This window comes from Rousettus aegyptiacus, unplaced genomic scaffold (assembly GCF_014176215.1).
Source record: "Rousettus aegyptiacus isolate mRouAeg1 unplaced genomic scaffold, mRouAeg1.p scaffold_m13_p_5, whole genome shotgun sequence".
NCBI classification, from domain to species: Eukaryota; Metazoa; Chordata; class Mammalia; order Chiroptera; family Pteropodidae; genus Rousettus; species Rousettus aegyptiacus.
Genome location: NW_023416308.1, coordinates 1,937,255 through 2,008,472, shown reverse-complemented (window position 1 = coordinate 2,008,472; position 71,218 = coordinate 1,937,255).

The window sequence follows — 71,218 nt, the reverse complement described above, 5'->3', positions numbered from 1 at the left end:
TCTTTTAAAAATAATCGTGTTGACCAGAAAGCTGGGACGGTGTTCGCACTCACAGCTTGGAGGTGACCCCGCGGGCCAGCTGGTTGCCTCACGTGGGCAGGCCCCTGATGCGGGGCTGGTCGCGGGAACCCCGCCGGGCCCCATCCGGTACCAATCTGTGTCCACGCGGCGCGCACGTCTGCGCGGGGCGCATGCGCGGCGCCCGGCCGGGCTGCGTGGCTCTGCTTTCTGGTGCATAGTTGTTAAGTGACCGAATTTACAATGTTGGCTGTTTTTTTTTTTTTTTTTCCCATTTGAAACGAATGCCTGCAACTTTTAAAATGACTTTTAGATATGACTTGTCATTAAATAATCAGATCTAATAAGGCACAGAAAACTTAAAAGAGGAGACGACAACGTAACCGTTTTAAACATGGGCTAAAAGGTTAAATGAGGTGATTTTCTCCTCGGCCACTTTGAAGGATTTTAGATTTCCTAGGTGACCGTGAAAGAATCCTATCTACGCATTTCAGAATCAAAATTTACCTATTTCTATTATTCAACTAAAGACCACCTCCCTGTTCTGAAAAAATGTGCCTTCAGGACGGTCAGGTCTGACAGGAACGGAGGCTCAGGCCTTCTCGCTGAATGACTCGAGGAGGATCTACCCTTTGGAAAAACAGCGCACAGTTTTGCAGTCAGTCCTTCTTAACCAAGGTGCTTTCTCTTTGAGAGCAATTTTTAATTCAATTTATGTTTATTAAAAAAAGAATAAAAAAATTTTTTAATTAAAAATACGATCCTTTCCTATTTCTTCCTCTCTTCTGCTTTAACTGCCCTTCTCAAGTCTACTGGCTTCCTGGGGCTGTCGCTGCTATGGCCCCTTCAACAGCCCTCCCTCCCCTCCTTCTGCTGTGGGAACCCCGACACCCAGACAGCCAGCCTGCCGGGGTCCAGCCCCGGGAGGTGACGCACGTCCGCCTGAGCCGACCGTGACGACCTGGCGCTCCTCTGTCTGTGAATGGTCTACACCTGAGCATGTGACCCATCATTTATGGCTCACGGACAGGAGGGGCGCTCGGAAATACTTTTCTCCTTAATAAACAGAAAACGATCACGCAAAGATCTTTTTGCTGCCCTCAGAGCCCCTCCGGCCTTGCGTGCCGTCTTGGAGGACGCAGATAGGAAGAGGTGGGTGCTTTCTGAGAGCCGGACATGAATTCCTCAAGGCCAACATCGCTGTGTTCCCGTGAGTAAGACCTAAATAAAGTGCCTTGCCCGGACGGTTCCGGCGATACCGGTGTCAGCTCGATGACATCCCACTGGGCTGACCCCGGGAGTCGGTGGAATGCAGACGTGACGAGAGCTGAGCTGCTCATCGACGTGACCCCCACGTTTGACTGCATTCGATTTCACCACGACATAAACAGGGCTGCGGGCAGGTCGGAGAACTGTTACTGGAACGGGAAGCCGGAAGAATGTCCTATTCTTCCATGGGGCAGAAAGAAACACATTATTGCTATTTTTTTATTAAAAACAAGCAATATCTGTTTAATTAGTCCTATTGCATTTACATTTTTCTTTTAAATGGTCGTATATAAGTTGATATAAATATGCCTGCATTTAAAAATTCTACCTTATTTCACGGCTTTAAAAATGTCCTTTCTATCTTGCTTTATGAATTCAATAGATTCAGCATATCCTTATGCTATTAAACACACTATTAGAAAATTAAAACCTTTGTATTGAAATATGTATTGCCATTCTCATTTGCCTAACTGGCAAATGTAATGGTGAACCTGGAATCATTCTGCTCAGGATTCAATTCAAGTCTAACGGGACCGCAGAAATATTGTCAAAACAGGCTGCGAAGTTACAGCTTCAGGCATCCTTTCAGTACCTGCCCCGCGAGAGATCGCTTGTGCGCGGATCGCAGAGGGCTCGATGACGGCCATGATAATACCAGCCTCTGTTCGCCCTTGTCCTTGACGGACACCAGGCATCCTTCGAAGTGCTTACAGGAGTCGGCTCATCTAACTATCACCTTCGATACAACGCAAATGTTACCGCCTCCACTGTACGTGTCGGGCATCCAAGAAACAGATGAAGCCATTTAAGGTCACGCAGGAAGTTACAACACAGAGCGACGGAAAAAGGACGCAAACCCAGGCAAGTGGGCTCCGGACAAAACCCTCAGAATGCCCCTGCTGACGCCGCTGCCCTCGGCAGGTCGCGCGGCTTCTGCACCTCAGAGAATCCTGGTTCGGGTCACGACTCCTACAAGCCGCCTGGGGCAGACATACGAGGGGGACCCCACATCTGGGGGGGCAGCTGGGATCGTGGCACCGACTTCCTCATTAAAATCCCTTACTGAACATTTTGAATAATTGTCTAGGACGGTATGAAAACAATACCAAAATAAGAGAGGTGTCTTTGTCTATGGCGGTGTCGCTGACGCGTGGACTCGTTGATTCATGCTACACGTGGGTCGCTTTGGTGGGGCGCTGAGGACAGAGAACACGGTTCCTGCCCGCAGAGGGTGTGTTCCTATGTGCCCGGGCCTGTGTGTGTGTGTCTAATTGGGTTCGGTTTGTGAACGAGAGAAAATGGATTCAACGGAACACAAAAAGGGGGTTCCGAAGTAGATGATATGGCATATGGACTTGAGAGGGGGTTTCTATCCTTCAACCATAGCGCGGTTCACCCCTACATTGATGGGGCATGGGCCGCTGCGGTATCTGACAGCAAGGACATCGCCGAGCCTGCCATCTGGACCTTTGGGTCTGTGTAACCTCGCCTTTAGCCTGGAGTATCGGGGCAGAAACAGGGCTTCCTGGGCCGGCAGGGATTGGGGTGCTGGGAACGTCAGCCACAGAGCTCCCCTGGAGTTGTCGATGCCCAAAGACGGCGTCGCGGCCTCCGGCGTTTAACTATGGGGCTGTCTGAAGGCAGAATTTATCTTCTTTGACACACAGTGACCCAAACAGCTGGAGAAACAAATTGCGGTGAGGCCTTTCCAAGTGTGCGTCGGGACACAAGTTGTCACAGGCAGACAGAAGACAAGACCCCGCAGAAAGGCCTGGGGCTTAATTGATTTGTCTTCTAGAAAGGGGAGGCACTGGGCAGAGCAACCCACCCCCAGATACCCCGGGGAACAGTCATTAAAAGCTTATTAGCATAATAGATACCAGCAGCAGACCCTGAACACACTGACAGAGGATAAGGCTGGTCTGAATCTATTTTCTCAGACAAGCCTCCTTCTTGGTTTATTCTGCTGAAAGTAATTAACTTAATACAACCGCTTGGAGTCCAAGAATTTCTGTGTTTGAAGCCAGAGGATGCTGTATAGGGAATCTGGGAGCCTTAAGTTCCCAGATTCTAGTTTCTAGAACCTAGAAGACTGAAAAGGGAATTTTACAGATATGAGGTTTATTACCGACGAGCTGTTAGAGTGTACTGGAGGACAAGTCGAATATCGGGGAGCATGGGGCAGTGACAGGGCGTGCCCTACGCATGTCAGTGTGCCTCTCTGTTTCTAGCTGTGCCCGCGGACTTGATCTTGGAGGGCAAGGGACACTTCTGGGCAAAGGCGCTTCAGGGCCGGCATTGCTTCTCCACCTGCTGCTCTGCTCCCGGCCACGAGGGCCTTGGAGATACTTGCTTCGGCAGTGCAGCTATAAGACAGCAGCCTAATGCCAAAGCCAAGTCACATGGAGGGCCTTCCGGTCAAGAAGGCAGAGCAGGTAGACACTGTGCCCGCCGCCTCTCTTGACCTCATCAAAATGACAACTGAACTACAGAACAGCCATCATTGGCAGATGCCTGAAGTCTAGCTGAACAGAGGTCCTACAACTAGGGACACACAGAAGAGGCCACCTCCAGACAGGTAGAAGAGGTGGAGACGCAATGGGCCAGTCCCACACCCAGATGTGGTGGTGAAAAATTGGGAGGGATGTCTCAGCTGTGGACAGCGCCGCCCCCCGAGGAGCGAGTGGCCCCAGCCCCACCCCGGGCTCCCGTGCTTGGAAGAGAAGTCCCCTCGCCTTCTGGCCGTGGATGCCAGTGGGGATGTTGGCTGAGTGAGACGGAAGGTGGCTGGAGCGCCGGGCCTTCCGCTTTAGGGGCCCGCGTGCGGACTCACCCCTGACGAGCTGGCTCCGGGCTCCCGAGCAGCTTGACAGGCTCTGCGGACTGCGATGTCCGGCTTCAGAGCGAGGGCTGGAGGGGCGGCTTTCTCCCAGGCAGAAGTCCTGGCAGAGGCCACTGTCCTTTGGTTGAGCCCTCCCTGCTACGGGCACACGGATGCAGGCGGCTGCCGTGCCGAGTCTGCATGAGCCTGGCTGACACCGCTCGCCCCGGCCAGGTGATGCCGAGACCCCGCCCCTCCCCCACGCGCCGCCCCGCCCCCGCGGCTTCTGGAGGCTTCTCCATACAAACGACCTATCTCGTCTCACGCTGTAGATTTTCCTGAAATCTCTCAAAGATTTGTAAAACCCAAACAAGCAGCATCTGGCCCTGTGTCGCTCGCCGAGATGCCCCAAGCCTGGCACAAGCAGCAGCTGGCCTTGGTTCACGACGCGGCCCCCTGAGGAAGCTCCAAACCCAGCACAGGCGGTGGCCATCTTCAGATTGCTTGCTGGCTCATGCCAGGTGGCTCCGGGCAGGGCGCAAGCTCTGGCTGAACTCGGCCTGTGGTGGGGCCCCTCCCGGGAGGCTCTCGCCTGCACACCCAGTAGCTGGCTTCAGCCTGAGCTAGAGCACCTCTCAGGGCGCCATCCAAAGATGACGCACCCAAAGGGCAGACAAGGCAGGCCCCGGGGCCCTGGCGAAGTGAACCCTGCTCCACAGGGTCAGCTCCTCACTGGTCCATCTTCACAATCAATCAGCCCGAGAGTCAGTCCTTCCCAATGCTGTTCAAACGGCAACCAAGGCTCAGCTCCAACAGGAAGGCACCCACAACCCACACGAGGGACACACCTGGATCACCTGGCTCAGGCGATCAGGGAACGCTGCACCACTGGGCCCATAGGACACCGACTACTCTACTGAGCCCTACCTCATCCATGAAAACAAGCACAGAGAGGCGGCCACAATGGGGAGACAAGGGAACATGTCCCGCACGGAAGAAGAGAACGAAGCTCCCAAAGTGAGCTGGACAAAGTGGAGGCGAGCAAGCGACCCGGTGCGGAGTTCCAAGCACCGGTGGTGAGGATGCTCGGGAAACTGAGGAGAAGGCCAGACGCTCAGCAAACTGAGGAGAAGGGCAGATGCGCTCGGCGAGTACTTCAGCAGAGAGACAGAAAACATGACAATGGAGATAGAAAGCGTAAAAAGAACCCGTTAGAGATGAAGACCGCCGTAACCGAAGCGGAGACCGCGTTAGCGGGAATTGGCGGCAGAGCGTAGATGACGCGGAGCATTGAATCGGCGGCTGAGAAGGCGAGATAGTGGAAAACACCCATCGGAACAGCGACGAGAAAAATAATCCAAATATACGAGGATGGCTTGAGGGGCCTCCGAGATGACATCGAGCATGCCGACGTCAGAACCACAAGGCTACCAAAGAGAGAGGAGAGAGAGCCAGGGATTGAGAACCTGTTTGAAGAAATGATAGCGAAACTTCCCTAACCTGGTGACGGAAATAGACACATAAGCCCAGGAAGCTCAGAAAGTCTCAAACGGGATGAACCCAAAGAGGCCCACGCCAAGACACATCGTAATTAAAATGTCAAAGGTTAAGGACAAAGAGAGAATCTTAAAAGCAGTTAATTACCTACGAGGGAGGTCCTGTAAGGCTGTTGGATGATTTTTCAACAGAAACTTCACAGGCTGGAAGGGATTGGCAGGAAATGTCCAAAGCGATGAAAAGCAAGAACCTACAGCCAAGATTACTTTACCCAGCAAAGCTACCATTTAGAATCGAAGGCCAGATAGACAAAGGCCTTTCCAGACAAGAAAAAGCTAAAGGAATTCATCATCGCTAAGCCAGTATTACAGGAAATGTCGGTGGGGGTGAGGAGTGGGGGGGGAGGGGAGGAAACTTCTTTAAGAAGAAGAAAAAGAAGAAGAAAAAGATAAAAAATATGAATAACAAAATGGCAATAGCTACACAATCTATCAACAATTACTTTAAATGCAAATGGATGAAATGCTCCAATCAAAAGGCAGGGTGGTTGGATGGATAAGAAAACAAAATCCTTACATGTGCTGCCTACCAGAGACTCACTTCAGATCAAAAGACACACACAGAGACTAAAAGTAAAAGGACGGGAAAATATATTTCGTGAAAATGGGAAATAAAAAACTAGGGTAGCAATACGTATACCAGACATCATAGACTTTAAAGCGAAGGCTACAACAAGAGATGCAGAAGGGACCAGTCGTCCCACTGCCGGAGCTTTATCCAGACAAACCCAGAACACTGCTCCGAAGGGACACCTGAATCCTGTGTTCATGGCAGCATCAGTCACAGTAGCCAAGATACGGGGGCAACCTGGGTGTCTATCAAAGGCGGAATGGATAAAATAGAGGTGGTACCCATATATGAGAGAACAGTACTCAGCCTCGAAAAAGAGTGAAACTCGCCATCTGCGACAGCATGGGAAGCCCTAGAGGGCATTGTTATGACTGGATTAAGACAGACAGAGAAAGACAAATGCCACATGATTGCCCTTATATGTGGAATCTAAAGAACAAAATGATTGACAAACAAACAAAACAGAAACCCATAAATACGGAGACCATTTTGAAGGTTGTCAGGTGGGAGGGGGGGAAGTTGGGAGGCTGGGAAAAAACTGTGAAGAGATCCGGAGGTACGAATTGGTAGTTACAAAATATCCGTGGCAATGCAAAGCACAGGATACAGTCAATAATATTGCAGTAACTATGTATGGTATCAGGTGGGTACTAGATTTGTCAGGGTGATCACGTCATAAGTTAGATAAATGTCTAATCACCATGTTGTATACCTGAAATGAATATAATATTATATGCCAACTGTAATTGAGAAATAAAAAAATATTTAAAAAAATAAAAATAAAACAAAAAACAAAACCAAGTCACATGTGCGTGAAATGTCAACCTTTAAAATTCAAGCGACGGAGCTTTCAGGGTGTGTGTGCTAGCTGCTGACTATTCTCGAAGACCTATGCCCGGTGCCTCCACCCCAGGCCACTCTAACTAATATGGGGATGTCTCTTTTTAGTCTACATGACCCATGAAGGGAATTTCTGTGCCTCAGCCAGAGGCTCCTGTAGGAGTGACAGAAATGTTAGTTTCCAGACTCCGGAATAGTCTGTGTGGGTTTGCGGCGGCACGGTGACCAAATCTGATGGAACGCTGGAGCTTTCTAGGCTCGTAATGATGAATTATGTTCACACGGGTTAAGCAGGCCCCATAAATCATAAGAAATTTTTACTGACTCTACTGTGAATGGAGCTTGAGCCAAAAGCCTGACATTTCACACATCTTAAATTAAGAATAATGGGTCCTTCTTTGATCATTTACCCACTAGGTAGAATAAAAGTTCGGAGCTGAAAGGGCTTTTTTAAAAATGGTCTTAATGAAACCCTCGGTTTAATCCAAATATTCATTACGGTCCATGCCTCTGATGAGCACCGGGAATTCAGGAATGAATGAGACCCATTCCCTTTCCTCAAGGAGCTTATGTTTTAAGTGAAAAGCGAATACAGAAACGCAATAATTAGCGGCGTATGCCGGACTCGCATTAAGCGCAGGGTGGGGCTGGGTGGAGGGGGCTCGGGGAAGCCTCGAGAGAAAGCTTCCTGAAGGCGGCGACGGCCCAGCTGGGTCAGGAGGGACGCCGGGCCGAAGGCGGCAGAACGATGCTCCGGGGAGGGGACGTGGGCGCGCGGACGCCGGGCGGTGTGGGATGAGAGCCAACGGCGGCCTCGCCACCGCGTCCGGGGGTCGCCGCGTCCGAGGCGGGCCTGCGTCCTTTGCGCCCACAGGTGTCATCACATGCAAACGGATATTCCTAGAGGAGGAGGCGGAGGGACGGCAGCGCGTGAAGCCGTGATCATCTGGCGCTTTCCCAGCGCGTTGTTTTCACGCGCCGAGTCTTGCGTTCGCGCATCGTGGAGATGCGCGACATCCACCCGCTGGAGCGGCGAGATTGTATGTAAATAAGACCGTCTCCGATCGGACGCAGATGGCCCGGTTCTCAAATACCGCACTTGAGTTTTAGAATGGAATGTTGTATTTTCAATCTTAGAATGAGATGAAAGTCATTGTAAAAAATATTATGTCCATATGGTTCAACATTAAATTTGTGTTAAGACTGAATTTTATGTGTTTTCAAATAGGGAAACCTTTGGGGCACCAGGGGCCGGTGGTCCTCTGAGAATCTAACGCCTGGGGATCTGAGGCGGAGCTGAGGCGGTGCCGCTGGCGCTGGGGCCGGCTGCAGGTCCTGAGGATGCTTCGCTCGCTCACCCGCCACTCACCTTCTGCTGTGACCGGTTCCTAACAGGCCAAGGACCAGTACCGGTCCACGGCCGGGGGTTGGGGACGCCTGGTATAGAATATAAACCCTTGGTTGATGTCTTCAATATGTAAAGGCTCTTAACAAATGAAAAAGAGACAAAACAAAGATCACTGATAGAAATTTTACCAAAGAAGAAATAGAACTGAAAAATAAACTTCAACCTTTTCAATAACAAAACATTAAATATACCATTATATTGATCATATTTTTAATTGTATATAACAATATATGCACAAAAAGCTAATGAACCAAAGTTGGAATAAAACCTTGCATCTAACACATAACAGCACAGACTGTTGGGGAGACTGTGTCCTGGTACAAACATTTTGTAGAATACTTTTCCAAAAGGCATCAAAACCCCTTAAAACGTGTCACCTTTAATCCAGCTATCTTATTTGTTTTTGATCTTAACCTTTCAGCTTTCAAAATAAATGCTGGGATGTTGACTTGCCTGGAAAGGACAGAAGATTTGTCAACACCGCATTCTAACAAGAGAAAGAAAAAATATATACATATATTTACACACACACACACACACACACACACACACACACACACACACCTGCTAGAAAAGAAGCGACCGGCACGTTTCCCTGCGGCCCCGGGGCGCGGACGCGCTGTTCTGAGGTGCCTTTCTCTGCCTTTGCGTGGGCGGCAGAGGCCGCCTGCGGTTGGCGGCTGGTGTCCGCGGGCGGCGGGCCATATGCTAACGCCCGCTTCCTTGCAAATAGGACCGCTTGTTTTCCTCCTCACCAGCTGTCGACAAAGACATCCGAGGAGTCTTTCCAGGCCTTCAAAGAGAGCGGATACTCGTGTTCTGTTGGGTATTCTCAGAGCTCCAGCCCGTAGAAGAGGCGGGAGCCAGGCCCAGCCCTGAGGTCTGCCTTCCTCGGCTCCAGGAAGGCGCTTTACCTTTGCAATTAGAGAAAAATGAAGAGGTCAGGGTTCAGGAAATGTGAGCTCTTCCGGTGGCTTCTATCCCTTGAGTCTCACTTATTGAAGAAGCGTTAACGAAAACACACAGAGACGTGGCTTTTTTTGAAAATTCAAAATACGAGAATACGGAGTCCACTTTTCCACGTGGGAACACCTGCTGGGGTTGAGCGGTGCTAAAAAGAGACGGTGAGGCGGAGCCGACCCGGGGCCGCCTTCCCGGGGTAGGGGGACCCTCAGTGGGGGTCAGAGACGGGCCCATGCTGCACACAGCGGAGTGCTCACTCTGCCCGGCAATCGCTCTGCCTTGAAGGTCCTGACCTTTGTAAACTGATTCTTCTCAGAGCAGGGGGTGGCGTCCACCGCGCAGCTGAGGGAAGGGAGCGGGGAGCCACCTGCTCCCCGAGGAGCAGGTCTAGGAGGACACGGCCGGGCGGGGGAGGGGGCGATGCTTACGGCTCGGCCAGGAAGTCCTCCCGGACAGCACTTTGCCGGCTGCCGGCGGGCCGGCTTCCTTCTGCCCTGTAGTTCCTCCTCTTATTTGGGGGAAGGGGTGGGAATTTTCTCTGCTGACCCCGAGGCTGGGGGGAGGAGGGCATTCTGTGCCCCAGGGTCAAGCACCGCCGCCGCCAGCGTGGTGGATCGCTGATGGCCCAGGAACACGACATTCGAGAGTCAGACCCCACGGCTGCCGAGAGGCGCCCCTAAGGTTCAGAAGCCTCACTGGACAACCAGGGAAAGAATGTTCACCCCACAGCTCTCTCTCCTGACGGTCGGTCTCCCGCGGCGTTTTCCCGGGGTCACCCTGTGAGCCAGAGGTTTCTGCAGTGGAAGGGCCGCGCCCTTCGTTTGGGCCGCGACCCCCCCCCCCCCAGAGCGCTCCGAGCCCACGCCTCGAGCGAGGGCCCCGCCCCTCAGCGGAGACCCCGCGGGACCGGCTGCTCGCGCGTTGCCGGCGTTCCCCGCACCTGCACGCGGCCTTCTGCGTGCGGTCGGCCACCTGCTTCGATGGCTTAAGGGGAGCGAGCGGGAAACGCGGGCACGCCCGGGCTGACCGTGGGTCACCGGGGATCAGCCTCGCGGGGACCCCCTGCGGGTCACTGGGGGGCGGGGCGGGGGGGGGGAAGGTTGTGAACTGTGGAAGCTAGGCGACGCCATCCCGACGGGGGGGGGGAGGGCCGGGTGAGGGCCCGGGGAACCCGGAGGCAGGACGCGCCAACAGGAGGGGCGAGGAGGGGGTGCACGGGCCGTTATCTCTGGCGTGAACGCCTTGCTCGGGGTCCAGCGGCAGCTGAGGCTGAACAATCGTTGGGAGACCGTCGACGCTGTTCGTATATGTTTGAGACAAAATTGCTGATGATTTCTATTTTTTTACTATTAATCAGATTGGATGAGGGAGATCATTGGGGATGTTTTTACAGCCGTTCTGCCAATGTAGGCGCTGAGGCTTGGCGCGCTGAGACTCTGCTCAAGGCCACACGAAAAGAAAGTGGCAGGAAAAAAAATCCCACTCACCGGGTCTGCTCCCACCCCCCGGGGCTCAGCCTCTGGCCGGTGCCCCCCCTCTCCCCCGGGGCTTGGACATGCAGCAGCTTTGACAAGGGGCCCTGGGCCTTCCAGAGCAGCAAAGAGGTGGCGTCCACTCCTGCAGTGGGTCTGGGGCAGCGCAGAGCACAGCACTACCCGATGCCGGAGTCGGAGTCCGCTCGGGGCCTCCGTGGGCACGGTACACGGTGCCCTCACCGTCGGGGGCCGGGAAACAAATCGTGCGCAGAAAGAAATGAGTCTGAAATAAACAGGATTGTTTCCAACCCAGAAATACTTCAAAAGGCTTCGCTATTTCTGTCAACAGAAATTAATTCATCTCTTTTTGAGGACTTGGGAGCTGGCGAACATTGATTTCGTAATAATAAATCAGAGCTGTTGTAAATTACTATCTGTCATTTATCAACACGAGTTCCTGGCTACTGAGATTTGCATTTCAAATCGTGACTGCATGTGAAAGGGGCAGAACGCATTTTATTCTATTTCTAGAATGTGGCTTTTCCGCTTTCCTTAAGATAGTCTCGCGCTTTTGGTTAGTGCGGTAAATGACGGATCATCAGATCTAATACATTATTTCATGTTTCCGGTGTCTAGCGGATGACACCGTGCCTGTCACGCGTTGGTCTTTGGTGAGAGGTATCTGAAACTAATTACTTCGGCGCCAGAGTGAGATTAATGAATCCGACAGCTGTATCCACGCTCGTCAGCCTCGCGCCTCAGAAGCCCCGCCGCGTCTGCCGCAGCCGGCTGGGCCCTGCTGAATTCCGGCTCCGGCATTAATCGGAGGCTTGGAGCGCCGGCCGCCCAGCCGGTGGAGAAATCAGGCATCACCTGCCGCCTCGTGGTCCCTGAGTTCTCTTGCAAGAGTGACAGTTCACAGTGTACGGCGAGGGGAGGAAGAGGGGGGTTCAGCGATTCCGTGGAGAACCTGCACCCCAAGCCCCAGGCCCAGCTGGGTTAAAACTCACCCAACTGTGCTTAAAATGGGTGTATTGTGTCGTACGTCAATTACACTCCCCGATGTCGATTGAAAGCGGGTAATGGAAACGACATAACGATTCTTTTCTTGGCAAGTACGTTGAACAAGCTCCAGGTTACCCGAAACGTCTTTTCTGCGCTGGGTGGGGAGTGTTCTTTCCAATTTTCTGTAAACGCACAAGACGTTCGCTCTGAACGTCATCCTGCCGGTCGAAGACGCCCGTTTCTCCAGACGCCGAGCGCGTGATCGCTGCCCGAATGCAGGGACTGCCTCGGGGACTGAACGGCTGAGTCTCTCTCTCCTCGGCGGCGTGGGGACCTCCGTCCTCTGGAGCACAGCGGGCGGGCGAACAGCGAGACCATGTCCGCCCAGCGGCCCGAGCGCATCGGCGCGTGTGACCGTCACCCCTCTTCGCCCAGAGTAAACGGGCTGCGGGGGCTCGGTTTTCCTCTGCGCTGGTGACAACTGGATCGTGGGCACTGGCGAAGCAGAAAGCGAAGCCTGAGAGAATCTCTCAACACATCTGAAGAGGAGGGACCCTTTCCCAGCCTCGTGACGACAGGGCCGCAAACGCCTCGCCAGACAGGAAACCCGCAGGCCAGCGCCTCCCCGCAGGACGAACGCCAAAGCCCCCACCGGACGCTCAGCTGATGAAGCCACGCGTCGGAAGACGCCCCGCCGGGGACCAGCGGCCGCGTCTCGGGGGTAGAAAGCTGCCCTGCCTCCCGGAAACCCGTCCGCATGGTGCTCGGTCGGCGGCCGCCTGACCGTCTCAGTAGCCCAGAAAGTAGTTTGTGAGATCCAGTGTCCCACCTGGTAAGGACCTTAACGAGGTAAGGAGCGGAGACCACGTGCTCGGCCGGACCGCCGCAGCCTCGCGCCCCGCCCGCCACCCCGCTCCGCGGCCGGAGTCTGACTGTCGCTCTCTAACGACACAGATGTTGCCTCTGACAACTCCCTTTCAGCATCGTACCGGAGGTTTTCGCCGAGGCAATTAGGCGAGAAAATGAAGTGTGAGGAAAACCATTCAAAGGAGTGGAACCGCGATGCTTGCAGATGGCGCGATCTTATATTTAGAAAATGAATGCTAAGAAATTCATTTTAAAAAACCTCTCGGAACTAATAAAAGAGTTCTAATGCGGCAAGCTTGCAGGAGATGAAGTGAATACACGAAAAATCAGTTGTGTTTCTATACGCTGGGAATGAATAATACGCAAATTAAATTAAGCAAACAGTTCAATTTGCAATGGCACTAAAAAGAATAAATACTTAAGGCGAATGTAACAAAAGAAGCATAAAACTTGTACTCTGGAAACTATAAAACAGGATTGAAAGAAAGTAATTTTCTAGTGAGGACGGTAAGTGAAGAAAATGAAACAAAAAATATCAGCGTTGGAAAGGTTAAAGTAAAACTATGTCTATGTGCAGATGTCATAATCCTGTATATACAAACTCCTCAAGAATCCACATAAAAACTATTATAGATAGTACATGAGTTCAGCAATGCTTCAAAGTAAAAGATTAAGAAACAAAAATCGTTTGTGTTTCTAGACTGTGTGGCAATTAGCAAACTGTGAATGAAATTAAGAAGACATATTTACAATAGCAGTAAAGAATAAAATGCAAATACATTTCAAAAAGAGGTGCAAACTTATACTCTGAAAACCAAAAAAAAAAAAAAAAAGACTGTAGAAAGAAATTAAGGAAGATCTAAACGGTAGAAAGACATGCTACGATCCTGGGTAGGAAGACTTAATAACGCTAAGATGACAATACTCGCGAATCGATCTGAAGACCGAACACAGTCGCCGTTGGAATCCCAGCTGAGCGCCTGTGCAAGTTGAACGCTGATTGCTTGAGTCACATGGAAATGCAAAAGATTCAAAATAGCTAAACGGTCCCGAAAAAGGAGGACAAACTGGAGGATTCGCATTGCTCCATTTCCGGGCTTAACGCAAAGCAGCAACAGGAGGAAGGCGACTCTGCCTCTGGCGCAGAGGCGAGCACACAGGTGGACGGACGGGAAAGCCAACAGCGCGGGCTGCGAGGGGGAGGTGGCCAAGTGCGGCTGTCACTCATCCCCCGGGGGCGGGGCGTAGCAGGGAGCAGGGGAGGCCTGGGGCAGAGGCGAGGCGGCCGGCTGGCCGCCTTGGGGAACAGCTCGGCGAGCCTTCGAAATGCTAAGTGGAGAGTTCCAGCTCCACCTGGCGATTCCGCGTTGGGGCACACGCCCACGAGAAACGAAAACGCGCCCCGCGCACGTGCGCTAGTGCTCGTAACGGCACGTTACCTCATAGCCCCGAATGGGGACGGCGCGAACCGATACTTACAATGTGGTTTATTCGCACAACGGGATGGGGAAAGGGAAGTGAAGTACCTGCTGGGATATGGAGGAACCTTAAAAACGTTTCGCCCGGTGAAGGAACCATTCGCACAAGCGCACGCGTCGTATGGTTCCGCTCACATGAAAAGCCCGGAGCGGGCGAATCTGCAGAACCGGAAAGCGGGTTCGTGGCCGTCAGGGCCCGCGGCCGGCAGGTAATGGGGAGAGGCGGCTAACGGGTCCCGGCTTCCTTCTCGGCGTAATGAAAATAGCCAAAAATGGATTGTCATAATGGTTGTGTGCCTCTGTGAATGTGCTGAAAAATATACTGAATGTTACATTTGAAACGGGTGCTCTGCAAGATCTTAATAAAAATATGGGCTTAAAAAAAGTACCATCGCATCGGGCCAAGCAATTGCAATGTTAAAAAGATAATCCAATAATGATCCAGAATGCATTTTATTAAACTCACACTATTTATTCTATCCATGCCAAGGCTTTCTTCTTATGTTTTTTTAGTACAAAAAAAAAAAAAAAGAATATTACATAAGATTTCTGTGCTTTCAGTCCTGGGTGGTTTCTGTGTTTACCACCATCCTGACCTGCTTTACTCAACAATGAGGGAACAGCGATGTTTCCAGAAAAAATGATATGCAAGGAGACATTTAAAAATAGCTGATGGGGAAGTCACATATTTATTCTGTCTTCACAGATTCAATTCGTTAGGTGAAACTTAGAGCAAAATTCATTTTAATGAAATGCTTTGCAACCCCAAACTGAATATATATATATATATATATATATATATATATATATATATATATATATGCAGCATTGCTATCCAACAATGTTGAATTGAGTAAACCATGATTGCTTTTCTGGAAATAAAAATCTTTGCATGAATACAAAAAATAATTGTAATTAGGATTGGGACGAGCGAGAGCTGAATTAAAAATGCTCATCTTTTATTAATCGCATACATTTTTCATAAGAAGACTATTTTTACTAGCTCGGGCTAATAAAAAAACCATTATTCTACAAAACTGTGAAAACAATTGGCTCATGACAATTTAATGCTGTTTTCCAAACTCCTCGTTTTGCAGGGGTTTAGCCGAGCTGAGCTCACGGGGGTGTTTTCTTAACTTTCCTAAGCAAAAGCTGTCCGCCGGGCAGCTGCCGAGGCCAGCCGGTCACGTGCCGTGCGGAGTGTCACCGGCTCGCTGAGGTCTACTTGGCCGCAGAGTGGGGAGAGGGCCACGGCACTGGGCGCCCAGCACAGGGCTTCCCGGGGGCTGGGCTCCACCCCACGTGAGCGCCCACCTTCTGACCCAAATCTCGGGGAGACGAACTTCTCTTACGTGGATGCCCGACAATTAGAGCAAGACTGGATGCTGAGCGCGCGGGAGGACTTTAATGACCCTTGCTCTCCACGCTGCGCGTGGCCTCACAGACGGGACCGCAGAGAGGTGAAGCCGCTCGCACTGGCTTGGTGGGTGCTGCAGGGAGCCACAGATCGCAAACAGAGCCAAGACTCCGCCCGCGCTGACCGGGGCCTAAAACTCACGCTCTTCCCAGCACCCGCCCTGGCGTCCGTGTTGACAGACAGGAAACGGAGTTTTGGAGAAGGATGATGGGAAAGGCGTGGTTTTCGGCAATTCTGTCTTGACAGAACATAGAGAATGAAGTCAAAGGCTTTCAGTGCGGGGGGGGGGGGGGGGGAGGGGTACGTTAGATTTTGTGTTCGGCTCCAGGTCACACGGGTACCAATTACAGGGTAAAACATATAAAGTTGTTATGTTTTCATGTAACAAGAATCTATACGGGCAGGTTATAGATGACGTGGTGGCTCACGAGGATCCTCCCCCTTCCTATCCCCCCCCCCATTCAGCAGGTGGCTCCTGTCACATGGTCGCGAATGGCTGGCCATCTCCACATTTCACGTCTGTATTCCAAGGAGGTAAAAGGCCGTGGTGCCAACGGACTTTCTGGCAAGGCTTTGCTCTTCACTAGGCTAGGACCGCTGTTCCTAAGAAAATTTTGATTATGTCACATTGGTTCAGGGTGACAAGGGACTCTGGGAAACATGTTGTTTTCCGGCCTCCGTGGTGAAGCAAGGCAGGGAAGGATGGCGGGGTGGGGGTGGGGGGTAGGGTGGCCACGCCAAGTGTCTCCCACAGGGCACCGAGTCGTACGGTGACATGAGCAACGCTCTGAGGGCCGCGAAGGGAAAATGGAAACTTCTGGTCCACACTTTCCGTGACTTCGGCTTTGTCTCGCCTCAGGAATGATCACGAACGCCGGCTGACCTAAAAGGGCGATGATCGTTCGGGGCGGCACGGGCGTGTGGGGGAGGTGGCGAGCGGAGCTCACGTCGGTGGGGGCGCGGCCCCCCAGGAGGATCGGGCGCGGTCGTCGCCGGGGACTCATCGCTTCAGCTCTGCTCAGGGACAGACGCGCATCCGGTGGCCGGCGATCCGGACGCGGCGTTTGCTCCCGCAGAGACGCGGGCGGTGTCGCCGTGCCGACCCGAGGCCTGCCCTCCGACGGAGGCTGTCGCCCACGCCGCCGCGCGGGGTGCTCCCTCGGCGTGGCCTCCGCGTGCCTCACGCGTGGGCGCAGTCAGACGACAGCGCGCACCCTCGCGTGCGGCTCTGGGAGGGCGAGGGCGCTTCTTTGTTTTGTGGAGGATGTTTGCGCTCGCTGAAATGGCTGCACGGGACGGAAGGTAAGACGGGGCGAGGATCAAATGAATTCTGAGGTTTGGGAAACGCATCTCCGAAGCTGTGACAGACACTTCTAAGAGAAGAACTTTTGCTCGGGACGGCAGTAAATCAAAGTCACCTGGGCTGAGGCTTGAAGCGGCATGCTTCCGATGCCGCCGAGGCCAGCCTCCTCGAAGGGGCTTCTGTCACCGTGGCCTTAACCTCTCCTGCTCGGGTTGGCATTGAAAGGAAAAGGCGCCCTTGGGACGCACTGGGGTCAGAGGAACGGGCGCCCTTAATGGAAACCGAAAACCCATGGAACGTTCTAGGTCTTCAGTGATTGTCTCCCTCCCGGCCCCTCCTCTGCTTTGCTCACTGTTACGGTATGTTGGCAGCCTTTGCCACGGGATGCCCTCATCCCTCCCGCAAACGACAAGGATTCCTCCTGCTCGGTGGCCTTCTGAGGTGTGTCCAGCAACTGTGTCCTCAGAGCCGAAGAAGGAGCCAAGGAAGAAGACAGGGATTCTGTGATGGAGGCTTTCGGTCCAGCGATGAGGTCCTTCTGATGACGAGGACGATGGTGCCAGCCCGACACTCACTGCACTCTCGCTGGGGTCCCGTCCTGTCCCCGGGGCTTTGCGTGGGGGGACGCACTGTGTCGTTTCAAACCCCACGAGGAAGACATGCTTATGAACCGTACATCTGAAAGGGGAAAAATGAGGACCGGCCGGGTTCAGGGACTGGTCCAAGGTCACAGAGCAGGGAGGGTCAGCCATTCACAGGACAACTGCAGCGCTCACCTACGCCCACATCCTGCCGTGTCCTGGGCTCCAGCGGAAGGAATCTACCCTCTCAGCGGGTTAGGGCGCGGCCACCTCGTTTCCCCCGAGCACAGGCCTGGTCAAGAAGAGCAGGTCCCACGGAGATGCCATAGAAATACACCCTCGAGTTTTCGGCAGGGGGAGAGGGAAAGCAGCCCCTTGAAACGAGCCGGAGCACTCTGCTCCCCGACACGTGGGATTATGGCACCTGTCCCTCCGCGATCGGCGTATTTCCCTTGGCATCGCGTCCTCCAGGTTTGTCCCACGCTGTCACCCGTGGTAGGATTTTCTTCCTTTTTATACTGAATAGTAGTGCATTCTGTGTCTACGTCCGATTTCCTTACCCATTCATCCCGCGCCGTGACCACCGTGAATAACACCGCGAGAACCACGGGTGGCCAGGTACTACCCTGACACCCCGACTTCAGTTCTTTTGGGTAAATACCCAGAACTGTCTGATCATGGGGCAGTTCTACTTTTAACTTCTGGGGATTGCCATCTGGAGTGGCCGTGCTGTTTTCCATTTCCGCCCACAGCGGGCGAGCCCCGATTTCTCCACGTCCACACCAACGCTTCCATCCTCTGGGTTTTCGATAGCGGCCATCTTAACAGGTGCCAGGTGGCCTCTCGTTTAGGTCTTGATTTGTTTTTTTTCTAGACATGCGCGTTTCATATACCTGGGGCCATTTGTATATCTTCTTTGAAAAAAATGTTTATTCAGGTCCTTTACCCGTTTTTTAATCGAGTTAATTTTTTTACTGTGTGTGTATTTATGCTGTAGCTGAGTTGTCGGAGTTTCTTAGAAGAAGCTGTGTTATCGTGCAGCACCTGAAGGCACCCGGAGTTAGTCGGTGGGCCCTGAGATAAATTATATTAAACATAATTTATTTGTAAATATCGATACACTAAGTATTCTGTAGACATGCAAATGTGGCGGCCATTAATTCTGCCCGTGTGTGCACACAGGGGCGAACATTGGGAAAGTCAGTGGTGAAGATGCCGTGTGAGAAGGACTTGTGGATGATCACCCATTTACAGAATGAGGAGGATCCGGAGGTCATAGGGGACCCAGTCACCATCTAAGGCTCTAGAGGTTTCGCTGCCTGTTCCTTATCAGTTCACTCCAAAACAATGAAAAGAAATAAAAGACTTGGTGGTTATTTGCGGAAGTGATGCAGAAGTAGATCAGCACAAATGTTTATCTGGAAAAGACAGCAGCAGCTCCCACGTCTCAAGGGCGGAAAGAGACACAGCCCGGTGATGCTTTTCCTTCTCTTTGGGATGAAGGCGAATTATTTAACGCTGTCAATAAACTCCGAGTTTTCAATTTAATGAGATTTACCAGCCCCACATTTGGCCCATTATCTTCTGTTAGGCTTTCAACGAAACCCAGAGATAAAAGGTATTTTACTTCAAAGAAATGCGACTTCTTTTTTGTTTCTACTATGTTCAGCCGGCACATCAGCCCTCGGTGAAAACCGTGTCAGAAGTTTCCCTGTCAGTTATCAAAGTCCTTCCGAACCGTCCCCCTCCAGGCCCTCGTGGCCTTTGTGAACAGAGCGAGTGGCGTTTGAGCGCGTGGATAAACACGTTCGATGACGTCTACAGATCTGCGGCCTGAGCTAAGAGAATTAACAACATATCAGAGAATATCATAGATTTTGTAAAAGGAAAGTCAAATTTATCCAGATTTAGAACCATGAAAAGGCCAGTCCTGGTCACGTGACTAGTCGGTGCTGCATTGTGGGGCCCATTCCCAGCAGCTCCCAACCCCAGCGCTGCCTGCGAGACGGGGCAGGGCCAAGGGGCGGGGCCAAGACTGAGGGAGGCGGGGCATAAGGCAGGGCCTAGAGGCGGGCCGGGAGCGCTACGGGGACGCGGGGCCGGGGCGGGGCCACGGGGAGTCACAGGGCAGGGGGCGGGGACCAGGGCGGGGCCTGGTGGGCTGAGGGGAGGCGGGGCCGGGGCGGGGCCACGGGGAGTCACAGGGCAGGGGGCGGGGACCAGGGCGGGGCCTGGTGGGCTGAGGGAGGCGGGGCCGGGGCGGGGCCACGGGGAGTCACAGGGCAGGGGGCGGGGCCCAGGGGCGGGGCCGTGCGGGCTGGCGGGAGGCGGGGCCGGCCCAGTCCCTGCCCTCCCCACGGTCCTGAGTCCTGCCGAGGAGACCCGCATGGACCCGAGTCGTCTGAGCTCGAAAACCTAGTGAGTTCTCTTTTTTCTCAACTCTGCGGAAACAGAAAGTGCGTCCTGCACCCTCGACATGCCCTAGAATCAAAATTTGGTTGGAAATGAGACGACGGAGCTTTTTGCTGTTCCCCACGGTCCCTGATCACTGAGCAGCATCCGGTTCCCAGCACCCTCTTTGGTGTGGGGCGGGCCTGACTCAGACGTGACCTCGGCCAGTACAGTTCACTGTCTGTGGTCGAGGTGCTTCCCCCACGCCAACACCCGACTTTCTCACTTGTAAACACCGGTGCGACGCTGGCCTCTTCCTAGCGCTGCTGCGCGGTCGGGCAGCGATCTGCTCCGCGCCACGTTCAGCTGGAGGCCACGCATGCGCTAATGGCAATTGTCGTGGTTTTGATTGAATAATAACCGGCACTTGTAAATCCACGTCCAGTTTCTTAGGCGCATTTGCGAACGTGTGGTTATGCAGCTCGTAGGTCACCTGTGATTACGCCGTGCGGGCAAGCACACCTGTACTCAGTAAGTGCAGATGCAGACGAAGGGTGCCCCCCCCCCCAAGCCTGTGGAATTCCAGGGGAGGCGGGCCACGTGAGGCCGATGGCGTGCCCTGCTCCGAGGGCACTGTGGGACTGTGGCCGCGTTGGAACTCAGGCTTCGGTTCCTTCCCCCAGCAACCTCCGGGGGGAGGAATCTCTAACACGCCCTCTAATGGGCCTAGACCCTAGGGCCGCACCCTGGACTTGAACCCCGTTGAAGCCAGTCTGAGCACTAGGAAGTGGGCCTAGAGCATGTTGCCGCCTGGGGCATGCCGGGGACAGACTCCGGGCCCTCCTTGGCTCTTCTTTCCCAGCTTGGATGGGGTCCCCCACCTCCAAGCGGCTAATCACCCTAGAGAAGGTGGAGCCACCAGTCGAATAGCCAAATTCTTTGTAAATTCTGATAATAATGATAGAAGTGACAGTCACCATAATACTGATAATAATGATGACGATGATCATTAGTCATTGAGTCGATGTGCTTACAGTATCTTATTCACTTACGGTATCATATTCGGTCAACACACGCAGCACAGAAGACAGTTTATGTCCATAGTCCCGTTTTACAGAAGAGAAGACTGAGGATCAGGAAGACGAGGTCCGGCCAAGGTCACGTGGTCAGTGGCTGGCAGGCGGGGGACTGAAAGCCAAGGTCCGGGCCATCGGGATTCACGCCTTCATCCTGCTACCTGAGCAGGGCGTGGAGGACATGGAGGACATGAGAAAACTGTCGTCAAACATGCAGAACGTGTATATATATATATATATATATATCCAGGTTAAATAGAAAGAAACTCAAGGCTTCTCAGCCTGGGATCGCTGCTGAGACCAGCAATCAGACCCTCACCTCCTCACGCAAGGGTTCCTCGCCTCTGCAAACGATGGCAGCTCTTCCTGAACCCTGTCATCAGCACAGACGCGCTGAAACGACAGCTCGGAGCATCTTGCTCTGCCGAGGCTCCGGCTGCCGGCGGCTGCTGCTGCTGCGGGGCAGAGGGGCTGTCCGAGTTGACAGAGGAGGGAACAAGCCGTCGCCGTGAGTCTGTCAAACCCTCACCGACAGAAAAAGCTGCAGTGTAGAATCAGGTCTAGAATTAATTGATTCTCCTTTTCTCCTAGGTAATTCAGAGTGGGATCTTTTTAAATGGCTTTAAACACGTGTCAAAAGTAAGTCTTCAGGCTCTAAAATGGACCGTTTAATTTAGGCAGATAAAGTAAGATATTAAAAACAAAAGATGCCTGGACTTCCCTCTCCCAAGCACTATGTTTTCTAATAACGATATGCAGATAGTTTGTGTATATATAAAAACAATCATCAAGTATCCGGTTTGAAATTACACCGAATAATGCTCTCAGCTGACCATGAAGGATGTAGGCCTACCATGTAGCCACTTACACCATTGAACAGCTACAAATGTGTCCGGGGCTCCTGGACCATCTGGGGACCCCCTTTCACTGTCATTCTGGGGGGTCTCTGTGCCTTCTCCTGGGCTAAGTCGCCTTTTGATCAGATCCCCTGACATTTTCTTGCTTGGGTTATTTCCCTCATTTAGAAAAAAATCTCTTTATCCAGCAGCTAGCTACCTGAAGAAGTTTGGGAGGCCGATACATTCTGAGACCTTACGTTTCCGGAGGATGGGTGTCTTCACCCGGCCCTAGCCTTGTTCACACTCCGGCAAAATTTAACAAGTACACCGGTTTCTTCCCAGACTTGGAGGCATTTCCTGACAGGCACACAGCCCGAGACAGCAGGACTGTGTCCTTCAGGAAGATGAAGAGAATAACCAATTCTTCTAAACAAAGCCGAGAGTTAGACACCTGGCAGAGAGTGTGGAGGTAATGAACGATCTTAATCAGTGTATACTAACCCACACACATAAACACACACACACACACTCGGGGGAGAAACAATTAAACATTCAGGAATGTTCAGGAAAGCAAAATATTTACAGGGTACTCCAAGCCTCAATTTGAATGAGGCTTAGATAATCTCACATGTGAAGAAAACAAGACTGAGTATGCGGAGGGGCTATGGCCAGACCAGAGGACAGCGGAACTGTGGCCCGAATCTCAGCCTCTGCGGCGGCCAGTCCGGAAGCCGAGTCAGAGCGTCTTCAGTGGGGGGCCCAGAGCCGTCACAACTCGGCCCGTGACTTCCAGCTGCAGTATTTTTCACCTCCCATTGCCAGCTCAGGACCCACCAGAAGAAGACAGACACACTCCCCAAACTCTCACACAAGGCACCCCACTTCCAGCTAGTTCGTCTTGCCTCTGTGTCTCTGCCAGGGCGCCCGCGATGCCGTCGCGGGAGCAAGCTCAGAGCAAACACCCTCTGCTCCGTGCCGCGAGGCTCGCCGTCCGCACGGCAGGAGAGCGACCTAGCCCCGTCCGTGTGAGGACAACCCTGGAGGACCAACAAGGTTGCAGAGGGTGCATGTGTTGTGGGGAGGGTGGAGGCATGTCCTCGAGGGAGAAGGAAGAGACCCTGGCCGCAGCTGGAGGAATCGCAGCGCACCAGCGTCAGGGTGCTGTGTAGACAGCTGGCAGTAAACCCCAGGGGATCAGCTGTGCACCGGCCTTTGGTCAAGGAGGGGGCGGGGCTGTTGCAGGCATGAGCTTTCAGGGTGAGCCGACTCCACGTGAAAACACGACAACGCTAAAACTCGACCCCGACAAACCCACGTTTTAAGACCAATTACCTTTGTTTCGGTTAAAGCGCACACGCGCGCCGCACGCACACACGCACACCCCACACACACGGCTGCGCATTGCCCAGGCTGCAGGTCCTGAAGGGGATCCGCCTCTCCCCGTGTGACAGCGAAGGGGGCAGGCGGGGGAGTCTGAGATGGATCGAGGAAATGAAATAAGATAGAGCCAGCGCCTTGCATAGACCCAGGCCACCCTCCCCGCGGTGAGGGGCGTCGATGAGGGTCTCTGCACGGGAGGGAGGGAGGGAGGTGGAGAGGGAGAAGAAACAGAAACGTACTGAACCGAGCGGCGGGCGAGGAGAGGTGAGCACCCTGCCGAGGACCCCTGGGCCCGCGGGACGGCGAGCGGCCCTCTCAGCAGACCGCGCAGCAGCGTCGGAATGAAACACACCTGCCCAGCGCGGCCGGGCACCCGGCCTGGCCCTCGCCTTCCTCCAGGCGAGCTCGGGCGTCCTCGCCTGCGACGGGGAATCACGGTCTTCGCCCGCCTGCGGGGACCGTGGGGAGAATTAAGTGAGATAATACACGGAAATCCCCTCAAGCTGGGCTTTACCAATAATTAGGTCTTCGCGGATGTTTGAAATTCGAATTATGCAACGCTTTATGTTTATTTAGATTTTTAATGGGATTTTCGAAATTATGCTTTATGAGAAAAACAGATGTGTTTTAATCTCCCTTCTGCCTCTCCCCCCGTCTGCATCTCAGAAGACACATCGGCATGTTGGATGGTGACGGAGAAGAACGTGCCCCGGCGAGAAGCGCGGAACAGCGGGGCGAACGCAGGGTCCCCGAGTCCGGGCGAGGCGCCCGACGCACGGGCCCGGAGCCGGGCCGCGGCACCCTCGGAGCGGAGCCTGGCGACGCGGGCTTTTCCTCGGCGCCTGTGAAGAGAGGCGCAGGCCCGAGACACCGCTGCCTTCGCTTCCTCTGTGAAGGAACGGTCCAGGCGTGAGGGCGAGTGAGCCGTGGCAGACGCCGCCTGCCCTGTCGGGGTTGGCCGGGCGCGGCGGCGACTCCACAAACCCGAGCGCGGCGGCAGCGGGGGCCCCCGGGCCCGTGCAAGTCCCCCGCTCGCTCAGGAAGCGACGGAAACGCGGATGGCTGTGTGACGTCCCCTCGTTTTTAAAATACTGGCTTAAACATTATCGAAACCCTCGATGAACTGGACGCAGTGTGTACATGTCTGCAGGCCAGACGCGGCCCAGGGTTTGACGGGTTTCGAGCATTTTCTTATATGCAAAGAGATGCTCTTGTATCATTTTGTCACGGATGGAAAAACCGAGGCCCAAAGAGGGGACAGGAACACTGGGTCAGTCGTGAACGGTTGGCCCGGCTGGGACCGGAGCCCGCCCCGGGACTGGGGACCAGAAGGGAGGCAGCGTGGCGCCCGGCCTGTCCCTGAGCTCATCCTCCCACAGCCGGGAGGCCCAGACCGCGGCTGCAGGTCACACCGTGGGGGGGTCCGTCTGCGAGTCTGTTAAATATGCAACTTGAGTTTACTTCATAAAGAGCGGGCGTATGCTGCATTTATTACTAACTTATCAGGAAGCGTGAGTTATTAAGATGTAAGTATTTAAAACAATTTTTGGCCGGATTTCCTGATGTTTCTTCATTTTTGACACCCCGGGGGATCTTGACTATGAAAGCGGTCCGGTGTGTCCGGGTTGGGCCCAGTGGGCTTCGTTTTCCGGATCTGGAAAGCAGGGTGGCGATGTCCCCTGGGTGTTCGGGAGAGGGGGTATGTTACTTGTACTTGTTAACCCGGCCTTCTGCTTTTCCTAAAACAAAATTCCACTTTACACATTAAAAAACCAGTGATGTGTTTTTATCCGAGAAGGAATTCGTTTTTTTCTGACAGTTCAAGCTGATGAATAATACACAGCTCTCAAATTATTCTCCATTAGCTAAGGCGTTCTATCTGTATGAGATGCCGTAACGAAGTTCTCTCGTTTTTAATATAAGCAACTGCAATCGTTTATAATTGACTTGGTGGCTCTGTGTGTCTCGTTATTAAAAGACCGGAGCAAAAACACATATTTTTGTCATTGCTGTTTCTTTTTTTTTCTCAGGATGGCTTTGGCTTCGGGGTCTTTTGAGGTTCCATACAAATTTGATGATCACTTGTTCTATTTCTTTGAGAAATGCCATTGAGACTTTGATGGGGATTGCATTAAATCCGTACAGGGCTTTGGGCGATACGGCCATTTTAACTATGTTGATTCTTTCAACCCGTGGACACGGACTATCTTTCCATTTCTTTCCATTTCTTCTTCAATTACTTCGATAATATCTTGTAGTTTTCAGCGTACACGTCCGGTAAAGAAGACGTGGTGTGTGTATGCGATGGAATGCTACTCCGCCATAAGATGAGATACTGCCATTCGGACCAACACGGCTGGACCTCGAGAGGATTATGCTAAGCGAAATAAATCAAACAGAAAAGGACGAGAATCACATGATTTCACTCATGTGTGGGATGTAAAACAGAAAGCACCAAACGGACAAACAAAACCAACCAACCAACTGACCAAAACCTCGTAGACACACGCAGCAGGATGGGGGTCCCCAGGGGGAGGACGGAGAGGGCGAGGGGGGGCCGATGGTGACGGAGGGAGCTCGGACGGGGCGGCGAGCACACAGCCCCGAGCCCGGGCGACGTGTCCCGGCGCCGTGCCCTGGGAACTCGCGCCTCCTTACTAACCAACGCCATCCCACCAAGCTTAATGGAAAAGGAAACATGCTGCCTCATCTGAGAAGACGTTTCGGGAGACGTCTTTCCTGTGGCTTCGGACGATCGAAGCTGCTATGGGGGGGCTGGGCCCCCCTCGCATTCTTGCCCACAGGCAGATAGACGTGTGGTTCTCAGTTACAAGGCCACGGGCTCTGTGATTTCAGGATCGGATCTGACGCGTCGCCGTTCTCCGATTTATTCCTCGTTCGGCCTGTCTTTCCTTCGTGATCCCACTGAAGAGGGAAACGCACCCTGGCTTTTGTTTAAGTCGTGTCTCCGGATGTAGTTGCCGTGACGGGTGTGTGCACGCGTGTATCTGTATTTTCATTTACGCGTTTCTTTAATTTCATTTATTCATGAATATTTTAGTAGGGAGCAGGGGACGTTTACACCAGGGGCCAGATACCACGTGGAACGAGATGTTGCCAGTGAGTGAGTGTGAGAGGCGGCTTGGCGTGGACGGAGGCTGTGAACGCGGGATCCGTTTACAGTCTCCTGGATTCAGACCCCGGCTGTGGCGCACGCTCGTGCTGTGACCTCTTTGTTTTTAATCTGGACAACAGGATTACTAACCGCCTCTGCTTAGAGAAGTACGAAGAAGATCACGGGAGCTCATGCTGTGATGCGCTGGGCAGGGGGATAAGCGTTTGGTAAATCCCAACAGGGGACGTCAAGCCAGGGCTCAGTGAAGGTGTCAGGGGGCAGGGGGGGCAGGAGGGGCCCTCTTCCAGCGGAGGGGACTCCGAATACGGCTGGCGACCCCTCTCTCCCTCTCTGCTGTTCACTGTTAGATAAATAGCCTAAGATATTAGGTGGGCAGAGGGAACCGAGCAAAAAGAGAGCACTCGGAAAAGTTGGAGAAGAAGCAAGGTGAAGACACGCAGCCACGGAGAGGACCCCGTGGAGACTGTGACACACTCAGGGGCATCAGGTAACACGGGGACAGAGCCGATGCTCGATGCTTGATGCTCTCACGGAAGAGCAAACGGGGACGCGGCAGAAGGAAAGCCGACACCTTTTCAGTCATAAAGCCTGTGCTGGGACCGGGTGGGAAGGGACAGAGAAGGGGGGAGGGGAGTGGGGGGAGGGGGAGGGGAGGCAGGGCTGCTGAGATGCCTGGCTCCCCAGGACACCAGATCGTGGCCTTTCTTTTAAGTCTGAATCTGCCTCAATGTCCCCCAAATTGTCCCAAATATCCTTTGTGATCCTGGGGTGGGGCGTGGGTGGGGGGGGGTGAGGGGAGGGCTTTTTATTCATTGGGAATCTGACTTTGAAAGAAAAATTTAATATGCATTTGAAAAGAGGTCAATATATTTTTTAAAAAGAGATCAAATACACCTTTGAAAACAAGGGGAGCCCTAGTTTTGTTCGGAACAAAAAAGAGCTTGACTTTGAAGATCTCTGAAGGAGTCATTGGTGGCTTTTGAAAGAGAGAAACATTTTTTATTAATTGGATTTTTAAACGGATGAATGACAGGACGTTCTTCTGACTGTGGAGACTGTTGTCCCGTCTTCACACATAAACATCGTGTCCCTGGCGGCCGGTGCACGATGCACGGAGCGTTTATTAAAGTAAACGGCGGCTGGAGTCGCCGGAGGCCGGCCGTGCCGGGTTCGCGCCGGCCCTGTGGCCCGTGGCTCTGCTCACGACCAGCTAACGGGGCACCGAGAGGATAAACGACCTGCCCGAGGACACCGAGCGGTGTGTCTGGGATTTGAACCCGGGCGGCCCGACCGCAGACGGCGAGCGCGGAGCCCTCCAGAACCTTCCGGCAAGGCGGGAGGAAGCAGGGGCAGTGAAGCGGGAATGAGGAGGGAGGAGGGGGAGCAGGCAGCCCCCCGCCGTCACGGGGCCGGTCGCCGCCTTCTTCCCCTGGCCTGCAAGTGGCCGGCGTGAGTGCGGCAGAACGAGGGGTGCAGAAGACGGGGTGCTGGCGCGAGGTCTGGTCCACCGGAACCCGAGGGGCGGCGACTTCGGGGTGCAGAGCCGGGCAGGGCCCCGGCTCAGGCAGTGGGCGGACAGGAGTCCGACCCGGCGGCCTCTGCCGCTTCAGGAATCGAGAGGCAGGTGGTTTCCTGAGGGTCCCGAGGGCAGGGAGTGGGGGGACGGGCTGGCAGGTCGAGAAAGTGACCTGGCCAGGTGGGTGGCCTCGCGGACCAGCTGGGGACGGGAGACCCCGGACTCGCAGGGAACCCGGGGTCTCCTGAGATACCCCCTGGCACCGCTGACAGCCCGGGGCAGGGACAGCCCCCCTGGGTGTCTAGATTCCTCGGGGTTCCCCTTGGCTGGGCGGGCACGGTGGACAGTAACAGATCGTGAAGGCGGTGGCCTGTGACAGCCACGCCAGGTAGGAAGCTCATCGAGAAGGGGCCTAACGGACAGGAAGAACAGAGGGGCCCAGCGGGAAGGGGTCAGGGGAGGTCAAGGGCACAGGAAGGAAGGGGAGAGCGGCCTCCTGCAGAGGGCGTGACTCAGGATGGAGGTCCCGGGCCACCACCACTCGGTGGAGAAACTGCAGCTGGAACAGGGTTTCCGTTCGGCCCGTGGGGACAGCCCGCCACGTCCCGCCAGCAGGACTCTGGAGGCTGCCCAGGGACCCCCCCCCTCGGGCTGGGACGAGGTGCCGGGTTCAGCTCACCACCCTGCATAACTCGGGGTGTGGGGTGCGGGGGCAGGGGGGTGTTCACCGCCTCCCTCCAGTGGCCTCCAGGAGAACAAATAGGTGTGTCAGGGAGGGACCCGTCTAGCCAGTGGACAGAAAAGCACCTGTCATTCAGGGGAACTTGGGGCTCAAGTTACGAATTAATTCTGTCTTTTGTTCAGGAATGACTCTCTCGTGCAAAGCATGGTCTCCCTACACGTGTACGCATTGTTAAATATTTAATTTTGCATAGACGAGATCACATGGACTGCTGCTGTACGTACTCTGCCTTCCCTATTCTGAGCCCGTGTTAAAAGGTCTGCACAGTAAGCCTTATGCTAACACCCACGTCGTGGAGGTCAAGGAGACCGCGTCTGCGAAGGGGGCTCGCGGGCAGCGTGCCCCTCTCTGCTCCGACCCCGAGTCCCGATGTCAGCGCGAATCGGCCGAAAAAAGTCGCTGTCTTTTTATTTCCCCGGCTAAATTGGCACCATAATGGAGCAATATCATTAACTAAGTTTATAATCTCTTCAGCCAACCAGCTGTGAAGTAATGTGATTCTTGACGATTTATTACCCATTCGGGTGGTATCTGTTATTTCCAATCATTCAAATGCAGTCATATTGAATTAGCATTTCACATCACACAATGGTTAATGCCACACACTTCGAATTTGAATGAAATATGATTTCAGCCTGTGCTGACAGAACCGGAAGTCACTCTGTACCCTTCCTGATTTACACCAGGCCTTTTCTGGGGACTCGTTTCGGCAAGTCCCCGTGAGCCGTGGGCCTTCGGTGGTATAAGTGACTTCACAGAATCAGGACGTCCCTCAGGGGTGGCTTCTGAGGGACCATTGTGACCACAGGTGTATTTGATCTCTATGGCCTGTCACGGGCTCACTGTGACTCGTCCCCACAAAGCCTACTGGGAGCCCCTCTCCATAACAATTTTCTGGTGACTTCCCTCGGGCCCGCACCCGCCAGGGAGATGTCACCCTTTCTCATTCCTTCCCTGTTTCCAAGTGACAAACGTGCAAGGTCGAATCCCGCTCGTTTGCGGTTTTTCTTGGGGACACTCAGCAGACACAACGGAAAGCCCCGATGGTGAAGATGGCCGCGGCTCTCACTGGCGCCGGCGGCGAGTCCGCGGTGTGTCCAATTCACGCTCGCACTCCTCGTTGGCATCTAACACTCTAAGGTCAGCTGCATGATACAGGGCAAGCGATGCGACTTTCCAGACCCAGAAAGAACCCGCTCGGACACGGAGGAGCAGAAATCCTTCCGACCTTCACCTTGGCGGCCCGGCGGCCTCGTTCGCAGCATGGACTTCCGTCAAGGATTGAAAATTGTTTACCAGGTTCCCGAAGCCCGCTCCGAGAAGCCACTGACTCAGATTCTTTGTCTTTTAAATCAGACTTCGAAGGTAACACCGCAGGGTGTGTGGAGCTGTCCCCATTCCGTGGGACTTCAGAGACTTTGAAAAATTGTTTGTTCTCATTTCGTTTCTCCTTGATGCATACGTGCACTTTGAGCTCCTGCTCGACGCATCTCAAACAGAAGCCGCAACTGAAACCTTTCTTCTCCTAAAAAAAAAAAACACACAGTTCGAAAAGCGCTTCTAGTCGGGAGAAAAGGCCACTGGCTGCACGGACTCGTTTTCATAAGCTACCTCGGGAAGAAGGGCCAGCTCCGTTAAACGCTCCCTGGTTTTGAAGGCAGCTATTGACCTTTTTTCACAAAACTCAGCCCAGCCGGTGGAGCGGGGAGGCCGGCGCTGTCAAAACCGCACCCCACTGCCGAGGCTTCCGTCCACTTTGCATCCAAGGAGAGAGGAGCATACAACATCCCGTCCAGATAATGAACACCCAGGACGACTCGATTACGGACGCGTGAGGTCTGGGAGAGGAGGCGAGGGGCGTGAGGGGGGTGAGGGGCGCGCGCGCACGACTTGGAAGGCCGCGGTGTTTGGGATGAGCCCCGGGGACACGGCGCACCTGACAGCTGTCCGAGTACGGCCGTGCGCCATAGGCAGGAAAGAGACCCACCAGCATCGGATCTCAAAACAAAACCGTATGTCTGCTCAGAGTCCCCTGGAAATGATCTCATTCGTTCATTCGTTCATTCATTCATTCGCTAAGCATTCTTAGGAGTCCAATATCATCTCTTAGGTCTCCTAATTCATGAGGGACCAGGGGAAAGACAAGGCAAGAGATGGCTATGTTAGACAATGAGGACTGCGCCGGGACCTTGAACATGGCACGCTCATCGGCTATCTACCGTTTCTCGCGCTCTCTCTCTCTCTCTCATATAATGTAATTATTATCTATCATCATCCATCCATCCATCCATCATCCATCATCTATCTCAATCGTCCATCTATCATCTATCTATGTCACTTATCTATCTATCTATCATCTATCTATCTATCCATCCATCATCCCCTCCCAACGTGCAGGGGTAGTAGACGGTACCACCCTCTACAAGCGTCTGTAAAACATCGACATTGCAACGCTTCGGGACACGGATAAGATACGCTTCCTTTTTTAAAGCTCTTCTGGCGTGTCCGAGCTGTTTTGAGAGGAAAGTCGTCCTGAATACGGAAGAGAGGGGCGTGTCCCTCCGTGCGGCAAACGGCGCGAACGTCGCATCTGGATGTCTCGGATGCAGGACGTCATTGGGTCTGGCCTGGAGGGAGGGCGGGAACGGCGTCAGCAACGTCTTCTGCCCTGGAGGAGTCACGAAGGGTGACACGTTCCCTTCTCCGCGCCGGGGCAGAGGGTCCCCGCAGCCCTTGGGAGCGAGCTGCAGGGGCCCCGCCCGCCCACGCCAGCTGTGGGTGAGAAAAGCAGCCCGGGCGCCCAGGACTGCCCGACAGGCTGGCCGTCCGGGTCCCGCGCTCGAGGGCAGCGAGTGGGGGGCAAACCCACGGGACCGCGTTGTCTCTGGACTCCCCCGTGAGCGTCTCACCGAGACGGGGACCGGGCCCGTCTTCTGGGGGACGTGGACGCCGGCACCTGCTCCCACGTTCACAGGGCTTTCGGGAGCCTGGGTGACATCGAGGCCCCGGACTCCGCGGAGGCGGCCGGGCGGCTCCCACCCAGGTGCCTGCTGGGTCCCTACCCAGGACCGGAAGTGGCACCACGCGGTCTCCTGTCACGGGGCGGCTCTCTGGGCAGCGATTTCTTGGCTATGGCACTGAAATGACAGGCGACAAATGCAAAAATAGACAAGCGGGACTATGTCCCACTGAGAGCCCGCTGCCAGCCGAGGAAGCAGTCAGCAGAGAGACGAAAAGGCCACCTGCAGCGCGACGTTGGCGAGCCGTTCGTCGGGGAGGGAGCTGATGGGCAACATACGAGAGAAAAAAAATTAAGGCGATTCTCCAAATACTCGCCGAGCTGCCACTACGCTCCCAGGAGACCCCTGGAGGCTCCGAAGGGCTCGATACAGCGTGTCCCGAGCCCAGCTACCCGAGACGGGGGGAGCGGAAGTCTGTGGGGTTCGGAGAGGTCGGGGAGCAGGGTGGGGTGTGTGTGGGGGGGGACGGAGCGAGCCCCCTCCTCCTGGGCACGTGCTGTCCCTGGTCATCGAGCTCCTCCTGGGCGACCATCCCTCTCTGACACGGCTCCAGCCTGGCTTCCTCTGGGCGGCCTCCCTCGTGCCTACCTGAGTGACATCCTCCTACCGGGGGCTGTGGCGGACCCAGCGACGCGCCTCCTTCACCCCATGCGGCCTGCGATGTCACCTGTGTCTGCCGATGACGGGCTTCCTGCCTCCTCCCGCCGCGGGGCGGTGGGCCGTCTGCTCGCCAGCTCCCTGCTTCCTGCGCCAGCCCCTGTCACTCAGGAAGCTCCGAGCAGGTATTAGGTGAGTGGAGGGAAGGCCGGGAGGGAGGACGGGCCGAGCGCCGGGGTCACAGCTGAAGTGCCCGGCGGAGGACCGAGGGCCCTGACACACGGGCGCAGGCCCGCCTGGCAGACGGGAGTGTTCTCTCTGCAAGCGTCTTGTGACGTTTCGTGCTGTCCGTGCCGATGGTACCGGCGTCATTCACCATTTCCCATCCACAGCAGGGAGCCGACGTTCTCCAAGGCACTGGCCCCCCGAGGCCTTCGCGAGACCACCACGAGGGGCCTCCTCCCCTGAGGGTTTCCCAGGGCAGTGATCGCGTACGCGTTTTTAATTGCTTTTTTTTTTTTTACCCTGCTCTTTCAGGTGCCGAGAAGCTCGGGCCCAGAAGTACTGCGACCCGCAGATGACGGTCTGAGCAAGAACGTTCCGGAGAGAGGCGGCAGCATCCGACACCGCCCAACCCGCTTTCCCCTTGATTAAAGAGTCGCCTCCCTTCCCGGTGACGGCGGCTGGGGATGAAAACCCATTAGCAAAATAAACAAGCTGATAAACTTCCACCAGGCCCCAAGGAGAACTTCCTTTCGTGCGTCTGAAATTGAAGGCTGATTGCAATACCACCTGCTATTACGAGAACCTATTACACGGCCAGGCACTTGGAGGATTGTGCACTTGCTAAAGTCGGCAGGATCGTCCCCACGGCCCAGCCGGGGCTCGGTGGCAAATGCACTTTCTTAAAATAGAGGAGGGCGGACTCCTCTGGAGCAGGGAGCTGACAGGCGAGCGAGGGTGTGTGTGCTGGAGGGGGCAGGCGGCGCGGCTCTGCCACAGAGAGGGAGTGGGCTCCGGCTTCCCAGCGTTTGCAGGCTGCGACTGTCTTTCTGCCACTCTGATCTCGGCCTCCGCGTCGTGGGCTGCACAATGGACCAGTTATCGCCAGACGCGGGATGGTGAATCGGACCAAGCACCCACTGGAGGTTTCAGAATCCTTTACGCGTGGTCCGGTTTCCCAGAGAGACAAGGACCACAGGCCTCGGCCTCAGACGGGCACCTGTCCTGTCTCCCAAGGACACAGCGGGAGGCAGAGAGGCTGGGCAGGCCGCGCGGGGGCACACTTTGTGGGGCCACGGGGCAACAAGAGGAAGGCAGGGTGGCCCCGTGGGACAAGGAAGGCAACCCGGAACCCTCGCGTGCCCGTGGAAGAGCGCCCTGGGCAGTATGGGGTGAAGACGGCGCCCCGGCACCCCCGGCCTGGCCGACAGCGCGGCGACTAGGGCGGAGCGAGGCAGGGTGCCCGGCAGCCTCGGCCCCCCCCCCCCCAGCAAACCGCAGCAGCCTGTCTTTGCAAACCCCTGGGAAAAGTGCCCTCTGCCGTGAGAATCGGGGTCCAACGTGCAGGCTAACCTTATTTTTAAATACGTTCCCAAAATGCGAAAGCGGGAGATTTCTTAGAAAAGTCTAGATTCCCTGATTCCGTGCCAGTCGTGGGACCTGGCGCCCTGAGTTCGAGTCCTCACGCGACACCCGGGTCTTCGATCCGTTGCCTCTGTCCTGCAGACGGCGCCCGATCCCCACCCGACACGCCGCCAGCACCTCGTCAGGCTGCTCGCGTACGTGCCGGGTCCGGAGCCCCCGGCGTCTGCGTCTGGGAAACCTCGCGGGAACGGGGTGCGCGAGGCGGGCTGTGGCAGACGCCCGGTCCCTCGGGTTCTGGAAGCGCTCGTCATCCTCCGCCCGTGCGGCCTTTACACGGCCAGAGCCGCGGGCAGCCAGGTGGGGAGGTCGGCGGGGTGAAGGGTCCACGTTCCCGGGCTGCGCGCCGCCTGATCCTGTGGGTCACGTCCTGTCAGATGAGCGCGGCTCGGGGACCTGTCACCTAGGGTGGTGACGCTTTTCTTAGTAGCCACCTTTATGCTGCCGCGGCGAACCCGGCACAATGTCCTGCCAAGGTCACGTGCCGAGTTCATCCATTGGCCGTCGCCCTGGAGTGTGAGTCAACACACACACACACACGGAATCTTTAATCTATAACATGGATTTCTTTAAATCCCGGGGGACTGAAAGACAGGCTTTACTTTCCCGCATGCGGCGGCGTGTGGGCTCGCGACGCTGGCTCGGTGGGTCCACTCAGTCCACTCAGTCCGGCCGCTCTGCTCACTGCCCGGCGATTGACTGAGCTGCCTTTCAGTCCTACTAGGTCTCCCAAATTTCTACTGGGGGAAAAAAAAAACAAAAAAACAAAACAAAACAACAAAAAACACCTCTGCTTTGTCATAAAAGAAATATTTAGGACACTTACTGAAGTAACCGTTACCCTGAAAACTTAATGACAGAACGGTTCGAAATTCCCTCTACGCTGTTAGGCGGCTGCGTCCCGTCCTGTGCTGCACGGCCCTGTCCCCGCGATCGAGCGAAGGCTGGACAGTAAGAATGACGGTCACCGCGGTTAAGCTATAGATGTCGCATGACGAGACGTCGGCCCCCCCACCGGGACCCGTTTCAGGAACGAGCTGGTGTCTCTAGGGCCCGTGTTCGGAGGCGGCACCGCAGAGGGCCTCGGGCCGGGCGCGGCAGGTCCTGCGTCCAACCAGCTGGCCTCCGGACCTCGTCCCGTCCCCGCGGGCGGCCCTGCCGACCCGCGCTCGCCCCCCACCCGCCCCCCCCCGCGCTCCCTGGGCTGCTGCTCCTGCATCTCCGCGCGCTGAGCGGCAGCGTGGAAGGGGCCCCCTTGTGGCCCTGGGCGCATCTTTGCTGTTTAGAAGACCCGCGTTTTCTTCTTACACGACATGATCCCTGAACAGGAGCGTCACCTGCTCCGCGCCCCGCGCCCGGGGACCCACCCACACGCCGGCGGAGACCCCGGCGCCACCTGAGCCACTTTGACGGGACGTGGTTTTCGCTTTCCGTTCTCTTTATTTCCTTGTCCTGTCCTGCAGCGGACGGGTCAGGAGACCCTGGAAGAGGCAGCGGGAGGTGTCTGAGACGCGTGCCCTCAGGGCACAGCCGGAGCCGCGTCCTGCCTTCCTGGTTCCTTCTCTCTGGGGCGCGGGTGTGAGAAAGCTCTGCGCGGGGTCCCCTGCGCGGGGTCCCTCCATCGTGTGCGAGCGTGGCGGGGAGGGAAGAAGGGAGCAGGCCACGGGCACCGCGGCGAGGCCGAGACGGCCACAAGAACAGGGACATTGCCGTCCTTAGGGTCGGACCGAAATGGACTGAGCCTTTTCTGTCACCGTAGCTGAATCCTGAATGACCCAGGCGAAATCGTCTTGCTTTTCTTTTAAACCTGGATGCGAGATATATTCATTCCCGAGAAGCTAAGAAGAACGGAGCAGCGGAAAACGACCGCCTATAAATTCACGAATGAAAGACTGTCCAGGTTTCAGCGCGGCCCTCGGGCCTCCCTGCCCGAAGCCGGAGGCGCGTACCGTGCCGGCCCTCCCCGGGCCCCCCGGTCCCGCACGCTCCGAGTGAGAAAACGTTTTAGTAAATGCGAAAGCTCAGACTCCGCACCCTCCTTGCCGGGACGCCGTCCGCCCAGGGCCCCGGGCTGCGGCGTCCGGTGCGGCGAAGGCCAGCGGGCGTCTGGGTGACGCAGAGGCGCGTTGGGATTCCACCTGTGCCGGGGACAAGCCAGGCTTGCTAACTTACACTCGCGGAGAGAAACGCGACGCCCACGGAAGCCTGGCCCGAGGGCGCCGTCGCGAAGCCCAGGGGCGCTTCGGGGGGCTCTGAGGTGGTCCTGTAGCCCTCGTTGGGCTTTTAGTATGCAAATCTGTCCTCCGGAGGGGTGGAGGCTGCTTATTTTTTTTTAAGTCCACTGAAAGGTCATCGGTGCGGTTGGAATGGAGCAGCATGCTGGCCGGGACGCGCCCACGCTCGGGGGTGGACACCGCTCGGCCTCCGGACTGCACTGGGCGGCGACAAAGGTAAAAACAGACATCTCGCCCCCCCCCCCCCACCTCAAAACAAGCCTGGCGAACTCAGCCAGTTGCTCAGTACGTCGTTACGAGCCACGCGGCTCTGTAGTAATTTATTTTTGCGCATCCTGATTGTTAAGCAGCAATCACATTACTCTCCCTCCTGCTGACTAAAGTGCTCACGTCTAAGCAGCCGCGGAGGTCAGCGAGGCCTCCTTTCTGCGGGCGGGAGACGGCGGCGGGCGGCGGTCAGCAAGGGCGTGGTCCTCCGGAAGTCCCCACGGCTCAGCCGTGCCGGAGAGGGCCGATGTCTCGCGTACCACGGGGTCCCGCCAGCAAATCCCGACGCTCTGGCTTTGATCACCAAGGGGTGAGAAGTAAACAGATTCCAACACAGCGGCCAAACGTTACAGAGCCCGGACTCTCGAGAATGAGCTCCAAACGCTTCACATGAAACTGAGGTTCCTTGAACTATGGGGGGACCTCACTCCGGGGAAGGAAGAGGCTCAAATATGAATCTATACACCAAGATGCATAGGAAATGGAATCCACTTCACTCTCTAAAGTTCCGTTGACTTTCTGACCTAAGTCTTCGTTGTGACGACTTCCGCCCCGCCCCGGCGGGGTGTGAGGGTCGCCCCGTTTCTGTGGCCTCACAGGCGGGCCGTGCCCCACCTCCTTGCCACTTCACCCACGTTCCCATTTTATCCTCGCCGGGTTGGGGTGATGCTTCAGATGCGGGAATGCGTCAGGAGGAGACTGGTGGTCTCTCCACGCAGACCAGTGGTTTCTAACTGCGGCTGGACCTCAGAATCACATGGGAAATGTAAAAAAATGATCGTCGGCTGGGCCCTCCACGTGCTGGTGGGGCCTGTCCCCCGACTTCGTGATCTCTGCCCTGGTAGGCTGGGCCACAGATAGAGCAAGGGACAGCTCTCAGCGCTGGGGGGCCCGGAGGCCATACAGTTTTAGGGACCTTCTTTCTGAAAAATAACAAAGATCTATAAATAAAAGTCAGGTATGGATGTGGATATTTACTTAAGATGAAAAAAAATAAATCACGAGAGGTTACACGTTTTAAAAGCTGTTACAAATGTCACAAAATTTCCAGAAACAAATGCAATCCTGTGATGAACAGCTGCCCGACGCTCGTCTGTCATACCCTTGTCAGAGGCTCTTGTGTTGACTACTCCTTGGGAGCTTATTTATGTGACAAGGATGTCGAAATATAATTTTTCCGTAACGACATAACAAAGACCGAGCTTCCCTCCGCCTTTCTTACCGCCGACGTTTACGACCCCCGACGTCTGTGGCGTACCTGCCACGGGCCGCGGCCCAGCTACGTTTTCGATGACGTCTGTTTCGGGGACCAGGAAAAGGGACGATGGATCCGACCTTGTAGGCCGCGCCGTCGGGCACATCTCCGCAGGGGACGTCCCGCTCTGCCTAGGGGAGTGCGGGCCGCGTGCCGAGGACCACGTGCGGCCGTCGCTATGGGGCCCTCCTGTGCCGAGCAGGCGGGAGGCGCCCTTGCTGGGCTGCTTCTGCCTTGAGGGTCGCACGCTATCTGGGGACCGTCACCCAGTTGCCGTCAGCGTAGGGCCCCACGGATCCTCGTTTGCGTCTCTCTCAGACCCTCTCTTAGCTGCCCCGCAGCGTGGGGCATCTCCGTCCCGCCGCACGGGAGAAACTCACTCTGCCGAGTCGTATTTTCTTCTTGGCCAACTGTACAGATCGGAGACTAGCATCTTATATTCGAGAAGACGTGATTCCGAGAACGCAAAGCCCCGCCTGGTTCTGTTCTCTCAAAGGCGCTGATTCTGCCTTGAGTTTAAAAAGACTCTTAGGAATCGCGAAAGCTGCCCGGAGACCTGTTTACCATTTACTGTTTACGTGCAGGCCCTCCGCAAGTGCCTTCATCTGGGAGATAAGCCAGACACACCCCGGCGCTTAACTGCTCATATCACCGCCACACAGGTGTGTGGCTGTGTGGCCGCAGGACCCCGAACGCTGGAAGGCAGCCAGTTCCAACTGCAACGCCCCTTAGCCCGGACCCCAGGGCTCAATCGGCGCGGGGCCTGGTGGTTTCAGGGGGTCTTCCCCAGGGAAGGAGACCGTGTGCGGGACGACAGGGAGAAATCCAAGAATGCTCCCAGAGGGAAGACAGACAGAATCAAACAAGGTCTGCCTCCCCTAGTGTGCGTAATAGTCATTTAAATATTTACTTAGAGCAAATACATTTTAATGAATTTTCAGCTAAATTAAATCAACTCATTAAACTACGTTCAAGAGATCAGAAATGCAAAACGAACGCTGGGAGGGACTTGTGCATTCCTGCGCTGGGCCGACGTGCACCCGGGAAAGGGCCCTTGCGAGGGCGCTGCTCGTCTCCTCGGCAAAGACGGCCCTTCGCCGCGCGTGGGAACCCAGGGGTGAGCGAATCCGGGGTCACGCTCGCGAAGAACAAAGCTTCGGGTCCGGCGACCACGGCCGAGATACGATACCCAGACCTCAAGCTAGAAGAAGGTTCTGGTCGAACGCAGATCACGCCTCTGCCTCGGTCCCGTCAGACTCAAGAGAGCGAAACGCCCCCAGGACCACATCCCCTGGAACCCAGACAGAATGACGCCGTGACTGAAGCCAGGAGCCAGGGCCACCCACGGTCGGCCGCCCCCCGCCTTAGCCCCGACCCGTCAGGACGGCCCACGACTCCGGCTCCCACAGCCACCGGGACTGATTTTTCCCTTATAGAACCTGCCACTCGAGGCCCTGGGGAGCCAGGCTCTGAGGACAGTAGCTCACCTGTGTCTCCGGGCTCCGCGCCAGTTCTGTAAACAATGCCGTGCACAGTGTCCTGACCATGTCGCGCTGGGCTCGGACGTGCGCGGGCGAGCGGACTCTTCGCCTGCAGGACACGGCCCAGACTCGCCTTCCCTCCGAGGTCCGGCCTCGCCAGCGATCAGGTCGAATCCCATCCGGATCCACGTAACCTCGTCCACGGTCTCGCTCACCCACTTCGGTCTCGAATAATATATGTTACGTTTTTCCTCTCATGCAGCATTTCTGTTTCTTATCTATGCAATATTTTGTGCTCAATATGTTGATTTTATATAGTTAGAATCAAACAAGCAGATATCGGGCCATTCCCATTTATTTCTTCTAATTTTCTCTCATCGATTAAGGATTTAAATTTCTCTGATATTTTGCATTCACGACGGAAATACATGAAATGTGGCAGATGAAATTTAGGTCATATCAATGTGGCCAATAAAAATGGAAGCCGCCTAAATAATCTTTCCATGTAACTATAAATACGTAAGAACAACATAACTCCGAGGCACTGGGGACGGCGTCCAGGGCTATGGCTTCAAAGCTGTCATAAATTCATTAATTTGTGATGAAGTTTACACAAACCGCTGTGCTGCCTACAGCTTATTAAGATAATATCTAATTCTAAAAACCCTTCAGAGAAGGAACGCCTTGTCTGGGAAGCAAGAGCTTGGGGAAAATCAGTGAATTTAAAAGTAAATGCATTTGCTAATTTAACACCGCACGAGTTACGGGTGGAGGCAGGGAGAGAGGGGAGCCCCTTCCAGGTGGGTCAGCCGTTAAGGACCTGTTGCCTGCCGGCCCCCCGCATGGAGCACATATTGGCGGCATCTTCCCAAGGTCCCGGAACCCCATTTTGTCAAAACCTTCAGGCGAAACTGGTGAGAAGGTGGTTGAATAACATTTTTTTAAGTATTCACATAGAGACTGTACACCTTCCAATATCAATATAGTCTTTATTCCAGTGCTCATAAGACAAAAGTCGCCAAAAGTTCTCTGCACACATATGGGGTTAATTTGCTTTTTTTTTTTTTTTTTTTGATATCTACCAATGACCTCTTACCAAGGCAATGGATTCATTTCCCAGTAAATAATTACGGGGGCTTGTTGTGATTGGTCAAAACTTTTACCCAAGTTAGAAATAACAAGGCAAAATATACTGTGCTTTCTAAGACGTCACCCGAGGCCACCTTAACGAGTGATTCGTGGCGCGCCGGCGGATTGGCAGGAGGAGCGAGGGAGAGAGGGTGCTTTGCCTCCTTTGACGTAAGAAAAACCCAGCCACACTGTTTCTGTCCCGTGTGTGCCTCAGATTCAGGAGCTCTCTGAGGGAGAGCCAGAGGAGGTGAGGCATTTAATTTTGGATTTGGTCGATTGTGTCGGTGCCGCACAGGGCGGAACGCAAGCCGCCGGCTCGGTGCGCACAGAGGGGCTCCCTTCGCCCCCAGTGCTGCTTCGAGCACGCAGGGCGGCCGGTGGCTGTGGGTCCGGCCCGTGGGTGTGAGGCGCGAGGGCGGCCGCGCTCCGGCAAGTGTCCCACGTCGGGGGTTTCCTTGCTTTCCAAACACGTCTTTCTGCCGCTGCGCTGAAATGCCGTGTTTAACGGTTCGAACTGCACCGCTTGGCAGAGGCCAGCGTCTTTGTTAACGTCCCCACCAGCCAGACGGAAGGACCCGGGCTCACTCCACACACGCCGCCATGTCTGAGGGGTCAATGCCGGTGTCACGTCTAGTGACGACCTCTGCGCCTCCACACGCCTGAGCCAGGGGCAGCCCAGCGGCTGACTCTCCAGAGCCACGCGGGTCACGTTTCTGCCTGCACCCTCTCCCCTCTGTGTGACAGACAGCCCCTACGACGGCCCCGGGCGGCCCTCTGCCCAGGGATTTCCCATCAAAATTCCCTGACTGCCTCTCCCTTCGTCCTGACGGGTGGGGGCTTAGCCAGGCTGAAGGACGCTTCGGAATCTGAAGGGGCGGCTGTCCGTTTTACCTGGAGTGCTTGGCAGGCTTGTGGTTTTCACCTGTGCTTCGAAGGATGTGAAGAAGGGGTGGGGGTCGGGGGGATAGAGCTCTGATGCTCTTTCAAAGAACATGGGAGGAGGAGGAGGGCGGGAAGGGTCCATCCTGGGCGTGTTTGATAAACAAGGATGTGTTGTTTTTCTCGATGTGGCATTTCACACAGGCAAAGAGGGACAGCCCAGCCGGATCTCCGAAAGCTTTCACGGTAACGCAGGGGACAAGTCAGCCCACCAGGAAGCCCGTGTAGGTCACCACAGTCTTCGACTTTATGTTGAGGTTTTGAAGGAGATGAGAACAGAAATCTATGAATTTGGGTCAAAAGTAGTGAAATGAAGTGAAGGGGAAAAATGCACCTTATATGGATTTTGTTGAGCCCTAGCCAAAACGCGGCAAACCCAAACTCGTCCTCACGGGGATCGACCACATTGTGTAGCTGCTTCTTGGAAGCAATTTAATTTTTATTTTTTACATGATAGGTTAAAAAAAGAATCAATCTACATATTTAAATAACGTGCCAATGACATCCCTAAACGATAATTTACTGAAAGTTAGATGGCAATATTGAAAATCATTTTTTACTAGTAATCTGAATGAGTTCTTTTCTATCTATATGCAAATATTGGATTCCTTAGCCTACTCTTTTTTTTTTCCACACTATTGTCATATTGACTATTTCATAAAGTTAAAATTAATGAAATTCTGTCATGGTAGTGGGCGTTTGGATAACAGGTCTGGAGGAGTCGCAGCTGAATGCAAGTCTTGCTAGCGCATTCTTTCAGTTGGCACGAAGCTACTTTCTGCATTTTGATATTTAAGTATAATGAACTATTTTAATATCTTCCCATCGATACCATAATGTATCCATTATTTTTAAAGATCATACGTAACGTTTCAAGACAAACATCAGCTTCTGAGAAACCGAGCCGAGCAGCTGCACTTCCGGCTCTGCCCCCGGCCACCTGCCCCGGCCACCTGCACCCGGCCACCTGCCACCTCCCCCCGGCCACCCGCCACCTGCCCTGCACTCAGGGCCTTTTATTTGTTTTTTCTGTTCCCTCCTTGTCACGCCCCTGTTTTTATCTGACTGTCTATGTTTTGACTATAATTTAGGTCCTCTTCAGAGGGGCGGGTTGTAATTAAAATCGGTCCTAATTGTGTGTTTTTATCACAAAACGATTTGGATCCCGCTGGGGGATCCGAGCCCAGGGCGTGGCTGCCCCTGTTCCTACCCCGCGTGGCGCAGACCAGCGAAGGCCGCATACACGTCGCACGGTCCCAGGGCACAGGGACGTGGACGTGACCCAGAGGCAACGGGCTGCCGGCTCTGCCGGGGTGAGCCCCTGGCTCTCACGCTCAGGAAAGCGTGGGGTCACCTGGAGGCTTCCTGTGACTTCGGCGTGTGGCCACATCCAGTTACTGCAACCAAAAATTCTGCCGTCCCTGCAGCTCTGTGACCTAGTCGGCGTTCAGGACTGTTAGTACACTCCGCCTTTTGCGTTTTTTGTCTTGTTTATTCCACTTAATTTCCTCCTTTTCGGCCCCGGCCCTCATGAACCGGGCCCCTTTCCGTGAGACTATGAAGACTCCCCCGAGCGGGCCTCACGGCGAGGCCTGCGTGGGGGAGGCCTGGCCTGGAAATCCTCATTTGAACCCGCGGAGCATTCGTTGCAGCTCTCGCTCTAACTCATTCGAAGCAGCACGAGAAAATCGCCTCGTTGAAAAAGCAACAACAACAACACAGACTGACTAAGTAAATAAACAGATGGGGGGGCGCGTGGGAGCTGGTCCGCGGCCACCGTCTGTGACCCCGGAAGCGCGCGGGCCCCAGGGGACTCCACGGGCACAGCTCGTGGAGGCTCACGTCAGGGAGCAGTAAGCCAGGCTGGCGTTCCGTCGCGACACCGTTCATCGTCACGAGTTCTCACGCCTGTGATGCCGTCGCTATTAACAGGGTCCTGAGAAGTGTGTGGAACCACCCGCCAAACCCAAAAGGCCCGGCTTTCTCGGAGCCAGCCGCCACCGCCCGTGTGCGGGAGCCCCGTGCAGCCCGCGCCTGCACGCGGGGCCCCGCGCTCGGGCCGGGATCGCACCGGCGAGGGGCGACCAGGGAGGCGGGAGCCGGGCCCGATGCGCTCCGCGCCGGCGATGTGCGAAGTGTGTGGCCGCGAGCAGCAAACAGGGCAGGACAGGGCGCTGCGGAGCGGAAGGGAGGCTTCGGGGTCTGGGATCGCGGTTCAGCCGGGAACGACGGGAGTGGGTGATGGTGCCCCCCCGCCCCCCAAAAGTAGTACTTTGGGTCAGCTCCCTGCGGCCCGCCTCCTGCCCAGCTGCAGGCTCCCCCCGGGACACCGCGCTATGCCCGGTCTTTGATCCTGGCCAGGACTCTGTCCGAGTCCCGCCTCCTCTCCCTGGTTAGCTGGTCGAGATGCAGAGGGAAACGCACCCCGCTTCTTAGCTGGCTCGCTTTTCCCCAGCCTGCTCCGGAAGGGCCGGAGGGGGGGTCGCGGCGGCACACGCCCATCCCCCCGCCAGCCCCGCCGTCCCTCGCCTGCCCCCATCCCGCCCCTCGCCGGCAGCACCGTCTCTGCTGAGAGCGACGCAGGGACCGTCTATGGCCGGCAGGACGCAGGGACGCGGCCACCTCATCGCGGACGTTACATTCCGCCCTCTGAAAGGTGGTCGAAGGCCCCGCAAGGACACACGCGGCCGGTCCATCCGGTGTTTGGAGTCGGGGAGCGTCCGAGTCCTGATTCCGGCCTCTGTGGCCGCGTGAACTCGGGCGTGGTCCTTCGGTTTCCAAGCGCCCGGCCCGGCCGTGGCCTGAACCCTGAGCGGCGCTGGACCCTTGAGCCGGTACCACTCTGCAACAGCGACACCGTGTGGCCGCGCGGGGCAATGGCAGCAGCTCCTTCCACCCCGGTGTGTAGAAGAGCCGCTGATGAGAGCTTAACAGCCACGGATCCCGGAGATGTACGGATGGGAGGAAGGCGGAGGGGAAGAGCTGTTGTTTTTCCTACCGGAGCTTGCATTTCTTGAGCAATTTACTCGGTGGTGGTGGTGGGGAGGTATGGCCGCTCGGGTGTCTCATCTGTATGCAAACGGTCATTCCACTTGCCTTTTTCCATGCCGACGATGTCCTGTTTTATTCAAGAACAAACAGGACAGACATCCGCCCTTGGGAGTCGATCACCGAAGCTGCCGGGGGCACTGCGGCGGGTCCAGGCCAGCCGTGGCGATGGTCATCCTCCAAACCGCGCTTGGTCCTGGAATGAGTCAGTCGGCCCATCCAGGCCCGTGAAATACACTCGGGATTTGCTAAGGCTCCTTGGAAAGATCCCGGGGAAAGCAAACGCCGCGAGGAAAGGGTCCCGTTTTTGCCCGCTCCGCCTCATCCTGCTTAGCACGCTGTCATGTCTGCACAGGGCACCTGGCACCGTGTGGCCATTTGCAGTCACAGGGGGAAAAAAAGCCAGAGAAACTGGCAATGTGAAACGATAATCTCTGTGCCCCGATATCACAGCGCCGGACGATCCTGGCCCCGCCCACGGCCACGTGCGTTGATTTCAGTCTTTTTTGGGGGGGAGTTTTGTTATCTTAGCACAAAGTCGTCCTCACATTGCAGCTTTGTTCCATCGTTATAATAAAAATTTAGTTTTAGCACGATTAAAAATGAAAATACACATTAAAAATAAGACAGGTTCTCCGGTTATATGTTTGAAAAGTATCATGCACTTCTACTTGGTAAGTCTTATCTCAAATGTAATTAAATGATTAAGTTGGAATTTCTTTTGTAATACCTGCCCCTTTACATGATAGCAGAGTCCACAGGAATCCTAACCCCTGTTCGTCCTGTCCCATAACGGAGGGCCTGACAAAACTGTGGATATTCAAAAACAGCTGCCAAATAAAAGTCGGACGAGTCAAAGAAACACTACTTCACCCTTGTACTAAACGCCAAACACTGCTCCCAAAGCCCAGGGCACGCCGCACGCAAACTCAGAGGCAAGGGCACCTTCCGAGCGTCGCGGAATTGAAATTCCTCCTCCAAACTTTTGATGTAGAAGAAACAAATACCCAATTCCAGCTCCAGCGATCACTCGTGTGTGATTGATTGTGTGTCTTCGAAGGTAAAAGATACAAATGGGCTCTAAGGGAGAAACTCGCCAAGGAGCTATCGATTTGCTGAGAGTGTCCTCGGGACAGAGCTGGTCCCCTAGGCGGGCAGTGCTTGCTGCGCACGCCGCCACCGTCAGCAAAGGCAGAACAACCAGCATCCCGGAGCGTGCGGCCCGGACCGCGGTGGCCCCTCCAAGTGCATCACTTGTCTACAGACGGTTCGAGCACGCTGAGCAGGTTGGGCGGAGCTGGAAGCCTCCATCTTGGCTTGCAGAGGGAGAATGACAGCCACCGGGTCATAGGCAGGGTTTTGGGGGTTTTTTTGTTTGTTTGTTTTTTGGCTACATTTTCCGAAACACAGCCACACTCGGCAAACCAGTTTCCGTTAGTACGGTTCGCCCTCCCCTGGCTTCACTGTGCCTGAGAAGGACCGTGAAGTTTCCTCGACTGAGTTTTTTTCACTGTGTGTTCTGTACTGATTTCTGTGGAAATACTGGCTCGCCACCACGCATCCCGACAGCCCGTGTGGGAATGCAGTCAAATGCATGTTTTCTTCTCGTTTAATTTCTTTGCTTGCAAATAGAGACATTTGTTTTTACTCCGTTTAGTTTTACGCCGCGCCTTGCTTTTTAGTCCCATGTTTTCTGAGGCGTGGCGCGGCCATTTGCTTTTATGACGCCGCGTGGAGGGCTCAGGACCCATCGACCAGGGCTTTTCGCGGCGGTCCTCCTTCTGCGCCGCGCCGATATTCGCGTGAACCAATCTACTTCCTTTATTTATGTGATTTTATACATTTTCCCGGAGCTGATGGACTATTATTTTATATTCCAATCAGTTTCCTGCTACATTGTAATATCCATTATGATATATTTACATGGGCAGAGTGATGTATTTTCTCCACAAACCTCTTTCGTATCAGTTTCAGCGAATTCACTATAAAAATCACTCAGACACGCCTACAAATACTCCACAGGAAATAAGGGTGTTTTATGCTCTGATTCACCTTGAATGCTGGCAACGAAACGACTTGCTGCTTCTCAAAGGGAGCCTGGCGCCGGACACGGGAGCACTGGCCGAGCACGCATGCCCCTCTGCGGGAAGCATTCCAGCGAACCTAAGGTCACGTTGGAACCTTGACGCCTGGGGGGGGGGGGTCCCCAAGGAGCCGAGACCCGGAGCCGGCGAGGTGGCCCTGCCCAGCGGGCGCTGCCGTCATCGACATTTGGGAAGTGTGGGAAGCTGCTGGCGCCGCGGGGAAGGCCGGGGCGTCCCGAAGGAGCAAGTCCCCTCTCCTCCTCCGCCGTCACGGTCTCGCTCCCGTGTCCCCTGGTGGCGAAGCGCAGTGGGAGGAGCTGGCCCGGCACAGGCGGGTTTGCAGGGCCCCGGGCCAGCGTCCCAGCGCGCGGAGAGATGGCGCTGCAGCCGGGACACAGACCTTTACCCCCAACGTCCCGCGCGGTAGGGGTGAGCTTGCCCTCCGCGCGGGGAGACCCCGGAGTGCTGGGGCGTGGCTGCAGGAGTGACGCGGGCGGTGCCCCTGCGCTGGGCTCCTCAGGCAGCCTGGATGGTCCAAGGCCACCAAGGAGGCGTGGCCGAGCTGGGCCCGCCTCTGCCGGGGGAAGGGGTGTGGGGGGGGGCCAAGCGTGCATCCTCCTCCCCTGGGCCTGCGCCCCGCCCCGGAGCCCCGCGCGGCTCCCCGCAAGCCGGGCCTGCTCTTCCCTCCCGGCGTCTGCGGTCATGCGCTCCGCGGTGGCCCTCGTGGCCCAGGGACGCCGGGGACGCAGGCAGGTGCGCTCCGTGGACACCGGGGACGCGGGCAGGTGGGCTCCGGGGACGCCGGGACGCGGGCAGGTGCGCTCCGAGCCGTGAGGCCAGGTGCGCCGCGAGCGCGCGCGCGCCAGCCACCCTCGCGGGACACTCTGCCTGCCACCGTGGCGCCACTTACAGCGGCGCGAGCGGCACGTCCCGTCCCTTACGGCCGCCGGCATGACGGCGGGCACGGGTTTCGAGGAAGGAGCGCCCCTCCCCGATTTCCTAACTCCCCTGCTTCCACGAAGGTTCCGTACAGACTCGATGCGGCCCGGGGTCGCCGCTCGGATCCTGCTTTCCCTCCGCCGATGGCCGGGCTAACGGTTCCGAGCGCTTACTGTGTCCTGTGTCCTGTCTACATACACGACCTCACGGACGCCACTCACTCCTCCTATGAGAAATGCGTTTTGAGCATTTTCTCCTTAAAGGGGAGGGAATCGAGGCTTGGGAGATCTAAATAACGTACGTAGAAAAGAAGCAAATAGAAACAAGGTGGATGGATGGAGGAGGAAAGACACACGGCGAGTGACCGTTTGCTCCGACCCCTGGATGAAGCCGTACCTGGAACCCTCGACGTCCTCGTTTTATGAGCCGGTGGATTCCCCTGTGCTGAGAGTACTTGAAAGAGCCCAAATAATATAACTAACGGGACTCCTTGATATATTTTTTTTGCTCAATCGCTCAGTCCTTGTGTGCGTTACCAGCTTAAATGAAGGCGTTTGTTTAAAACGTTATTATTTTTTTCCCTTGCCCAGTGTCAGTGTCAAGAAATAACGCCCGTTAGGTTCCTCTCTCCCCGGGGTCTTGGCCAAGGGAAGTTGGCCGCGGAGTCGATGTTGTTCATCTCACCGCTCCCGCTTTTTAAAAATTTAATAACGGTTTTCGCTTCGCGGCGGCTCCATTCTGCTAAAATTGAATTCGCTTTGGAAGCGTCTGTCTCATTTTCAGTAACATTCTGGGCCTTCGGGGTATTATGCTGAGTGAAATAAGTCAGACAGAGAAAGACAAACACCATATGATCTCACTTACGTGTAGAATCTAAAAACAAAACAAAACAAATTTAAAAACAACACAGAAAACCCAACTCGGAGACTCGGGAAACAGACCGGTGGTTACCGCAGGTGACGATTGGGCTGTGGGCAAAATGCGTGGGGGCGGACAAAAGGTGCAGACCTCCGGGTACAAGATAAACAAGTCCTGGGATGGACCATCCGGCCTGGTGACTAGAGTTAAGAGTGCTGTGTTGCGGGTTTGAAAGTTGCACAGAGAATTGGTGATGGATATTGCTACATTCATTGTGGTGATCATTTCGCAACATACGCACGTATCAAATCATTATGGTATAAACCCGAAACTAATATATTACATGGCAATTATATCTCGTTAAAAAAAGAAACTAAACCAGTGGTATGTGACACAGGTCAACCAACCTGCCCAGATGCAGAGTAAAAGGACAAAGACACAAAATAGTAAGAAATAAGGTGGCGGATGCGGGGGACCAAACGTAGCATCCAGAGCACTGAAGTGTCTCTGAGAGAGTAATCGCAAACAATAGGACCCAAACAATAATCTGAGAGACAAAACAGCAAAACACCATCTAGACCTAGAGATGGATGACCCGGATTTGCAATTTGAATAAACGCACGGCGCCACCATCTACAAGTACTCCGATAAAGTTTTAGAATTTCAAGGATAAGTTTTTAAAAACCTACAGGCAGGAAACAAAACAGAACGACTTAAAACATGGTTCGCCCATCAAGATTAAAACATCAAACTGGTCTCAAACTTTTCTTCCATAACATCAAGATTTGAGGAAAGATCGTGACCCGAGAATCTCTATTAAATCTCCGAGTTATCAGTGGATAACTTGGCAATGGCAAATTCATCTTAACACGAAAGCAGTCACCTGTCGCAGTCAAAACTCATTACTGACAAAAGCTTAGAGCCTTGAGGATAAAATGAAAATGCCTCGACACGATGTTTTAATGGTCAAGTCAAGGTCGACATCATACGAGATGTTGCTACCGCCGCAGATAAGAAGATGAGGAGCCCACTGTTCCTCGTCATCATTGTGGACATTCCAGTTAACCCGCAAGGTCACCTGACAGGAAGGAGGAAGGAAGCCTATTGCCACTTCCATGAGATACAGTTGCCCACTTTAAAAACAAAAACAAAAACAAAAACACCTTTGAGTATTGCGTAGAGAGACAGCTTCCTGCAAAACTATCATTTCATGTCATGCATTTGCCTTATCTTATTGAAAAGCAGACACTATCCTCCCCACGCCCCTTTAAATGATCCCATTTCCAGGCTTGGACTATTCCGAGGCCGAGGACATCTGTGCTATCATTATATCCTTTATACGGCACATACTTTTAGGGTTTTTATAAAGGTTCAATAACTCAATTCAAGCATTATGCTTAGAAGAGCATCTAACTTAGTGCTAAAAATATCGTTGCAAGCTAGATCGTTTTAACATTTCTGAATCTCAGTTTTTCCATTGGTAAAATGAACTCATGTTGTAAAATTCTACAAGATCCATCAAATGGCCATGAGTCCCATGCTGCGCCAGGCACGGCTCGAGGACCTGGCAAAGCAGTATGGGATCGAGTCGCACTCCCCGGAACTTACACTGAGGGACAGGCAGGTCGTCCTCGGGGACGGATAATGAGCAAGTAAGTAAATGAATGAACAGCGTAATAGACAGCGAAAGCCCCACAGTGAGTGAACAGATATTTCTCCAAAGAAGAAATACAGATGACCATCAGACATATAAAAAGGTGCTCAAGGTCACTAATCATCGGCGAAATGCAAATTAAAACCGCAATGAGATGCCACCTCACACCTGTCAGAATGGCCATCGTCAATAAATCAAAGAACAGCAAGTGTTGGCGAGGACTTGGGGAGATGGGAACCCCCATACACTGTTGGCGAGATTGCAAATTGTTACAGCCACTATGGAAGACAGTCTGGGGCTCTCAAAAAATTAAAAATGGATATATCTTGTGACCCAGCAATTGCATTTCTGGGTATTTATTCAAAGAAAACCAAAACAATAATTCATAAAGATCTATGCATCGCTTTATTCATGGCAGCACAATTTACGATGGGCAAGGTATGGAAGCAACGGAAATGCCCATCGACAGCTCACCGCATAAAGAAGCAATGGTTCATTTATACAATGGAACATTACTCAGCCATTAAAAAAATGAGATCCTACCATTTGCAATGATATGGATGGACCTAGAGGTTAGTACGCTGACTGAAATAAGTCAGATAAAGATAAACACCATATGATTCCCATTCATGCGGAATCTAAGCACCAAGAAGAACAAACTAATCAAAAACAGACCCACAAACATTGAGGACAATCTGGTGAGGGACAGAGGGGAGGGGGCTTGGAGGCTGGGAGAATGGGGCGAAAGGTTAAAGGTCAGGTTAGTAGCTGATAGATGGTCATGGGGGTGGGGAGCCGGGCACAGCGAGTGCAGTTGGCGGTCAGGTGCTGGCCACGTGGAGAGTGGCACCTGTAACTTCCAGAAAGTAACCTTCAGTGGACGGAAGTGGCTTGCTTTGTCCTGGTGTCCTGGTGGCTGGAGTATAGACCACACGGCAGGGGCTCTGGCAGCTGTGGTGGAGCCTGAGACGTTCCAGGGCATGGACGCTTTGCACAGGGGGGCAGCCAGCCGGGGGGGCTCTCCACCCCGCAGGCTGGGCAGCAGGACGGGAGGACGGGGGCTCCGGCACGGCCGAGTGCCACGCCGGCTCTTCCAGCTTCACGGACACAGGGGACAGGAACTGGGGTTTCTCCCCGGCGACTCACAGCTGAGCCTCACTGTGCTAGGGCACCCCCCACCCCCACAGCAAGGACATTTTTTTTTTGTCTCTGGCATCGCCCCGCATGGAGCTTGGCTGATAGCACGTTTTCTACAAATGTCAGATGTTTACTTGGGAGAAAACTAAATGTGCTTTAGCCCGTTTTCGCGAGAGCGGTTCGGCAGTTTGGAGCGAGGGACGCGGGGTGACATGCGGGCAGTATCACGCATCCTTCTCCACGTTCTCGCTGAACCCCCCCCCCGCCCCCGCTTCGGATGCGTGTGAACGCTCCTAAAACGAGGACTCTTACTGGAAAGGGTCTCGCGCCCGCCCTATAGGTATGTGCCCATGTTCATTAGGGTAAAAAGTCAGCGAAAAAATCTGTTTGACAGCAAGAACGATTGTCTGTAATCTAAAGACCTAAAAACGTTTGGCTTCGAGGGAATGATGATGGTCTTTTAAATACCCTTCTAACACGGCAAAAACCAAGATATTTCCACTGCGGGATTACAGAGCCGCGGGATTAGGCTGTCCCCTGGGACACTCGGCCCAACCCAGATGATCAGGGCTGCGGAGGTGGCTGCCCAGAGTGCTGGAGGAAACGTCCTGCCGGGGAGAGCATTCCAGGCAGGCCGAGGAGGCGCTTCCCCCAGACCTACGGGGCTGAAGCCCAGCTCCTCGTCAGGGACTCAAGGGACGAGCCGAGTGAATGGGCCAATGAAACTGTTCCATTCGCTCAGCTTATCCCTGGATCCACTTGGCGCAAAGAATATTCTCCAGAACGGAGAAAATGGCCGGCTCTCGGAACATCTGTGCCCCAAATTCACGCCCTGAAATCCTACCCCCCAAGGCCACGGTGTTGGCGGGTGGGGGCTTTGGGAGGTGAGGAGCTCAGACGGGCGAGCCTTTGTGAAAGGGAGTCGTGTCCTTATAAAAGAGACCCCAGAGGGCTCCCTCGCTTTCTCCTCTGTGTGAGGACACAGGGGGCGGGCAGCACCCGCAAACCAGGAAGCAGGTCCTCACCAGACACCACGATCTTGGACGTCCGGCCTCCAGAACCACGAGAAACAAATGTGTGTTGTTTAAGCCGCCGGTCCGCTGTGTGTTTGTGACGGCAGCCCGAACAGACTAAGACACGATCGTGGGGGGTGGGGACGGGAATCCCCGATAAACTGGCAAAGGCCCACACTGAGGCCTGGGGATAGGAAGCTCACGGGCGCCTCAGGGTCGCCTGAGCAGACTTCCGGCAAGGACGGAAAAGCCGGACCGCAGGCCTCGGCGGGAAGGCCTCTGCTCGTTGGCCGAACGCCCTGATTTCCCCTTTGCCAGAACATTTTAAGCCAGTGCAGGGCCGGCAGCTCCCTCGCGGTGAAGGGAAGCGTCCCGGCCGTAAAGCCCGGAGAACAATTAGAAAAACATTAATGGATAATGCAATATAAATGAGAATATCGCTAGTTGTAGGTTTCACAGTCCTCTTTAAACATTATTAGTTAGAAATTACACTGCATATGGTGCCATGATCCATTTTACTGAAAAAAATAGAGAGAGAGAGATTCCAGAGATGCCAGTGTAATTAAACGCATCCTCCTAGTGCATTTTAAAGCACCCGATTTGCTTGGCTCGTGCTTTGCAGCTCTCCACACTTGCTCATCAGTCTGCCGAGCATGATAGCCATTTTGGGCTGGAAGTATTTAATCCTGTGTGAATGGGCTTATCAGAACGGCTTAGAAAGTCAATATATGACTTCCTGGCAAAGGAATGGCTGCAATTAGGCAGTAATTACGCGGTGTCTTGTTACGAGGCTTTAGAAACCTAGCAGGCTGAGCCCCTCTTGGAGGAGCTGAGCTGTCACAGCCCAGGGTTCAGAGCCTGATGGCGTCAAGGGGTGGGAGGGTTCTCAGAAGGAATTTGTTCGAGGCCCGTGGGGCCCTTGACTCCGGCAGAGTCTAGTTCTGAAACCCCCGACCCCACCCCTGAGCCCCTCCAAGCTGCGTTCTGCATGAGCAAAGGCAGGTGGAGCCGGGGTGGAACCGAGTCGCTCAGCTTCTTGTGTTATGACTGGGACGCGGTTTCTTCTCTCTGCCATCAGTTAGAATGATCGCCCTGCGTAGGAACAGGAAGTCTAGGCCACCTGATCGACCAGAAGATGGGGAATCAAGGCTATTTCGTTCAGAACAGGGGGAATGTCCGTCAGAATCTCACCGTGACACAGAACCACGGTGCAGGGCATTTTCTTGAGTTAGATTTTAATGGTCTGGGGGAAAAAACCAAAGTCAGGATATTACAGAGTATTTTAGGGCAATTCGAATCTGAAAGACGACCTTCAGAATCTGAATCCTCACTTTTAGTCTGAATCTGGATATCAGAGATCTGCCTAAATTGGAAAAATGTAGAGACCTAAAACGTCATTCTGTCCCCCGGGAGAAAGAGCAGTGATCGTGAGGCTCCCACGCAGAGGAGGAAGCTGCCCCACCCCCGCTGGCCAGCTGAGGGCCGAGCGGGGACGGCTCCTCGTCAGGGAGTTTGGGATTGCTCAGCCCTGTCGTCTGGGGAAGAGCCCCGCTTGCCTCCAGGCTTGCCTCCGGGCCGTGGGAGAAGTCACATGACAGAGTCCCAGCCAGGCCTCCCTCGGTGACCCCACTCCTCCGTGAAGGCCGCGCTTCAGAGCCCTCCTGGCCTAGGGAATGGCAGGCGGGTTCCCCCAGACACGTCTGCGTCTTTCCCCTTAGGATCTGGCTGCGTAGCCTTCCGAGGTCACTGCAATAAATCCTATCAGTGAGAACTGCATGCTGGGGAGTCTGGGACCTTCTGGTGAGACTCGGAAGAGAGGGGTGGCCTTCGGGACCCCGACACGGTCTTCCAGAGCAGCCGAGCCCTTCCACAGGCCGTGCTGGTGGGCAGAGGAGCTGATGGCAGCTGTGGCCTGGGCTCGCGGCTCACCTGCCAGGCTGTGTCCCACCGGTGAGCTGGCCACTCTGCATTTCCCACCAGACGACCCCTGAGGACAGTGTCTCTCTCAAAATGGTAAGAAATCTTTGCTTGACAAGCACGAGCCAGCGGGGACAGCCCCCACAGACGCATTCTTCGTTAGCAAAAGGAGCGGGAAGTACACAGCTCGCTGTTTGCCACGTAGGTGAGCACGATGTTTAAACAGGAGAAACACACCTCGGTCACCCCAATCACCGCCCGCACCGGGAGGCGCCCCGGAAGCCATCGGGTGCTGGAGCCGAAACCCTCTTTCATTCGCAGGCTTCACCGACTGGCTCCTGCAGAGGCTTGTTTTCTGTCTCTGCGGACAGCGAGACTAACTCCTACCGTTAGTGAGGATGGCTTCGCTGAGTGTCTCCACGGCACGTGGTGGATACGGCACTCTCACAAGCCAAGGAACTAGCCTCTCTGACCTTCCTTCTGAGCACCGGAAAGTCTGAAAGGCAAATGCAGGTAAGAAGCCTGGCGGGGCGCTGGCCAGCTGATCGGGGGGAGGGGGAAGGGTCCCATAGTTCGCCTTCTGTTCCATTTCACTGGCCTGGATGTGACCAGGTATCCTCCCGAGTCTGGCTGAAACTCCGCTCACCACCAGGCTCAGGGGCCGTGTCTGAGAACAGGGTGATGTACGAGGTTCCGGAGCCTCGCAGGACGGTGGCCATGGGTCGCAAGGACGATACGCCCATGGGAGTGCCCAGCCTTACTGCCTGTGGTCACTTCCGGAAAAGGCCTGGATGCATCCCACCCTGGCTTGCCCTGCCGAGACCAAGAACGAGGGCCAACCCTAAACCCCTACACGGGCACCAGCAGGAAGGTTTGCTGCTCATTCCCAAGGGGCGACTGCTCCCCCGGAAGTCACCTGGAGAGTTAGGCATGGCCTTCCTCAGAAACAGCATCTTTGCAGATGTAATTCATTCAGGATCTCGAGACGAAGCCGTCCTGGATTTAGTGGGGTTCTTTCATCCGGCGACTGATTTCCTCTGAGAGGAGAGACACACAGAGGTGGGAGGTCACGTGACCACTGAGGCAGGGGCTGGCGTGAAGCTCCGCAGGCCACGGGACGCCCGGGGCCCCCAGGGGCTGCAAGAGGCAGGACGGGGTCTTCCCTGGAGATGCGGGGGGCAGCACGGCCCCGCCGGCCCCTCGATTTCGGACTTGCGGCCTCGGAACTGTAAGAAGACGCGTTTCGTTTGTCTGAAGCCACCAGGTCTGCGGTCTGAGGTTGGGACAGCTCTGGGCAGCTAACTCGCCAGCACTCAGGCGTCGGATGACAGAAGCGAGATCCATTTTTCACTGCGAGGAAAGTCTCTCCGGAGGTGTTTCGGGACTTGCTTCTGCCGAGGCTGCTCTCAGATCACCGACCTCGGGTCTCTGCTCTGCCAGGAACCTGCGTTCCGGGTCCTTCCCCGGGCCTGGGTCCTTTCCTCAGTGAGGTCCCGGCACAAGTGTCTCCTGCTCCGAGCCGCCTCCCCGACCTGCTTAGCTGACATAGCTCCTGTCCCCTCCCTGCGCGTCCCCCTACTCAGTTTATCACGCTGCTCAATGCCCTTCATAGCGAGGACTAGTTTAGACCATTGGTCTCCGGTGTGTCTTTGTCCCGGAATGTCGTCAGTTGGGGGGGCGGGCGGCGAACCGCTGTGTTCCCCGGTGCGTCTTCAGCACCGCGGACAGCGCCCGGCACAGCGCGGCATTCGGTTCGTGTTTGTCGGTTCATATTTGAAGAATGAGGCTTGTGCTTCAATCCAAGTTTCCAGGGACACCCACTTTGCGGGTGCTGAGGGGCGCTGTCCCCCTCAGCAGCGCTCTGCATGCTGGCTTTGGAGCGTCCCGACGCAGCAGGAAAGGACCGCGGTGAAAGGGGGGGCGCAGACGGATGGCTGTGGGTTTCGGGGCTGAATGTCGCGCTTCGTGCCCCCCTGGGAGACGCATGCGGTCTCCCTGGGCGAGGCTCCCACAGGCGCACCCTGGAGGGACGGAGGGGAGAGTCCACCCCTCCCCGCGGGCTCCGAGCCCTGGCGGGGCTGAGGGGCGCTTCCAAGGCGGGCGCCCTGCCTCCCCGGGGCAGCCCCCGGCGCCCAGCGCGGAGGGCGAGGGGGCGAGTCTCCCAGCCGGGGCCGTGGGCCCGGGACCTCGGCGAGGACCTCTGGCTCGCGGCGGAGCCAGGCTGCGGTGCCCCCAGCACGCGCATGCCGTGGGGTGCTGCTGCAGCTCCCCGCTTTCCCCGGGCGCGCGTGCGCATGTGCGGCCTTCAGCCCATGTTCACTGAGCACGGAGGACCCAGGGCACAACCCGGGAGCCGGGGCCTTAGAGGTGACCAAAACGGAGGCCGAGGACGTTCCTTCGGGGCCCACGAACGGCACGCGGAAGGGGGCACGGAGCCCGGGGTTCCGGTGGCGCGGACGCATGGAGACGGACGGCGCGGGGTCCCCGCCGCAGGCGACGCGGCGCGCGGACCTCTCTGCGGAGGGAGCGTTTGCGCGGAGGCAGGAATCAGCGCGAGGCCATGTAGGTGTCCGCGCGTATGTGCGGAAATGCCCAGCGACGATGCCCCTGTGAGTTATTATTCGCACGACATATTTCCGGTGCATTTTGCTGTCGCGTCTGTCCTTGCTGCCCAGTACTGTCCGGCGTGGGCACGTCCGCGCGCAGTCCGATTCCTCCTGCCCGCGATCATTCAGCTCGTTTACATTTAAATTTTTTTTTTTTTCTGCTCTACTGCAGTCTCGTTAAGCCTTGTCTGGTGGGGAGAGAAAATCTGCCAATCGGTGGCACTTTGTGGCACTTAGGGTGACAGGGTTCTTAGGTCTAATCTGGGCTCAGCACGACAGGACGTGAAGGCAGATCGGCGCTGCCCGTCTTAGCCCAGCGCGGAGAGGGCGCCGCTCTCCTCTGCGTCTGTCACGCTCCTGCTTCCCTTCTGGGGGCGCTCGGTCCCCGTCCCTCCCCCCCAGGGCGGCTCGGTTTCCTGTCCCTCCCCCACTTCCGGGGAGGACCGGCATTCAGCATCTGGCCTCCGAAGGCTGTCAAATCTGCAGCTAGTGACCATCAAGGCAAGAGGAAGTTTTAGTGGTGTGACTTCTGTTTACTAAGCAAGAAATGGGTTCTTACATATCTGACATTTATTTCCATTTAACTGCCACTCCAGAGGCCGCCGGGACACTGCTTGGCCTCTCTTTTCCCCAGAGCGAGCTTGTCAGTGATTTTTTTTGAGGCCGTATATCATTTAGTGCTCTGTCTACTGTCTGGCAGTGGGTTTCCAGGATAAACTTCAGGCAGATGGCCTTTTTATGTTCTCCTGTAAACCGGAGTGGGCGAGGCGTTCTGCAGACAGCTGTTATCGCCGTTATATAAAAATGATTTCACAACCGAAAGGGACAATTGTAAGATGTCAAGGAGACTGCATGTCCACAGCACGCCGTGCAAATGCCCAGAAATAATCATCTCCGTCTGACCTACCTAAGGAAACCCTGAGTGCTTTAGATGGTCTTTAGTGCCACTGCTCCAGGGCGGGTGGCCACGCCTCAGGCTTCCCAGGGGAGCCCGAGGCCCACAGCTCGGTTCCCTTGCAGGCTCAATGATCATAATCGGTAAACCTATTACGCCAGCATTTACATAATGGGGTTTTGGATGTTTTGTCATTTCTTAGCACACATCAAAATAGGAAAACATAGAAGGATTTCTTTTAGGGAAATGAATTGCATTCAACAAAGCGGAAGATGAAGGAAAATCATGAAGAGACCGGGTCATGTCGACCCGCCTGCGTTCGGACAAGCGCGGGCTGGCAGACGAGCCGGGGGAAGCGGCCTGCTGGACGAGGCTGCTGCGGTCGGTCTCGGGCGGTAATGGCTTCTGGGTTTTTCTACGGCAGGAATGGGACATGGCACATTTTTCAAGGTTCTATCAATACTGTTAATATTTACGACACGTTTTCGAAAAACAGCTATTGGTGGCAATCCAACGAATGTACGTTATTTACTGGAACACGGCCATTCGTTTCTCTGTCTGTGGTTATTTGTCACGACAGCGGCAATGGTGGGTCCTTGGGAGAAAGACTACACACTGGGCCGCAGTCTAAAACACTTCCTATCGGGCTCTTTATGGAAAAAGTTCGTGGCCTCTGACAATGTGTGTTCAGTTGCCCGGATCCAATCCTACCTCTCCATTACTGTATCTGTGACCTTAAAAAGCTTCGTAACCTTTGGAGGTAAAATTGGTTTCCCAAAGAGGGCAAACAATCCTACCTGCTGAGTTTATTGCGGCTTGTATCTAATAAAAGACGAGGCTTCCAAAAGGAAATTGCGGGACCTCGAATAAATGTTATGATAGCTGACTCCGGAGCTACAGGCGTTTAAGACCTGCTGGTACGAGTAAGCGGGGGAGGCTGTGGCGAACTCATGTTTAGAGCCGTCGTCGAAAACGCTGCTTCTGCTACCGTCTGGGAGGCCTCGTCTTTGCTGGTGGAGGCCGAACGCCGTCCGCGTCGGGCTCCGTGCTTCCCCACCGTACCTGCTCTACCGGTCGACGTTCCCGACGTTCGTGCCGTCTGCCGGGCTTCCGGGCCCCGCGTTCACTACATCTTAGCCCTGCACGAAGCTTCTCCTGTCCGTCCCGCCGCTGACCACGGGGTCATCCGCTTCCCACCTCCCGGAGGCGTCGGAAGAGCATCCGTCGTCTCCCCGAGCCTCTCCAGACAACCGCCGGGCGGAGGGGTCCTCGATCACCTCAGCTCCTCACTGCCAGCTCAGGGGCTAGACGGAGGTCCATCCACTGCATTGGACTGGAAATTGCAAAGCGTTTTTAAAAAGATCCAGTGTAATTACAAGGGACTTCCAGTCAATCGTCTGCCCGATAACCAGGGATCAATGGCCTGCGGTTGTAGCTGAGGCTGGAGGGATGTTGAATATTTCGTTGTTGGCACCGGCAAGCTCGCCGGGGCCCTGGGAAGGGTTTTCTGCCCAGTGACAGACTTCTCCTTTCTGGCAGAAATTTTTCTAATGAGCGATGAAGGCTTATCCCGTAATTAAAGACCGACAGCCTCGGGGGAAGTAGCCGTGCCTTCATTTATTCAGAGTCTGGTGGAGAAGTGCTGGATTCTTTCCAGAATTCAGAAAAAGGAGGGATCGGGGATAGTCAGGAAAAAAAGACCCGAGGCCGGCTGGGGACCCCAGGGCGGATTTGCCAACCTTTCCCACTTCTCCAGAAATATCCCTTCCTCTGAAAAATACTTCCCTCTGACTGGTGAGGCAGCCCATTTATAGGGGTGATTATAATAAAGTCCTGTCCTCTCCAGGGGAGGGGGCCTTGGAAAGGGGCAGTGACTCAGCACAACGAGCTGCCCAGGAGGTGGGGGACCCTAATGGGATGTTCTGGAGCACAGAACGGGTCTCCCGGGAGACCCGCGCAGCCACCCTGGGGTTTTGCGGCCACATCTGACTTCCCCGTGGGTGTCCCCTGGGGCTGTTCAAGATTCCCAGCGGAGAGGCGGCCATGTAAAAGCAGGCTGGCTTCCACAGGGGCGAGCGGGGTCCGATGAGCAGAGACGGTCCTGTTTTCCGCGGAAGTCTGCCTGGGACGGTGTCAAGAAATGAGGGGACGGGGTGCTCCGAACGCGTCGCTGCCAGGTGTGGCCGGCCTGCGTCCATTCTTGTCGGGCGGTGGCTGGGTGGTGCACAGTGTGACGAGGAGGGCTGGCCACTAGCTTGCGTCATGTCCTGGGGGGCCGGTGGCGCCGGCCTGACGCCTGGCAGTGTAAGGGAAGCTGGAAGCCCCCAGCACGCGTGTGGGCTGCCCCGCCCCGGCCCCGCCCCAGGCCCCGCCCCAGGCCCCGCCCCAGGCCCGGTCCCAGGCCGGAGCCCAACGCCAGGCAGGCTCGGCGGGTGTCCGCCAGGGCGCTGAGGCGCCACGGGTCCGGGTCCGGGGACTTGAAGGAACGTGTCTCCCACCACGAAGAGGACCGGGCGTTGCATTAGGTGGGTGGTGGGCAGTGGGGGTCGGACCGGACGCGGCTGCGGCCGCTGCTGCGATCGTCCCGACGAGAGGTGTGGTGGGCTGTCCTGGGGCACAAGCCTCCGCCCAGCAGCCCGGGTCTCCCTGTGACCTGAGGTGACCTGAGAGCAACGTGCTCCTGGGCCGAACCAGGAGTGACACAGAGAGCGGCGGGGTCAGTCACGTTGACACCCTTGGGCACCGGCTTCCGCGCCGCTCAGCCCGCAGGACCCCGGCCGCCCCGAGCACGTTCCGAGCAGCCGCCGCTCTGAGCCGTACACGGAAAGTCCCTGCGCAAGAGACTGGCAGCTGCTGCGACATATTGTTGATCACTGTAGGTCTTTTCGGAAAAAAAGCTCGCCGTGATGGGGAGCAGTCTGGCCAAGCAGCTGCCGGCGCGCGTTAGGTTAACCCCCTCCGCCGCCGAAGACGCCGCCGCCCGGTGCCCGACCCCCGCTCTGCGCCGGTGATGCGGACGCTGCGCCGTGGGACCGCCAGGCCCCACGGGAAGGACGGGGATCGGAGCCAACGACACGGCGTGGCCGCCTTCGTCACCACCCGCCTGCGAGACACTGTCAGCCGCAGAGTGGCGCGTGAGGATGGGGGTGGCCGGTGGGCCGGCGGGCGGTTTGGATCTGGACGTTTGAAGGCAGCGCGGACGGGGGTCCCCGATCCGTCCGAGCCTGGCATCGGGAGGCCAGGAGGCGCCCAGCACGGTGGGCCACCGGGAAGGACGGTGTGACCGTCACCGGGGATGGGAGAGACCGCGGCGGAGTGGGCTGGGGCTGACGTAAGGGACCCGGGTTCCGCCCTCACGTTAAAAGTGTTCATACACCGAGAGCTTTCACACCGAAAGTGGCGGGCTTTTACGGGAAACTCTCCGCGTGCGACGTGTACACGTTCAGACCGGACGCCGGACACGACACTGGACCGTCACCCGCCCCGCAGACGAACTCACGGGGAGAATGTGGTGCATTCAGATCAGAGGACGCTGTTCCTGAGCGGCGGAGTTCAGCCTGCGAGCCTGGGGTCCCCGCTGCGTGCGGGAATGCCCTCGGGAGAAAAGGCTCTGCTGCCGTCGGCTGCACGTGCAGAAGTGACCTCGCGTCCCCCCGACGGCCCCTTCTTAACCATTCTTGTCGTTCTACGTTGACTATGGACATCCGGGGCCATCGAAACACCGTTTGCTAAAGTGGCCGTGTGACTTTCTTCCCGGATCGAAATGAGGAAAACGGTGATTGCGACACCAGACGATGGCCTTCGTGGCCAGGCACAACCTCCTGGTGACAATGCCGGCTGCCGTCTGTTCCCGTGGAAACTCGGAAGAGACTAAGCGCCTCCCCCGCCCCGGCCAGGGCCGGCTCCTCGGCGTCTGGTGGTGCTGGGGTTGAGAAAGGACGCCCGAGGGCCTGAGGCCCCCTTTTCCTCGCTCGACTGCTTGACAGCCACTTCACGGTGGCAGCAGTATTTAGCCATGCCACCGGGCCGGGGGACAGCGAGCGGTCGCCCGTGGGCCGAACCCGGGCGTGGGCGTCTGTGCACTGTTGTCCGTGACTGCTTCACGGCCCGTGGGAGCTCGGTGACCACTCCGATCCTCAGTGTCCTCGTCTAGTGAACCACGAGAGCACCCTTCCCGCCTGCCCAGGGTCGTGCAAGGCCCCGGCGGCCTCACGGCACACCGGGAACGCTCTCCGTCTAGATGAAACTGGCCTTCTAAGTGAGGGTCCCGCTGTGAGGTGGGCGGGATGGCTCTGGGGCAGGGCGTGCTGGGTGCCGCCCTGTGCTCTGAGATGTGGTCACACTGACAGTGTGGAGCTGGTCGGAAGCTCGGGGGGCCCACTCCTGCCTGGCCCGTCTCCGGCTCTGTGGCCTCGGCCAGGGCCCCCCGCAGCTCCGACCCCGCGCACTGCCACATGTGAATGAGGACAGTGAGATCCACGTCAGGGCACAGAGCGGGGATGAGGCGCCTGCACAGGCCTTGGGCACGAAGGTTCGGGCGCCAAGTGGTGGGAAACCCATCCTGATCGGCCAAGTCACGTGCCAACCCCGACCCATCGCCTGGCGCTGAGTAGCTCCAGCCCGGATGTCACGCTCTAGTTCTGGAGCTGGGCCAGCAGCAGCCGGGTCCCCGCAGGTGGGGGGCCCACAGCAGGCTGGGGACAGAGTGTACCCGACCCAACGCAGTCCTCCACGTGTGGCCACTGTCCCTCTTCCGGAAGTAATGCCACCCTGTCTCCATCCTTTCTGCGGGGCTTGACGCTTAGCATTTCTAACAGCACTGCTGGAATCTGTTCCCACCATGCACCACGACGGAGGACGTGGAGGTGAGGTCCGCGGGGGCACCCGTGAAAGTCCAGAACCGCGCGGGGTCCAGACGCCGGGACACGGGACACAGCGCCTTTGACGCGGCTCCACCCGCCTTGTCCTCACCTCCGAGCATCCAGGGACAGCGTGGGCTTGTTCCTTGCTGCCTCATTGCACGATAAGTCTAAAGCGCACATCTCCACCTGCCGGTCCGCCCTCCCCTTCCAAATGCACTCGGGGGTGCGTGTCCGTGAGCCCCAACCGCAGCGCGGAGCGGCCCCTCGCCCGCCTGTCCAGTGGGAGGGCGCGGCTGAGCCGGCTGGGGGGCCCGCCCCGCGTGACCGGCGCCGTTTTCCGCGGACCGCGACTCCGAAGCCCTCTCCCGGGGGACGTGGTGAGCGGGCGGGGGCTCCGGCAGTGCCCTGCGCTCCGCCCCACGCGTGACAGGTTTGGGGGAGCGCGTGTGACACCGTGATGCCCACTCCGTGCCCCGCGTCACGCCGGCGCCTTGCAGAGGCCGACCCCCATCCGCCTCCATCTCGAGGGCGTCGGGGCGGACGGGAAAGCCTTCGTATTCTCGTCTGGCACAGAAGATTCCGGAAGAGCCCCTGTCCTCCCCATTCTAAGACTGGGGCTGGGGACTTGGGACGAAGCCTGCCCTTTGAGTTGTAGTTGGTTTCGCTGCAGAGTACGCGATTTTGCATGATACGTGCTCAAAGCCCCATTGAACAGCACGTGTTTCTTGGTTGTTAAGACTGAACATTTTTGAGAAGATGAGTTGGCCCCGATGGTGCCCTGAGTCTCGGGACACCTGTGCGTCCCGTGGGCCTGACGTCCGGTGAGTGGGTGCAAGGGCCTTGGGAACCAACCCCGGCCCAGGAAGGCCTGAGCCAGGTCGCACGAGCTCATGGCAAAGGGGAAGCCAGCGTCAGCTCCCACGGAGGAAGAGTGTCCGGGGCCTGTGCGGGGCGAAGGCCCAGCTCTCAGCCTCTGGGCTCGGATGCGTCTCGGTGACTGCCCCTCCCCCCAAACTGCTTCCTGGCCAGCTGATCTGGACAATGTCCTGAGTGTCCCGTCCTTGTCTACAAATTGGGGACAATAACAGTAGAATGAGATCATATGAAAAGTCAGAGTAGCAGGCGAAATTTACCAGTTTTCAAAACCACCTTTAAAAATCCTTTGAACCACATTAGTGCCCAAGGTGCCAGACCCTTAAAAGCTCGAAGGGCCAAAGATGAACTTCTTTTTGCCCCTCAGCGGCGGCCACGTCGCCCAGGGCGGCTCAGGTCGAGATCTGCTTTGAAAGGGGTCGTGGGAGGAGTCAGAGGACACATCAGCTTCCTCTCGGTCCCTCTCCCTGTCCTGAGCCCACATAATTCAACTGTCATCTTTGCCAGACACATACATGACATAATTCTACCGTAGAGTTTGGAAAGATGGAATGAGACCCTGCTTATCAAGGGGCCACGAGCACCTCGCCTCGACCGGAGTAGACGTTGGGGGAGGGGGGGTTGCAAGTCCCGACTGTCTCTTTCTCACAGGGCCCCACCTGGTGCTGACGATAAAGACTGGGGACCAGGCAGGTACCGGGGAGACCCCCCCCTCTACCCCCATGGTCCTCAGGTCGTGCTGCCAATGGGGAGCAGGAGCCTTGTGGGGAGGCGGTGACCAGACGCTTCTGGGTGACGGGCACAGAACGCGCCCACGCTGGGGATTCTTCCCCAGCACGAAGGAGAAGCCACCTGCTCCCAGGTGAGGGCTGGAAGTGTCCCCCCCCCCCCAGCCTGGTCCCTGAAGCTGCTCGGACAGGAGGCTCGACCGTCCCCCACCCCATGGCCTGCAGCCCAGCTCACAGAGCGGGTCCCCCACGAGAAAACGCGGCAAGAAGGCCGTTTCTGACGCCTTGGTGTCTAGCTTTGTGGTAAAATGTTTTTCAGCAACCGCAACTCACTTTTATAACAGGATTGCCAAGACTGTTATTTCAGAGACTAGTAAAGGCACATTGTAAACACGGTCGAGGAAGGACAAAAGAGAGAATGAAACTTGAAAAAAACTTCCCGAAACCGCATGGAGAGATAAGTGATTAGCGACCTCCGCGTTTCTGTTTCTGTTGTTGTTTTGTTCTTGCCCTGGCTAGAGAAGTAGTTGTTGCCCCCGGAAACCCAGCGTTTCCCATCAGCGGGCTTCGGGGCGGGGACCTCGGGGAGAAATGGGGACCGCGGCTGTCCGGGGCCGAAAGTCTAGTTTTTAAGGCAGAACCGGAGCCGGAGCGAAGCACGACCGTGTGTGTGCGGCTGTGTGAACAGAGGGGACAGGGAGCTCCCGTCACGCGAGGCCCTTCGCTCCCGACGCGGGGGACACGGCCCGGGCCCGCCCCGCCCCGCGCCCCGCCCCGCGCCCCGCCCCGCGCCCCGCCCCGCGCCTCGCCCCGCGCCCCGCCCCGCGCCTCGCCCCCGCGCCCCGCCCTGCGCCCCGCCCCGCACCCCACGCCCCGCCCCACGCCCCGCCCCGCCCCGCGCCTCGCCCCCGCGCCCCGCCCCACGCACGCCCCTCGCCTCGCCCCTGCGCCCCGCCCTGCGCCCCGCCCCGCGCCTCGCCCCGCGCCCCGCCCCACGCACGCCCCGCGCCCCGCCCCGCGCCCCGGCTATCGGAAACAGGTTCTGGCTAATATCAACAGGATGACACTTCGGAGGTTACGCGTGAGATATTCCCGACAAAACTGTAAAATGGTACCGTGAACAGCTCGTCCACAATTCGTCTTCCAAAGTCCATTCTCCCCAAAGCTGGTCCAACGGCGACACAGCCTTCTCAGAACTAAGCTGCAGTCGACGTGTTAACAGAAGGGACCGATGTCATCAGGGCATCGAGCGTCCCTGCCCCGCTGTGACGTCCGGGGGCACGCGAGAACGTCGCCAGGGTCTGCCCGTGGTGGTCCCAGAAACGACAAGCCAGGCGCTGACGCAGAGGGCGCCAGACGCCGCCAGGCGGATCTGCAACGCTCGCGCTGCGCTCCGAGCCTAGTGCTCATTTTTGAGGGTACTGACTCACACGCTTTGTGTATCCAAGATGTGCCTTATTTTTGAAATTTGGAATTAGTCTCGCTGAATTAATCCAAGCTTTTTATAAAGAATACAGGATTATTATAGTTTTTTTGAATCAGGGACCGAAAATGGAGTAGGTTGTTCTTTATAGAAATCCTCTAATTAGCAGGTGAAATCAAACAATTACGAAAAGCTTGGATGAGCCATTTCGGTAAGGATGCTCCTCTGGCAGGAGATTAGGAAACTATTTTGCTATAAACATCAATTATAAAGTTGTAAGTGTCTGTGATAACATCGTGATTAAAAATAAAACCTCCATGTGGCCACAATGGCTCACTCTCTCTCACGCATCCCACATTACGGGGCGTGGGCGCGGCTCTCCCCCCACGCGTGGACGTTCTCGGTCACCCTCCAGCTGCACCCCGCACCCCGCACCCCGGCAGGGGCAGTGCACCCCGCACGGAGCCGGGGGTGCAGCCGGCAGCCGGCTCGTCTCTCCCTGTGCACCTGCACCAAGAGAGCCGAGTGTGGCTCCCTGGGACATCTACGCGTCCCTGACGAGGATGCCCAGGACCCCGGAGGCTGGCGAGCAGACGCGGCGTGCCACCCTGGGCTCTGGCCCCCACGAGGCTCAGCCGGAGCCCCGGCGGGCGAGACCGCCCATTCTCGAGGCTTCGCCCTGCTTCTCACCCAGCCCTCGTGTTCCCGAGACGCCCACCGTGACACGGAAAACAGCGCTTTTTACGCAGTTTATTCGCCCATCACCGGTGCATGAGCCGCCACCTCGGGGGCAGGTTCACCCGCCCCGTTGACAGTCTCCTGTCAGACTGGAGGGTCCCACACCTCTGCCAACAACGCAGGTGGCTCCTCACCTAGAAACCTCACCTCAGCCACCTTCGGCGGGCGCCAAATCACTGTCTACCTACCACGGCAGTTGCCAGTTCGAAGACTCTCCTGCATTTTCATGCTTGTCAGGAGCAGTGTGTCTTTCAGGCACGAAGGAATTACGACACATCTTTTCCCCAAAGACGCCAGGCGGGCACTGTGTCGCCTTACCCGCACTGGCCTTGAACACGCTGTGGTATACACGGCACTATCTCAGTTAGTGGCCCGAGTAGTAGCGCTTGGAGATGACCAGAGACATGGCCTAACCTCTCGAACGTGTTTAAGAAGGGTAAAAGTAAAACTCGGTCGTGTAACAGGAAATAAACTAATGCGCACTTCGATGCACTTATGAAAATGCGTTATTACCAACAGTCCGGTGCACGGCAGAACTGTTTAAATGCATGGAGCGCGGGGTCGACATTTCCCTTTCTGTATGCTGAGCGACTTATCTGCAGGAATTAGCATTGGCGCCTACGCAGCTAGCAGATCTGAGGGACACTGACCACAAACGCTCCGGGTTCATGTCCCTTGGATTCTAATCACAGATGGTCCGGCATCCCGGCCTTGCTTGGTTTCCTACGGGGCAGCATGGCCCAGGCGCCTCGGGAGGCGGCCGCCGCGGGGCCGGCCCAGAGTCCGAGTAACTCGCTCACCACGTGGCTCTCCCCCAGTCCCCACAGGCAGCCCGTGACGGTGGACACGCAGTGGAAGAGCCCGCGAAGCCACATGCTTCCGGGCTCCTAGGAAGCTGGCGAGAAACGAACCAGAGCGGCCGACCCGCCGTCTCCCGTCTGCCTTGCTTCTCAGCGCTCCGGACGGCCCTCTCCCGCGAGCCTTCTGCCCTGGGATACAGGGGCCCCGAGCCAGCCCCACGGGCCCCACCAGCTCTGCCCGAGCGCTTATAAAGCCTTGGGAATTCCGCTCCAAAGGAGGAGGGAAGTGGAATTTTGAAGGAAATGGCATTCAGGAAGGAACGAACGCCTTTTATTTTAAGTTTTGTTTTTGTTTTTGTGTTTTTGTGAAATGCAAACACTAAATTTTGGGTTTTTTATAGTCAAATTTTTAGTAGCCGTCAATGATCTCTTTATAAATTTACTTAAGTTATGTTGGTATGTTTACTGTTTGCTTTTTAGATTTTTTTTTTTTTTAATAGAGGAGAACGTTCACAAAGGACTGTGACCTGGGCCCCAGCGTTTACACAGGGCTCGAGAAGATCAGGTCACCATGGCTGTCCAGAGGGGAAGCAGCAGCTCAGGGCCTTCACGGTCCATCAGGGGTGCGACGCCCGTAGCCCCGGACGCGGCGATGCTCCCTGCTCCTGGCACGGGGCCGTCACATGTCCTCCGAGATGCCTGCACAGCGTCATGGCCACCCTGGGTAGAATTTTCAGACAAAGTATGTAGACATACTTTCATCTCAAAATGTCGGGCTCTCTTTAGGTTCTATGGAGGCTGAGAAAAAAACGGCTTTTTATAGATTTACACGACCCATAGGAATAAAGTACTTTGCAAACGGCAAAATGAACATCGCGTCTCGAATCGCCATCCGTGCGATCATGTCTTTTGCTTTGTCTGAGACTGAAACCACTTTTACGTGACGCTTTTTGCCTTCTTTGCACAACGATAATGTGAAATCCAGGGAGAAAGGTGAAGCGCGGCTCTCTGTTTCTATCGGAACGGAAATGACTCACTACCTCATCCTGAAAGAGATTACAGACCTAAGTGCTACATTTAGAAGAACAAGCCTTCTCAGAGAAAACCAGAAAGTCTTTGCCACCCTGGATTTAGCAAAAGTTTCTTAATCAAGACTCAGAATTGCAAACGAGAAAAGAATGGAATGATCGACCTTTAAAACATTGAAAGCTGCTGATTAATAGGAAGCGATTTTAACAATGAATGGGCAAACCTCAGATGAGGAAAGGCCTCCGACAAATTTCACACAGATTAGAATAAGTACCCCTACAACTCCATAATGAAAGAGAACTTGATTTAAAAATGGAGAAAGGCCTGAAAGACTTTTTATAAGGAAACACATATAAACGGCCTAGAAGCACAAGAAAGAGGCGATGAGCATCGTCAGTCATCAAGGGACTTCGTTTGCAAATGACGCCGAGACACCTCTGCATACCCTCCAGAACCACTGAAATCTAAAAGTCTGGCCACAGCAGACGGCAGTGACAATGCGCAGCAGCCGAAACCCTCTTTCACTGGCTGGCGAAATGACCCGGCGGTGTCTTTCGAAGGGGACTCTGCCCTCCGGAGCGTGTCGGGCACCGCCAACCAACCCCGCGCCTGCGGACGCCCTGGCTGCCCTGCAGTGTAACTCCACGCCCCGCGGGCTGAGTGAGGGCTCGCCCTGCGAGTCCCGCCGCCCCTCTTCAAAGAGGTGCCAATCACAGGCCCAGGTCATCACCTGCGCTTCTGTTCCCACGACCCCTTCTCAGGCGTGAGAATTTGCCAGAGTGGCTCGCGGAGCTCAGGGAAACGTTTGCTTGTGTTTTATCGATTTATTATGAAAGACTACGAGGCGGGCACATGGGGGGGGGCGGGGGATGAGATGCACAGGGCGGGCGTGCGGGGAGGGCACACCTCCCGGCCAGCGCCTCCGCGGGGTCACCAGCCAGGAAGCGCACCACACGGCACCGGTAAGGGTTCTTGCCGAGTGCAATCTCCAGCCGCCCAGCCCTCCCCTTCCCGGAGGTCAGGGCTTGGGACTGAAGGTTCCTGCTCTTCAATCACACGTGGTCTTTCTGGTGATCAGCCCCATCCTGACGCTACCTAGAGACCCCAAGCTGAGTCACCTCCTTATTGTAGGCACAGGTTTGCTCAAAAAGAGCTCCTTATGAATAGCAAAAAGATACTTCCATCACTCAGGAAATGTCAAGGGCTTTAGGAGCTCTGCACCAGGAACTGGGGACAGAGACCAGATGTGTTTCTTGTTGAGGACATAGTCTATGACTCAGGCGGTTACCCAAGAGGAATCACTAGCAATTTACAGTGGTCCCCAGGTACCGTCTACACAGCACACTTCATGGCCTGAAACATGCTCGTCACTATTTATGGTCTCTGGGAAGAAGCGTTCTGTTTAATTCATGACTGAACCTCTGATTCCGGAGCCGGTGTTTGGAACACGGCGGTGTCTAAGGAAGCACCTGTGGGGCGTACCAGTGCGTGCACCCCTCTGGTTAGCGGGGCGAAGGAGACGCGCCTCCTCCTGCTGCGCAGATGGGAAGAGCGAGGCTCGGAGCGGCCACTGGCCCGGGCGCGCTCACGCGGCCAGCGGGCCCCAGAGCTGGGCTTCGAACCGGGCAGTACTCATCAACATGACTCTCTATCAGCCTGGGGAACGGATCCGTGTGTCTCCCCTGTGCCTCTCGAAGACGCAGCTTGACGCCGAGGCCACCCTGGTGTCCGCCCCAGGCCCCCCCAGTCACTGGACTTAGTGGAGCCTCCCGTTTGTGGGTGCCCAGCAACCGCCTTCTCGGGCCGGCCCCCTCGCCTGCCCTCCTCCCCGAAGCCGCCGTTTCTGTGGACTGCGTCAAGGTCCTCACGGGTCGGCTGGAGGACGCGGCAGGGCTCGCGGGGAGAAGCAGGCGCGGAGCTGGGGCCTTTTGGGGGAGCGGGAGGCGGAAGGGGAGGACGGGCTTCCCGAGCGGCCTGGGTTTATGGGGCAGACGCTCACCTGTCAGTAACACCTGCTCTGTGACAGTCACGGCGCAGGCGCAGGAGTTACCGAGTGAGCAGCACTGGCAGGACGCCGCGCCCCCAGGAGCCCGCGTTCTCGCGGAGGGAAGAACACGCAGAGACGCCCCGGCACTGAGGAAACCACGCAAGGAGGAGGAGGATGTCAAGGCACCGGCCATCGCGCGGCCCTCGGTCAGCTGTCCTTCCAGCAGAGACCGGAGGGAGGCCGGGGGCGGGGCGCGGAGCGGCCGTCGGGAGGAGACGCTGCCTCGGCGTCCCCGGTACAGGGCACGTCGTCCTCGCGCACGTCCAGAAGCACTCACAGGTGCGAGACGCGGTCCCCGCGACCCCGGCTTCCCCGGGCCGTGTCCTGGGCCGGGCCCGCAGGCGCAGCACGGCCGACACTTTGGGGCTAAGCTGAGCGAAAGCGGGGCCGCGGGGCTGAGGGCGACGGCGCGCTGGCACTGCGAGCCGGGAAGCCTCCCCGGCAGAGGCGGCGTTCGGGGGGGGGGGGGGGCGGGGGTCCCCTCACTGCGCGGCGGGCGCCCGCCTCACCGCTCCCATGGGGCCTCGTCCAGTCCGTCTGTCTTCTGTTTGTTTTTCTATTTGCTTCTCCCTCACGCTCCTGCACCTACCTGGCCGACCACGTAACCCCAGGATACCTGCGGTACTTGGAGCCGACGAGCCAAGGCGCAAATTTATTTTACGTCTGCAAAAGGCAGAACTGTGAGCGACGGGTAAAAGCATTAGGGGACAGACTTAGGAGCTGCCCACAGGCGACCAGGCTGCTCGGGCAGGGGGACGCAGGGCCTCGGCCGGAGGACTCGGCTGCAACTAACAACGGGCTTGCTGTGGCTCGGACTGGAAATGAGGGTGCTGACTGAACGGGGGCTCCCGGGGCCCACACGAGAGCATGGACGGCATCCTCCCGCGCTGCGTGGCTTCTCCCTCTGACCCTACGCAGCAGGGGGGCCGGGCAGGGGGGCCGGGCAGGGGTGCCAGGCAGGCAGAGCCTTCAACTGAGTGGAGTTGAGTGACGCACAAACTGGACTCCCCGAGCCCTCGGGTCCCGCTCACTGTCTCTTCCCGGGTCGTCTAGTGCCGTCTTAGTCCTCTTGTGTCTCGGCCCTGCCCCCCCCCCCCGGCTCCGCCCCTCCCTCCGGCTCTGCCCCTCCCCCTGGCTCTGTCCCCGAGTCCCCAGACGCTCTCACTCCGGTGTGTCTGAGTCCTTCCCGGCACAGCCGAGAACCCTGTCTAGCGGTGCAGGCTCCCCAACCCCCTCCGGGAGAGTCCGCTCTGCGCTACATCCTACGGCTCTCGGGCTGGCTGGATTCTGAGCGTGGCTCTGTTTTCGGTGGCCGGGACCAGCCGGTTTCAGCCGGTACGCTAGTCT